The sequence below is a fragment of the Bos indicus genome, chromosome 19, assembly GCF_029378745.1.
Source record: "Bos indicus isolate NIAB-ARS_2022 breed Sahiwal x Tharparkar chromosome 19, NIAB-ARS_B.indTharparkar_mat_pri_1.0, whole genome shotgun sequence".
Taxonomy (NCBI): Eukaryota; Metazoa; Chordata; class Mammalia; order Artiodactyla; family Bovidae; genus Bos; species Bos indicus.
Window position 1 is genome coordinate 35,540,085 of NC_091778.1, and position 60,948 is coordinate 35,601,032.

A 60,948-nucleotide genomic window follows, 5' to 3' on the forward strand; every position below is an offset into this window, starting at 1 on the left:
ACCCCACCTAGAACTGCCCAGGCAAACTCTGTCTCAGGTAAATCTTTTGGAACTCTGGAGTCTATTGGAGGCTTGTAACTTCCAAGTTAAGCTTTGGACAGAAAAGGGTGGCTAATCAGAGTCAATTTTAGCTCTTAGCAGAATAGCAGTTCCCGCTTCCTACCCACCAGTGCTGTGGCGGGCAGCTGTGCATGGGTGTTTACAGCAGCTTGTGTGAGATTGGCAGGAGCCAGGCAGAGGGGAGAACCACATTCTTCAGGAACTGCACGTTTGTTCTCTAACCACTGATTGCTGCTTCTGATTACAGATGTGCAGACAGGGCTCTTGTTGCTCCTCCACCTAGTGTTGCAAGCCACATCCTCTCTGACTAAAGTGACTTCCAGGGAATGGAAAGGACCAGGCCTTTTTTTCCCTTCCTTTATTTCTTCTCTTTTCCTCATTTTGTGACCCAGACGTTGAAAAATAAGACATCCAGGAGTTCCCTGGTGGCTCAGCGGATGAGAGTCCAACCTGACAATGCAGAGGACACAGGTTTGATCCCTGATCCAGGCAGATTACCTCATGCTGCTTGGCGCTACTAAGCCGGTGAGCCACAACCACTGAGTCCGTGCTCTAGAGCCTGCCAGCCACAACTACTGAGGCCCGTGTGCCTCGAGTCTGTGCTCTGCAACAGGAAGTCACCACATTGAGAAGCCTGTACATCACAATGAAGATTAACCGCTGCTCACCTCAACTAGAGAAAGCCCATGCACGGCAACAAAGACCCAGTGTAATTTTAAAAAAAAAGAAGATATCCAAAAACAACTGCAGTACAGAAGAAATTAGAAGGTCATTGTGCATGCCCAGGGGAAAACACAGAGGTGGTCTCAGAGGATGGGGAAGATTTAGACAAGCATATTCCATGGAGCTGATCTTTGGGACTATCTTTAGTTTTTTAACAAAGGTGTTAAGCTCTTGGGAACCGTACCATCTTTTTGGGTTTTCATTAAAGTAATCGACTAAAAGAAAAAGCTGTCCTGAGCTTCCCTGGTGTCCAGTGTTTCAGTCTGTTTCCACTGCAGGGAGCACAGGTTCCATTGCTAATTGGGGAAGTCCTGCATACTGCACAGCGCGCCCAAAAATAAAATAAAGCTGTCTTAATGTCCTTGTCCAGAGAAGGCAATGGCAACCCACTCCAGTACTCTTGCCTGGAAAATCCCATGGATGGAGGAGCCTGGTGGGCTGCCGTCTATTGGGTCGCACAGAGTCGGACACGACTGAAATGACTTAGCAGCCGCAGCAGCAATGTCCTTGTCTGCTAGCTTCAGCACCTCTGTCATTCTGCATCTGTTACTAGTCATAATTTTTTTTCCTAATTTTGGGTCGTCTTTTTCTGCTTCCAGGCACACCTCCTAATTTTTTATCGGCTATTGGACACTGTAGGTGTTACTTGTTGAGTATCTGGAATTTGGTGTCTTCCTTTAAAGGGTGTTGGACTTTGCTCTGAAAAGCAGTTAAATTATTTGTGATGTGTTCAGTCTCTTTGAGATTTTTTTTTCTTTTTTTTTTTTATTTCATTTTATTTTTAAACTTTACAATATTGTATTAGTTTTGCCAAATATCGAAATGAATCCGCCACAGGTATACCCGCGTTCCCCATCCTGAACCCTCCTCCCTCCTCCCTCCCCTACCCTCCCTCTGGGTCTTCCCAGTGCACCAGCCCCAAGCATCCAGTACCGTGCATCGAACCTGGACTGGCGACTCGTTTCATACATGATATTATACATGTTTCAATGCTATTCTCCCAAATCTCCCCACCCTCTCCCTCTCCCACAGAGTCCATAAGACTGATCTATACATCGGTGTCTCTTTTGCAGTCTCGTACACTCTTTGAGATTTTTAAAAATAGTTTATTTCAAAATAATTATGGATTTACAGGAAATTTCAAAGATCATGCAGAGTGGGCCCATTGAACCCTTCACCCAGTTTTCATCCACAACTGTCTGTTGTATAGTATTAAAGTCAGGAAATTAATGTTGATACAATGTATGTATAATTTTGTGCCATTGTATCACATGTATAGATTCATATGTGGTTGTCTTCCTTATAATGGTTTTACTTTCCATGGTCCTAAGACACTGAATAGGAAAATTCCGAAAATGAATAATTCATAAGCTTTAAATCACACACCATTGTGAGCAGCATGGTGGAATCTCTCGCCGTTTTGCCTGGGACGTGAATCACGCCTTTGTCCTGTGTCAGCTATCAGACCAGCTGCCGCAGTGTCACAGACCTTGTGCTCAAGTGACCCTTTTTTTCCTTAATAACTGCCCCCAAAGTGTGAGAGTAGTGATGCTGCAACTCAGATCTGCCAGAGAGACACCGTACAGCGCTTCCTTTAAGTGAAAAGGTGAAAGTTCTCAACTTGATACGGAAAGAAAGAAGTCATATGCTGAGGTTGCTAAGATCTACGGTAAGAAAGACTCCTTTTTTTCAAAATTGAGGTATAGTTGATGTACAATATAAGTTTCAGAAGTATAACATAGTGATTCACAGTTTTTAAAGGTTATATTCTGCTTAGTCATTATAAAATATTGGTCATTTTCCTTGCACTGTACAATATATCCTTGTAGCTTATTTATTTTATATGTAGTAGTTTTGAACCTGTTAATCTCCTACCCATATCTTGCCCCTCCCCTTTTCCCTCTCCCCACTGGTAACCACTAATTTGTTCTCTGCATCTGTGAGTCTGTTTTAGTTACTGTTGTTATCGTCACTAGTTTTATTTTTTATTTTTTTTAATTTAATTTTATTTTTAAACTTTACAATATTGTATTGGTTTTGCCAAATATTGAAATGAATCCACCACAGGTATACATGTGTTCCCCATCCTGAACCCTCCACCCTCCTCCCTCCCCATACCATCCCTCTGGGTCGTCCCAGTGCACCAGCCGCAAGCATCCAGTATCGTGCATTGAACCTGGACTGGCAACTCGTTCCATACATGATATTATACATGTTTCAATGTCATTCTCCCAGATCTTCCCACCCTCTCCCTCTCCCACAGAGTCCATAAGACTGTTCTATACATCAGTGTCTCTTTTGCTGTCTTGTATACAGGGTTATTGTTACCATCTTTCTAAATTCCATATATATGCGTTAGTATACTGCATTGGTGTTTTTCTTTCTGGCTTACTTCACTCTGTATAATAGGCTCCAGTTTCATCCACCTCATTAGAACTGATTCAAATGTATTCTTTTTAATGGCTGAGTAATACTCCATGTGTATATGTACCATAGCTTTCTTATCCACTCATCTGCTGATGGACATCTAGGTTGCTTCCATGTCCTGGCTATTATAAACAGTGCTGCGATGAACATTGGGGTACACGTGTCTCTTTCCCTTCTGGTTTCCTCCGTGTGTATGCCCAACAGTGGGATTGCTGGATCATAAGGCAGTTCTATTTCCAGTTTTTTAAGGAATCTCCACACTGTTCTCCATAGTGGCTGTACTAGTTTGCATTCCCACCAACAGTGTAAGAGGGTTCCCTTTTCTCCACACCCTCTCCAGCATTTATTGCTTGTAGACTTTTGGATTGCAGCCATTCTGACTGGCTAGTTTTATTTTTTAAAGCCCACGTAATTGATATCATACAATGTTTGTCTTTGTCTAACTTAATTCACTTTTCATGATACTCTCCAAGTCCATTCATGTTATTGCAAATGGCAAATTTTCATTCTTTTTGTGGCCTAGTGATATTCCACTGTGTATGTATACATCTTCATCCATTCCTCTGTCAGTGGGCATTTAGGTTGTTGGAGATTTTATTACTTTCCTGCTATTGACTTCTATTTTGGTTTCATTGTGATCAGAGAACACACTCTGATTTCATTTCTTTTAAATTTCTTGAAGTTTGTTTTACGGCCCAGGATGTGGTCCACCTTGGTATTTGTTCGCCATCACCTGAAAGCACGTGTAATCTCCTGTTCTGTTGTTAGGTGGCGCGTCCTATAAATGTCAGTTGGATCGAGCCGGCTGAGGGTGGCTTTGGGTTCTTCAGTATCATCTCTGGTTTCTGCCTGAGGCTTGTTTCAAACTTTTGCTAGAGGAGAGTAGATTAACTTCCATCTGGGGGTAGTTTGGATTTACTACTCAGGTATGCTGGCTCCAGGGTGTCCACCCCATGCCCCCTGCCATCACTGGGGAAGATCCTCGGGCTGCTCAGAGTTTGAACATCTTTCCTTGTTAACTCTGGGGATTTGTCAGCTCACAATTCCCTGGCTGTTCTACCTCTTTGAAGAGTTTTTCTCTGTACATGCAAGTCACATACTTGGCAAACTCAAAGGAATTCCACACACAAAGCAATGCCTCATTCTCCCCAGCCCTGACTTCCACCCTCTCCACCCGCCAAGGCCACCAGCCTCTGTGCCATCCCCTCATCAAGGATCGTCTCCACACACCCAACCAGGGCAGACCCCACTTTTCCCGGAGTGTCCAAACCCCCAACCCCTGATTGTTCAGTGTCTGCAAGGAGCTCTTTGATAGGTTTTGCCCAGTTCCTAGTTGTTTATCAAGGAAGGTTAAGTGTGATCTTTTCTACCGTATCATGCTTGGAGGAGGAAGTCTGTTTCATATTTTTAACATTCTGAGAATAATGCTTTTGCATGGCCACACAGGGAAGTGATGACAGTGGAGTTTTAAGTTCCTTTTTGTTTTAAGTGTTGCTAAATAGGGAGAAATAAAAAGTTACAGAGGCAGCCTGATGTCTAGGAGGAAACAGTGGGTGGAACTCCAGCATCCTGCCTGCTCTTCTGTCCTGCCTACCTCCCTTCCACCTCCTTTTGTCCAGAGAAATCAGTCCTGTGAGTCTGATGTGACCCTCCTTGGGGCAGGCTTCCTTACCCACCACAGGCAGGGTTAGTGGGTCTCTTTGCCAGCCCCTCTCCCACCTTGCACACCTCCCCCACCCTAGAGTTTCTCCCTCCTTCTCCTCCAACACCTGTGACACTTCACTCAGATGGTCAACACCACCTGGGAGTAGAGGAGCTGGTCTGGGAGAATGTGTAGGAGAATGAAGATCATAGATCATATCTGGAGAGCCCACAGCCTGGAGGAAAGCAGAGGAAGAGAGGAGTCCAAGGTGGACGTGGTGAAAAATCAGAGAGCTCGAACATCTTACTCAAGGCCACACGGCACATTGACCTTGCATGCTTCGATGTGCCTTTGCAGCAAAATCAAAGGCGTCCACTCTCACTGAGCTGTGTGGCCTCTCCTAATTGGCTAGCATCCACTCTGAGTAAGACGTCCTCCCCTGGAAGGTAGTATTTTGATCTACTTACATATGTGTACTCTTGTCACCTAATGTGGGCTGAGACTCTGGGTCCTTGTTCCACTATAGCATCAGGAAGAGCCAGCAGATTAGGCAGAGAGAATAAAGGTCGTAATTCTTGAGTTTCAAGTCATTTGGGAACTTCCTCACAGTGCAAATGGTTTGAGAGAAAAGGGTTTAGTGGCAGAGAGGAGGCCTTGGGGTTACAAAGGCCTCCTCTCCTTGTGATTTAGAGTAGGGAATACACTGGTGAGCCAGATGATTTTCCATTCCACCGAGCCTCTAAAACAAGAGGACTTTCTCTGGGAAGAGGACTTTCTCTGGGCTGGAGAAAGAAGCAGTCTGGAGGGGAACAGACGGGCACACCAGGCTCCTGCGAAGGGTTCTGCCCCCCTCGGAGCTGTGGGGCAGGCCGTGTGGGCAGTGGGTAAATGGAGACCCCAGATAGCTTTGGATGGCCTCGGAGCAGGGAGAGGCAAGACCCAGGGATCTGAGTCTACCCACACAGCCACAGGGGCACCGAGGGGGTGGGCACAGGGGAGAGGGCACAGGGCATCACACAGCCCAAGAGGTAGGAGGGTACACAGCGTGATACACAGAGTAGTCCTTAGGGATCAAGGCCATGAATGCACTGTGGATGCCAATAATGTGTGTAGAAGCAGACACAGGCCCCTGGCCTAGTCCGTGCTGGGCACCATGTGACCCTTGAACACCGATGAAGCAGCAGTAGTGGACAAGGCTGTGGTTGACTGAGTTCCTGGAACTGCATGGCTTTCCTCTACTTGAATGCCACAGAGTGGGAGCATTCACGGCATTACATGGCTGTCTGGATTTGTCCACGCAAAAGCAAAGAGGTGTTGGGAGTCTGGGTGCAGAAGAATCCTAAAGAAAACATCCTTTAGGTCTAGCTCTGGAAATCAGTTTACAGTTTCTGGAACTTAGTCAATATGGTGTTGTTATTGTTGTTGTTGTTCAGTTGCTAAGTTGCATCCAACTCTTTTTGACTCCATGCGGTGCAGCACACCAGGCTTTGCTGTCCTTCACTATCTTCCAGAGTTTGCCCAAATTCATATCCATTGCGTTGGTGATGCTTCAGTATCAGTCCTTCCAATAAATATTTAGGGTTGATTTCCTTCAGGACAAGTGTGGCTAAGTGAAAGCCGCTCAGTTGTGTCCAACTCTTTGCAACCCCATGGACTATACAGTCCATGGAATTCTCTAGGCCAGAATACTGGAGTGGGTAGCCTTTCTCTTCTCCAGGGAATCTTTCCAACCCAGGGCTTGAACCCAGGTCTCCCACAGTGCAGGCGGATTCTTCACCAGCTGAGCCACCAGGGGAGTTCCCCAAGGGGACTATCAGGTGAACTGGGACTACTGCCCCATTCAGTTCAGTTCAGCTCAGTCGCTCAGTCGTGTCTGACTCTGCGACCCCATGAATTGCAGCACGCCAGGCCTCCCTGTCCATCACCAACTCCCGGAGTTCACTCAGACTCACGTCCATCGAGTCAGTGATGCCATCCAGCCATCTCATCCTCTGTCGTCCCCTTCTCCTCCTGCTCCCAATCCCTCCCAGCATCAGAGTCTTTTCCAATGAGTCAACTCTTCGCATGAGGTGGCCAAAGTACTGGAGTTTCAGCTTTAGCATCATTCGTTCCAAAGAATGCCCAGGGCTGATCTCCTTCAGAATGGACTGGTTGGATCTCCTGCCCTTAAAACCAAGCTGGACTCTGTGGGGCTCCCAGGTATGGAGGTCTTTGTGTCCCCCATTTCTTTTAGGTAAGACTTCAGCCTCCCTGACCTTCCTGGAGTTCCAAAAGGCAGATTGGAACAGCTGCTAATTCAGGGAAGAGCAGCCAAGAAACAATCTAAGGCAAGATTAAAGGAACTTGAGAAGCTCATCAAGATTGGGAGACCCCCGGTCTTGTCTGGCCCCACCTTTGGCCCACTGCTATAAACCCTCATCCAGTTCTCTGAAGTAGAGGCACACAGGCTTTTTGAGGAGAAGTGTGGTGTGCTTCCCTTTGCCTGGCAAGGCAATAAAGCTGTCCTTTTTTACTTCATCCAAAACTCTGTCTCTGGGATTTGTTTCAGCGCTAGCATACAGAGAAGTTGGGCTTTCAGTAACATCCTCAGGACTTAAACAAACCTGTATTCTCCACTGTTTTTTATAAGCAGAATTGTTGCCGGCAAGGGGACTCCTTCCAGGGCCGAAGAGTGGGCTTTTGTTTAACACAAATGAATTGTCCAAATGGCAGGGTCGTAGCCCATATTTGAAGAACTTGGTTTAAGAACTTTGACAAAATTCAACATCCATTTATGATAAAAACTCTCCAGAAAGCAGGAATAGAAGGAACATACCTCAACATAATAAAAGCTATATATGACAAACCCACAGCAAACATTATCCTCAATGGTGAAAAATTGAAAGCATTTCCTCTAAAGTCAGGAACAAGACAAGGGTGCCGACTTTCAGCATTACTATTCAACATAGTTTTGGAAGTTTTGGCCACAGCAATCAGAGCAGAAAAAGAAATAAAAGGAATCCAAATTGGAAAAGAAGTAAAACTCTCACTATTTGCAGATGACATGATCCTCTACATAGAAAACCCTAAAGACTCCACCAGAAAATTACTAGAAATAATCAATGACTATAGTAAAGTTGCAGGATATAAAATCAACACACAGAAATCCCTTGCATTCCTATACACTAATAATGAGAAAACAGAAAGAGAAATTAAGGAAACAATTCCATTCACCATTGCAACGGAAAGAATAAAATACTTAGGAATATATCTACCTAAAGAAACTAAAGACCTATATAAAAAAAAAAAAAAGTTTAAATAAAAACTAAAAGAAATTGAAAAAAAAAAAAGAAGACACAAATTACCAATTTCAGGAATGTGTGAGAGATCATCTCTACGTTTATGACATAACAATTAGATATTAAAAGGATAATAGAATATTATTAACAATTTTATTCCAATAAATCCTACAGCAGAGATGAAACATAAAAATCTCTTGAAAGATACAAAAAAATAATAATAATAATAAATTAAAACAAATTTAAAAAACAATTTAAAAATGTAAAAAAAAAAAAAAAAGAAGAAGAAGTTGGATACCTTGTTGGGCCTCAGGTATCAGAGTCTCTTGCATGGGTAATCAGCATTGGGTTTAACAGGCTCTGAACTGGGAGCAAATTAGTAGCTTTCCCAGGGACTTCAGCATCCCAGACAGTGGGGCCCACTTGAGAAATAATGTGGGCTGGAATGGAGACCTCCTCTGGTTGGGACTAAGGCAGGTTACCATGGCTGAGTGCCTTCTCTGTGAGGGTCTCCAGAGTGGAGTATCATTTGAAATAGAATGGTCCCTTCCCAGCAAGCAGCTTCATTCCTTCTGGAGCTATTAGTAATTGTCCTCCGCTCTTCCCCAGTAGCCTACTGGACACCTTCCAACATGGAGGGCTCATCTTTCGGTGTCACATCATTCTGTCTTTTTATACAGTTTATGGGGTTCTCACGGCAAGAATACTAGAGTGGTTTGCCATTCCCTCCTCCAGTGGGCCATGGTTTGTCAGAACTCTCCACTATGACCCATCCGTCTTGGACGGCCCTGCATGGCATGGCTCATACCTTCATTGAGTTATGCAAGCCCCTTTGCTACAATAAGGCAGTGATCCATGAGGTGGGGGTGGCACTCAGGCATGAGAAGAAACTGATGTGCAGAGGTAAAATTCCTAACAAGCAGCTGCATGGGGTGGGGAAGAGGGGATTCTGAATCACTTGGTTCTGAATCTCATTCCTGAGAATTAGACTGGATTGTCCAGGGAAACCAGTCAGCACAGAGCAGCCTGCCCCCATACCTAATAGAAAATAATCTTCCTACCTGCCACATCAAGGGCTGCTGCAGCTCCTCTGGAGAATGACCAGGTGTCCTCTGGGAGCCAGGGAAGGTCCTGGGCCCTGTCAGTCTTCTGGAGCCCTGAGTCCCCTTCGGGACTGAGGGCAGTCCTGCTTCCAGTGATCCTCCTGTTTATATTTTGGACAGGTGGCCCTCTTCCCCGCGAGTAACATTCATCCTTCCGGTAGCCTTCCTGGCTGCACTTCACACACATCCCTTCTCCACAGGGCAGGGCTCCAATCCGGGCTTCCTGGACCCTGTCCTTCCCATGAGTTTTCACAAGGAAAGGTAGCCCTGAGGTGGTGCAGGCATGGGAGCTGCAGTTTATTTTTCTCCCTGATAGCCCACCAGGACTTCCCTGGTGGCTCAGACAGTAAAGAATCTGCCTGCAACACAGGAGACCTGAGTTCGATCCCTGGGTCTGGAAGATCCTCTGGAGAACGGAATGGCTACCCACTCAGTATTCTTGCCTGGAGAATTCCATGGACAGAGAAGCCTGATGGGCTACAGTCCATGGGGTCACAAAGAGTCAGACACACTTTTACTCTTCACTGATAGCCCAAAATGTAAGAAAGGAGTGTGCTGCCAAGGACTTTAGTGGGTGGGGCTCTTCAAGGGATTGTCACAGAGATAAGTCCTATAGGCAGTTTATTGGCCTGACCCCAGAGTTCCAAAGAATAGCAAGGAGAAATAAGAAAGCCTTCCTAAGTGATCAGTGCAAAGAAATAGAGGAAAACAATAGAGTGGGAAAGACTAGAGATCTCTTCAAGAAAATTAGAGATACCAGGGAACATTTCATGCAAAGATGGACACAATAAAGGACAGAAATGGTATGGACCTAACAGAAGCAGAAGATATTAAGAAGAGGTGGCAAGAATACACAGAAGAACTATACAAAAAAGATCTTAATGATCCAGATAATCACAATGGTGTGATCATTCACCTAGAGCCAGACATCCTGGAGTGTGAAGTCAAGTGGGCCTTAGGAAGCATCACTACTAATAAAGCTAGTGGAGGTGATGGAATTCCAGCTAAACTATTTCAAATCCTAAAAGATGATGCTGTGAAAGTGCTGCACTCAATATGCCAGCAAATTTGGAAAACTCAGCAGTGGTCACAGGACTGGAAAGGTCAGTTTTCATTCCGTCCCAAAGAAAGGCAATGCCAAAGAATGTTCAAACTACCATATAATTGCACTCATCTCACACGCTAGCAAAATAATGCTCAAAATTCTCCAAGCTAGGCTTCAACAGTACTTGAACAGAGAACTTCCAGATGTTCAAGCTGAATTTAGAAAAGGCAGCAGAACAAGAGATCAAATTGCCAATATCTGTTGGATCATTGAAAAAGCAAGAGAATTCCAGAAAAACATCTACTTTTGCTTCATTAACTACGCCAAAACCTTTCACTGTGTGGATCACAATAAACTGGAAAATTCTTCAAGAGATGAGAATACCAGACTACCTTACCTGTCTCCTGAGAAATCTGTATGCGGGTCAAGAAGCAACAGTTAGAACTGGACATGGAACAACGGACTGGTTCCAAATTGGGAAAGGAGTACATCAAGGCTGTATATTGTCACCTTCCTTATTTAACTTATATTCAGAGTACATCATGTGAAATGCTGGACTGGATGAAGCTCAAGGTGGAATCAGGATTGCAGGGAGAAATATCAATAACCTCAGATATGCAGATAACACCACCCTTATGGCAGAAAGCAAAGAGGAATTAAAGAGCCTCTTGACGAAAGTGAAAGAAGAGAATGAAAAAGCTAGCTTAAAACTCAACATTCAAAAAACTAAGATCATGGCATCTGGTTCCATCACTTCATGGCAGATAGATGGGAAACAATGGAAACAGTGACAGACTTTATTTTCTTGGGCTCTAAAATCACTGTGGATGGTGACTACAGCCATGAAATTAAAAGACGTTTGCTCCTTGGAAGAAAAGCTATGACAAACCTAGATATTATATTAAAAAGCAAAGACATTATTTTACCGAAAAAGGTCTGTATAGTCGAGGCTATGGTTTTTTTGGTAGTCATGTATGTGAAAGTTGGACCATAAAGACACTGATGAGCACTGAAAAGTTGATGCTTTTGAACTGTGGAGTTGAAGAAGACTTTTGAGAGTCCTTTGGATAATGAGGAGATCAAAACAGTCAGTCCTAAAGGAAATCAGTCTGAAATATTCATTGGAAGGACTGATGCTGAAGCTGAAACTCCAATACTTTGGCCACCTGATGCCAAGAACTGACTCATTGGAAAAGACCCTGATGCTGGGAGAAATTGAAAGCAGGAGGAGAAAGGGACTACAGAGGATGAGATGGTTAAATGGCATCACTGACTCTATGGACATGAGTTTGAGCAAGCTCTGGGAGCTGGTGATGGACAGGGAAGTGCTGTCCAGGACTGGTGTGCTGCAGTCCATGGTGTTGCAAAAAGTCGGACATGACTGAGTGACTGAACAAACTGATCAGGTTAGGGGATCAAGGCTGAAGAGGTGTCTAATTAAGCAGGGAAAACTGGGCTTGTAGCCATCAGACCATGAGAAAAGGTTTGTCTTGCAAAGACAACAGCGAGGGCCCTGTAAGCACCCAAAATCAGTTTGGTGAGCCTGAGGAGACCTCTGGGGTTAGTCAAGGGGAGGAACAAGAGCCAGAAAAAGTGACTAGAGTCCCAAGTCCTAAACCCTTCAGGGAGAGAGGAGGAGACCCAGGCCCTGTGTCACTAAGCAGATTACCTTCATTTTCGGAGAAAGGAAAAGATAAACAAAGAGACTTCCCTGGTGGCTCAGATGGTAAAGTGTCTGCCTACAATGCGGGAGACCCAGGTTCTATCCCTGGGTCGAGAAGATCCCCTGAAGAAGGAAATGGCAACCCACTCCAATACTCTTGCCTGGAGAATCCCATGGATGAAGGAGCCTGGTGGGCTACAGTCCATGGGGTCCAAAAGAGTTGGACACGACTGAGCAACTTCACTTTCATTTTTCTAACAAACAGAGCTGCAGGGTAGAGCAGAAGCCAGAAAGTGGTAACAAGACAAAGTCAAAGTCCTCCTTGGGAGGTTGTCCTTGTGCTATTGAGGATGGGCACTTCTTTACATGAGCAGGACAGAGGTAACCCCCACCCGCTGGGAAAGCTGGCAGGGAGGTGCAAGGACCAGTAGACAGGCTAAGAAACCAGCAGGGGATGAGAGAAGGAGGGTATGAGAGAAATCCAGGGCAAAGAGAGAAGGTGCCCATCCAGGATGCTTCCTCAGCCAGAGATTCACAGGCCCCCTGAGGAGGGTGCTTGATTACTTCCTCTGCTCAGGTGTTGATAAAGTCTGAGACCCTCACATGTAACCAGGGGTGCAATGAGGCTGTGAGCCCTGAGAGGCACTCAGAGAGGGCTGGGCCACAGATGTAGTGGGAGACTCCCATGGTCTCCTTATTTGGGCCCCCGATGAAGTTCTGACTTTCTGGAACTGGGCCAAGACTAAGAACGAGGAGGGAGGGGGAATCAGACTTGAGGACCCACGAGGGGAAACTAACCCAGTCAGGTTGCCAGTTGCCACAGTCTTAATTTGGAAGTCCAAGTGGTGGACTCTGTGGATCTTCTCAGGTCCAAAGAAATGGAGTAATGGGGAGAATGACAAACATGAAGAGAAAAGCCTTGGGCTTGGTGGGCTCCTTTGGGGCCAGAGAGCTGGTCTCCACTAGATCTCCCAGGCAGCATTAGCTGCCACCTAAGGGCTACTCAAATCTTCAGGACTAAGTCCCAGCCGTCCTCTGCAGTGGGCAGCCACAGCCTAGTAGATGGGTCCACTTTATGCCCTTTGATGTCCCTTTTGTGGTTGCCACAAAAGATGTTGCAGGAGAAGGGTGGGGAGGAGTGAACAAGGTCTCTAGCGAGTCACCAAGTGAGGGTCCTTGGCTTCACACAGGAAAGAATTTAAGAGTAAAGTGGTTGGAGAAGGGGCAGGGATTTCTAGGAACTGGGCCACTGCCCACTTTTTGCCCTTTTAGGGTCAGCCTCAAAACTGTTATGCTGCCTGTGTGTGTGTCATTTAGATGCTAACGCATTACATTGAGCACAGACTGAGGCTCAGAGTCTGCTGGAAGTCGACTCTTCCACTGTCTTGGGCCTGATTGGTTCCAATCAGCTTTTGTTGTCGGAGAAGGCAATGGCACCCCACTCCAGTACTCTTGCCTGGAAAATCCTACGGATGGACGAGCCTGGTGGGCTGCAGTCCATGGGGTCGCGAAGAGTCAGACATGACTGAGCGACTTCCCTTTAACTTTTCATTTTCACGCATTGGAGAAGGAAATGGCAACCCACTCCAGTGTTCTTGCCTGGAGAATCCCAGGGACGGGGGAGCCTGGTGGGCTGCTGTCTATGGGGTCGCACAGAGTCAGACACGACTGAAGCGAGTTAGCAGCAGCAGCAGCAGCTTTTGTTGTATCCTCAAAGTCTGTTGTTGTTGTTCAGTTGCTAAGTCATGTCCGACTCTGTGACCCAATGAACTGCTTTAATGGTTGTGCCTTCTCCTTCCTACCTGTCTCAAGAGGAATAACAACCTTGTCCTATCTTTATCACAGGAAGTAGTTCTGCATCTTAAAAGGAGGTTCTTACCCAGTGACAGACACTTGGAGATATGGCTGCTGGATCCTTCACATTTCTGTTTCAAAGTGATGGCTCCCAGGTTCTTGACAAAGACATTCCTGGGTCATAAACTTGACAAAAGGCCTATCTAATCTTCAAAAGGATTTATATATGTTTAAAAGAGATGTTGTTAATATCTATCTATAGCATCATTGGCTCAATGGACATGAATTTGAGCAGACTCTGGAGGATAGTGAAGAGCAGGGGATCCTGGTATGCGGCAGTCCATGGGGTCACAAAGAGCTGGACATGACTTAGAGACTGAATAGCAACAACAGACATTACCAAACCAAGCCTGCATCTGTTCACCTGATGCACAGCAAAGTCAACCTACTGGCACCAAGTGGTACTGAAGGAAAATACAGCGTTTGCTGCAGGACCAAGTTTACTGCAGCTCATGTGCAAAAGACTCAACTCCCCAGTGGCTTTTGGGAAGGCTTTCAAAGACAACATTAGGGGTGAGGGTTCAAGGGTATGTGATCAGCTCGTGATCATTCTTCTTAGTTGGTGGTGGTAACAGGGTGGCGTTTTGGGAATCTCGGTTATCAATTTTTTGGCTTTAACCAGTGTAGGGTCTACATGTTGGTGGTCAGTGTGCTGTTAACTTCTTCCACCTTGTGGGGGGTTTCAGTATCTGCACAACAGCTCGAGGATATGGCTCAGGATTTTATATAGAGCCCTTGAAAAGGAACTGAAGGTTCTTGACTTTCTTATGGATCCTTACTGTCTCACTGTCTTTCCCTGGACTTTTCTGAATCAATTTTGAATCCATTCACTGGCACATTTTAGCCACATTTGTTACAATATGTTGGAAATTGCTTGACATTGTAAGAGGTAAAGTGTTGAGGGTACACTGAGTACTGAAAAATCCAGAGCTGTTAAAGAAAAAAATATTCAATGACACAGTAAGACAGATCTTATTCGGTGGTGGTGGTGGGGGGTGTCGGGGTGCATGATTTCAATTGGTGTAGGGACCACTGGCATGGAACCTTGCAGTTTGGGAGAGAGGTTATGCTCAACTCTGAATACAGCAAGGGCAGTGGGAATTTATATAGCAAGGAGCAGGATGAGGTGGGTGGATGGAAAATTATTAAGGGAAACATCAGGGGAAAGGGAATTCTGGCCGAGCTGACTGGGCCTGGGTGGTCAGACATCACCAAGGCTGGTAGAATATGAGGAATCAAATCAGATATGGAGAAGTGGGGGCGGGCTGTTCTGTTTAAACTGACTTAGCAGGATTCTTGCTGAAATCTGACAACACAGAGACAAAAAGGAAAGTCCAAAAGTCAGCCTTCCTTCAGTTAGAGAATCTTCGTCAGCTTGTTCCCTATATTGTGCAGGCCCTTGGTTTTATTATTCTTAACAATGGTTTAATGTTAAAATGTTAACATATTAACAAACTCCAGGAGATAGTGAAGGACAGGGAAGCCTGCCAGGCCTGCTGCAGTTCAAGAGGTGGCAGAAAGTCGGACGTGACTTGGCGACTGAATAACAACAACGGTTTTTATTTATTGAGCCCTTGCTGTGTGTCAGACACAAAGTCCAGTGTTTTAGATACATCTACAAAACCTCTCCACAGCCCTGTCAGGAAGATATAGTTATCTCCAACTCAAAGATGAGAATATGAAACTCAAAAAGCGAAGTGACTGGTCTAGGGTTCCATATGTGCAGACTAATAGTGTTGGAGTTGGAACCCCCCTTTGTCCTATTTAAATGTCCACTGTGGTAACCTGTAAGTAGGACAATGCAAAAGACAGATATAAGCAACAGAATTCACCTCTAAACCTTTTGTCTTCCGGGAAACCCCCAGCCCCTGGCCTGCAGCCCCAGAGGATGGCACCATGACCCCTGGCCCAGGTGAGCAAAGACACACTGCGCTGTACTGGGCGAGGCCCGACCCCGCGGTAGCCAATAGCGCGGGCTCCTTTGGGGGCGGAGCTCTCCCGTTTCCGCGTCCTGATTGGGCTACTCGGGGGCTCTCCAGGATGCGCGCTCTGATTGGGTGTCTCTGGGGCGGGGCCGGGGCGGGGCGGGGCGGGGCGCGCCAGATTTGGGAGCGGGTCTTGAGCGTGGATCACGTGGAGCTAGCGCGCGGGTCCCAACTCAGGTGGTGTTGGCAGCAGCCGGGAGCTTGGTGTTTCTGGCTGTGCTTCTTCCCCCGCGGCTCCGAGAAGCGGGATCGGGTGAGTGTGGAGCGCCTTGCTGGCGCCTGGGGTAAGGGGCCGGGGAGCGCGGCCCCAGGTCAAGACCCGTGCGGTTGGGTTGACCGCACCTCGAAGGCTCGGTGCAGGTGCCGGCGGCCGCCTTCCTTGTGGAACTCTAGATTTCAGTGCAGCGCGTCACCTCGTCCCAGTATCTTGCCGGCGCTGCTGTATCCAGGTGCTTCCTGTAGCCGATTTTGCAGACGGGGAAGGGGAGGCTCAAAGAGGGGGCCCGACGAAGCCCACGCGGTCCCACTGCACTTGCGGCCGCCCTGGGGTGGTGGTGGGCGAGCCTGGCCTCCCCACCCCCCACCCCTCACCCCGGCCTAGGAGACAAGCGCTGCCCTGTGGGGTTCACGGCCCAGGGCCCTGAGCGTCGAGGTCCAGGAAGTTAAGCGACCTTTGATCAACTGAGGCAAGCACAAACGCGATTAGAGCTGGCAGACTGGAAACACCAGTTCACGTTCTTATGGGCTCATAATCTTTTTACTTGCAGGAACGGGCAGTGGACGTGGGCGATTATGGTTTTGTTTAGCACAGAGTCAGGGAAAAGAGTTCAGATTCCTTCTGTCACTATTATATGCCACCTAGCTTCTGAGCCTGTTTGCTCCTTTGTAAAGTAGGGCACACACACAGACAATAATTTCCTCAGGACCAACAAGGGGCTGATCCCATTGTGTGACAAAGACCCAGGAAAGATCTGGGGGTATGGGAAGGATGGTAACCCTGGGAAGTGAATTCACTTACTCGGATTGTTTCCCTGGGCTTGAGGTGATGATCATGGACAGTGTCACAGGTAAGTGACATTTCTCCAACAGAAACACCAACAGCATGACACAGTGACAGCTGCAGTAGGTTGTGTTTCCCGGGGTGCTTAGAGGTAGTAAAGATGGCCCTAAGGTACCCAAGTCTCTTTAATAATAATAGTAGCTGCTCTCTCTCTCTCTCTTTTTAAATCTCTTGACCACACCACATGGCATGTGGGATCTTAGTTCCCCAACGAGGGATGGAACTCATGGCCCCTGCAGTGGAAGCATGGAGTCTTAACCACTGGACCACTGGTGATGTCCTGTAGCTGCTGATTGTTGAGTAGTCACTCTGCCTGGTCCTGTCTGAATGCTCTGTGTTGTATACCTCATTTAACTCCAACCAGCTCAGGACTGTTGTCATCCCTGTGTCATGCACAAGGAGACTGAGAAACAGGTGTCTGCAGCACATTAGGAAGTGGAGAGCGGGACTCAAACTCTGCAGGCTGGCTCTGCAGTGAGTTCAGCACAGCTCCCTTGGATGTGGCCTTCACTGATGGGAAGTGGGGCATGGCGGGGGTCCGACCCATGGAATGTCCACTGCTCTCACGAAATGAACCTTGATCTTCTCCAGTCGGGTTTCTCTTGTTGTTAGTTTCAGACAGGTATTTCTCAAACAGGTACACTGGGAAACAACATGAGACCTAGGTCCTTGAGCACAGTTTGAAACCTGTGAGCTCTATTCTGCCAAGGTGAGGATCTTATCTCATCCCTGCACTGGACTTTAGGCCCTCGAATCTCATCTCCTCGTCTCTGTTGTGTTCCTTATTTCTGATCCTTGACAACTGAAACCTCTTCCCATTTTCGGGCCTTTGGACTGGTGTTTGCTCTTGCCCCACGTCTCATAAGCTTGGCTCCTTTCCACTGTTCCGATCTCAGCTCAGGCGCTTTCCATGGCAGGTCTAAACAAGCCCTCTGACTGTTTATTGCCCTCTAACAGTCATCACCAGAGAAAGCGATGGCACCCCACTCCAGTACTCTTGCCTGGAAAATCCCATGGATGGAGGAGCCTGGTGGGCTACAGTCCATGGGATCGCTACGAGTCGGACACGACTGAAGTGACTTAGCAGCAGCAGCAACAGTCATCACTCCCTGATGTTATCTCTTGTGAACTTATTTACTTTTTTATATCCTGCTTCTCATAATGGCAGGGCCTCTGTCTTGTTGACCTCTGTATTCTGAGGTCCTAACTCAGTGCCTGGGACACAGGTGTCACTTAATAAATATTTGTTAAAGGAACGAATGAATCCATTGTAGGTTAATGATAGTGAAGTAAAGCTCCTAAATATCAAAAGCTTATTTCTCATTAAATGTAGAATTACTATATGACCTGGAAATTCCACTTCTGGGTATAACCCAAAAAAACTGACAGTAGGGACTGGATATTTGTGCGCCTGTGTTCACTGCAGCGTTCCTTGCAATAGCCAGGAGGTGGGAGCAGCCCAGGCATCAAATGGATGGGTGGATGGATAAACAAGCAGTCTCTCTGAACAGTGGACTATTATCCAGCCTTTAAAAGGAAGGAAACTGACACCTGCGCCACACAGTTGAACTTTGGTGCCATTGTGCTGTGTGAAATAAGCCAGCTACAAAAGGACAAATATTGTGTGACCTCATTTACAGGAGGTCCCTGAAATAGTCAAATTCACAGAGATAGAAACTAGCATAGTTGCTACCCTATGCTGGAAGGGAAGAGAATGGAGCATGCTTAATGGGGACACAGTTTTAGTTTAGGAAGGTGGAAGCATTCTGAAGATGGTGGTGGTGGAGCTGCATGACAGTGTGGATGTTTTTAATGTCACTGAGCTGTGCACTTCTGTCACAGTTCAAAAAAAAGTGAGAAAAGTGCAAGGTGTCCTGTTTCTCAGTCAACATCCAGACCTGAAGGATAGATGCTCAGTGTATCTTCCGGTCTTCCCTCTGATGTAAAAGAGGACAGTCTCGGGATCTTTGTCTCACTTGTTTGCCAGCTGTCAGGGTTCTCTGCCTTTCTTGCTGTAATTTAGAATGCTGCAAGATATACATTATACTGTAATAGATATTACAGATTTAACTGAAACAAAACAAAGAATCCTGAAGTTATTGTTTTAATAAAGAATTCAGACCTCTTTGACTTTTGGTTTTTTTAAAAAAGAACTTTAAAAAGAACTCAACTTGGGTGGATTTAATAAGAATGTGAACTGAGCACTCCATTTGGGGGTGGGGGTGACTTGACCTGAGTGATAACAGGATGCAGGGTGAGAAACACCCCCAGAGAGTGGCAGCAGGAGCAAGGGGGCCCTGCTAGCCTTGGAGGGGGGCCAACCACACAGACAGCCCTCACCCAGGGGTTGAGAAGGAACTGGGACTCCCAAGTTTGCATCTTAGATGAGAGGAGGGTTTGTTGGCACTTCCTGGGTGGTCCAGTGGTTAAAACGCTATGCTCCCATGCAGGGGTACGGGTTTGATCCCAAAAGATCCCACATGCTTTGCGATGCAGCCATAAAAGAAAGAGTTTGCTATGAGGGCAAAGCAGTCGGCTTTGCCACCCTGCGGGTGGCGATCCTAACAGATGCTGAGACCACAGGTGGAGGTGGAGTGGAGTGGATCTGAGTGCCTCTAGGAGCTGATGCAGATGTAACTTTCCTGGAAGAAGGGGGAGAAAGCATTCCAAAGGGACTTTAGTTACTTATTTGGTGGTTGAGAAATACTTGCTCTGTATTGCTTGAATCCTTTTTAACATTGAGCAGTTGGAATTTCAAAGAAACTTTTCTCTTTAAAAAGACTGTAGGACGAGTGTACCCATTTGGTCTCTGGTTTTCTGTGGGTTTGCCACCACCTGCTGAGGGCACATGGGAAGCAGCCATTGAGTTCAGAGGAGCCATTGGCCAGGTGTCCAGACCACCTCGTCTCCCTGCACCTCCGGGGGGGGGGCGATGTGGCGGAGGCCCTGGCACCGGGGTTGGGGCCACTTCTGCCTTAGACGCATTTGTGGCCTAAGTCCTGCACTCACTGCTGGTTTTGCGGGAGTGGCCGTGTTTCTGATCCTGTTGTGCTCATGTTAAAATAATGGCTGCTTCAAAAACCCCAGTTTGGGATTTCCTGGTTAAAGCTTCCTGCTGGTAGATATTTGCTTCCCCAGAGATTAAGGAGGATACTGTGACTGGGGACTGTGTGGCTGGTTTATTTAGTGAGTATATGTGTCTAGCAAGTGATACTGCATGTGCGCCTTGTGCAGGAGAAACATGCTCTTCCTGCTGTGTCTGCTCTTGACTCTCCTAGCTGCTGTTGATGGCACCTGTGACACCAGATGACCGGGCAGCTTTCCCTCACCCAGCAGTTCTGCCCCACCAGCTTGTGTCGCTCATTTCAGCTCAGTTCTAACGTGAGCCAGAGTGAGCACAGACCCTGCAGGTTAGTCCCACCAGACAGCCGCCCCTCATCACTTCAGATGCCAGTCACAAGTATCAGGTCCCCAAGGGACCCACAGCTTCTGTCCAGCTTGACTCCCAGGACCCTCCTTGGACTCGAACATGTTCTAGAAGAGGTGTCAGAACCCAGGCAGACACTAACTTACGTTCACCATTTCATTAAAGGATATGACAAAGGACACAGACAAGCAGTCAGAGGAAGAGAGAAATGTTCAGGGTGAGGGCTGGGAGGGTTCCTATGGAGTTGGGGTGCACCACCCAGAAGCTCCCTGAACCCTGTGAGGGGGTCATTAACTCCATTTCCAGCCCCTTTCCCTCTCTGGAGGAATTGAGGGGGCTGAAAATGCTTCTCATCATGGCCTGGTCTTTCTGGGACCAGCCCCAACTTGGGAGCCTCCCACCCCGAGTTGCATCATTGGAACAAGAGATGTTCCTGTCACTAGGAAATCGCAGAGACCTGTGTGTGTGTGTAATTATTTATATTCTCACAGTGCTCTCAGGAGACTGCGTCTGATGGGCTCCTTCTCAGCCTGGTGTCCTCTCCTCTAGTCACCACCCTCCAAGCTGACCTGCCACCAGCGCTTGTCCTTGTGGGCCTGGTTATCTGTCTGCATTTAGTGTGCTTGCTGTTTCCTGTTCACCTTCCCCCAGGAAGCCCCGTGAAGTTTCAGTCTGTTTGGGTCCCACTGTGTTCCCAGTCCCGACCTGTGGCTGCTGAGGGGAAGGGCCTCACTAAGTAACTGTTAAGGGAGTGAATTTGAAATGAAAGCTTATCTAATTAGTAGAAAGTACTGAAAAGTTGCCAACCATCAATTAAAGGAGGTCAGTTCCTGTAAACATTTACGCTGTCCCTTTAGCTGAAATAGCACTGAGCTCAGACTCTTGTTCTTTGTGGGCACGTATGTGAAGACACAAGCCTGCTGTACTGTGATGATGCCGAGTCCAGGTGTGTACCTCTGCCCGTGGACCTTACCAGAGGTAAGGGTCAACCCAGAGCATGCACTTTACTTGCAGCCCCAGCCACGGGACACCAGGTGGTGGAGCCTGTGTGGGGTTTGAGACTCTCCTCCAAGGCCAGTGGGCTGTGCAGCCCTCCACTAAGATACTTTTCTGAGTCTCATTTTCATTACTTGAGAAATAGAAAAAGTAATGCATAAGTCAGCAATTCACTTGTTCATTTGGCAAATATTACTCTCATATGGCTGTGCTGGGTACTGTGGGAAATTTTTTTACAAAGTAACCATCAGCCCTTGCCTTCAGGAAGCTGGCTCAGTTGGGGAGCTAAGCCACAACCAGGAGAAGTTCAGGTAGGAAGAGAGGGTGCTGGACTCCCCGAGGCTGGAGCAGCCTCAAGGCAAGGAGGGCGGGTCTCCTGAGGAGCCAGTGACCTGCAGGGATCCACAGGTGGTCCCACACGGTGGATCTGCAGCAGAGTCCTCATGCTCTCCAGGCGGTTCTGGGACAAGGCCCACACGTGTGTCAGTCCTTCAGCAACTTGGGAACTGACAGGTGGCGATGAGCTGTGACTGAGTTTAATTTTCGAAGTTTTTCCATTTTTAGGTGCCTCTGAACCAGCACAATGGCAGCTCCAGTCAACAAGGCACCCAGAGATGCCAATTTGTGGTCCTTGCACGAGAAGATGCTGGCACAGCCCCTGAAGGACAATGATGTCGAGGTGAGGCTGTGGGTGTTCTCGCAAGTTCTGCTGTTGGAGGTCCTTGTTCAGGCCTCTGATTCTTACCAGAAATTAGCTGTGTTTGGGACAGCCTTGTGGTTTGGACACAGGACAGGTTTATAGACAGTGGCTACAAAGTGGCTGAAAGTCCCTTGAGGGTGCATTTAGATCTGAGTTTCTGTGAAGAGCAGTGTGCTGGCTGCTGCTGAGGAAAGGGGAAGGGGTGGGCTCACTGAGACTTGACCCTCTTCTTACAGTTCAGAGGAGCATTTCTAGAAGCATCTTTTATTTATGTATTTTCACAACAGCTTTACACATGAGATAAGTGAATGCACTTAACATACAAGTTGCCCATTTAAAGTACACAGTTCAGTGGTTTTTAGTGTATTCATGATTGCTTTTAGAACATTTTAATCCCCCCAAAAGAAACCTCAAACCCATTAGCAACTGCCCGCCTCCATCCCCCAGATTCCCAACCCTCAGCAACCACTGGTCTGTTTTCTGTCTCTGTGGATTCATCTAGGTATCTGTTATTTTAAGGCAAGGAATAAGGAACAAAGTTCAGGAGGGAAACTTGGTGAAATCTAGGGATGAAAATAACAAGGTGGCGCAGAATTTTAAAATTCCGTGGGATGCATGTTTTAAGGATCATCTTCTCTTCCATTGTTTTGTTCTCCTTAATTCACTTTCTATTAATTCCTTCCAGGTGCTAAAAGCTTTGAGGAGGATTTCCTTTGTTCCTCAGGTGCTGTGGGAGTCATCTTAGTCTGGTTACACTTGGCTTCTGAGGGCAAAATCTGAAAGTATAAGCGTCTCTTCTCTTTGCTCAGTTACTGCTCGGATCAGAGCAGATGTTAAACTGCAGTGTCCCCTTTCCTGTTTTCTTCTTGTCAGGTTTACAACATCATTAAGAAGGAGAGTAACCGGCAGAGGGTTGGACTGGAGCTGATCGCCTCCGAGAACTTTGCCAGCCGGGCTGTTCTGGAGGCCCTAGGCTCTTGCCTGAACAACAAGTACTCTGAGGGGTACCCAGGCCAGAGGTATGTGAGTATCATCCAGGCCTGCCTCCCAGGAAGAGAGTGGACATTTCAGAAAACAGCCAGGTTCTCAATGGCAGGGCCTCCTGTCCCCTCCTCTCTTAACAATTCCTAGCGGGTGGTGGCACCCATGTTCTGGGGGCAAGATACTTGGGCTCACTTGCACAGTCCCCCTGGGCCTTTCTAGAATAACAACCAGGCCCGAAGGAGCAGCTGCTGGCTGCGGCTGAGGCTCCAGAGGAAGGTTGTGTAAGCAGGGACCCCAAGGTGAGACTGACCTTCCACACTGGAAACTGGGTTAGTGTTTTAAATGCTGGGTTTACCTACCAGAGATTTCGGTCAGCTTCTCTTCCTGAGAACCAGGAGAAGTCATATTCATTTGTGTTTCTTACGGTTGTCATCAGGCAGAGATGGTGATGACAAAATTTAACACGTGGTTTTTGCAAAATTGCACACTTGTGTCCCAGAGGACATGGAAAAGGGAGGGTCACCTGCCATTCTACACTGATTAGACAGTCATAATTTTTGGACCCCCACACCCTCCCCCTGGAAGGGGGTTGTAGGGTCACATGCCCTCCTGAACCTTGTCCTGTTCACAAATTGAGTCCTTCACAATAAACCAGGGATCACGAGTGAGGTGCTTTCCTGAGTCTTGAGTTTTTCAAGTGAATTTCTGAAACTGAGGGGGTCATTTGTAGCCAACTGGGGCAGCAGTGCTGGTGGCCCAGTGACCAGGGACTTGCCTTTGGCGTTGAAGTGGGGGCAGTCTTGTGGGCCTGCGCCCTCAGCTTGTCGGTCCGCACTGACTCTGGGTGGTCAGTTTGGGAACCAAGTGGAATTGTGGGACACCAAGCTTGTGTTCAAACCCCAGGCTGCCTGGGGTCCCAGTGTTTCTAGTTGACCCTGGAGGATATACTTTGGTGCCTCTGTCCAGAGATGCGGTGCTACAGCCTTGCTGCTTCTTGCTGGGACTGAGGGCATGGTGACCATGGCACACCACCCCTGCCCCCAGCTCTGTTCCCACTACAACAGGAGGAGAGAGGAGCACCCATTCTCTGGCAGGTCAAGTTGACTTGAAGAGCATGGCTTCCGTCCCAGGCCAAAACTAGTCACAAATAATAAAAAAAACATAAGTGCATGATACATTGTGATATGCAATTATTAAACAAAAAATAAAATTTTATTAGAAATGCGAAGTTAATCCCCCCAAACCAGTAACTCCTTCTCCCAGCCCCTGGAAAGCACTGTCCTGCTCCACATGCTATGAATTGATCCCTGGGCAGCTGGCACAGGCCATCACATGGCTGTGACAGTGTCCTCAGGGTTCATCCGAGATGTGGGGTCAGACCTCCCCACAGATGGCAAGACACGGCCACCTGGGCCTGGTGGAAGCCGTCTTGTGGGTTCAGGGTGCGTGTTCTCACCCTTGCTCCTTCATCCCACTAGGAGCCTGGCCTCTGTCCTGCATGCAGAAGTGGCGCCAGTGGGCCTATACCTCCCGCCTTCCTCCGCAGGTACTATGGTGGGACGGAGTTCATCGACGAGCTAGAGGTCCTCTGTCAGAAGCGAGCGCTGCAGGTCTATGGCCTGGACTCCCAGTGCTGGGGGGTTAACGTCCAGCCTTACTCAGGTAATGGCCAGGTCCAGACAAGCCTGGGTGGCCCCCTTCCTGCCAGCCTCCTGGGGCTCCCTGAAAAGGAGAGTATAAGCAGGACACCCTGCCAGATGGGGGAGATGAGGTCTCCCCCATCCCCCTCAACTGCCTACTGCATGCATGCCTCCTGGGTACCCCACCCCTATCTCTGAATGTCCCTGCTACTTACTCGGGCACCTGGGTCCAGGAGAGGGCATGGCAGCAGCCAGGCTGTTGCGGCCACTTGTGATTGATGGCCTTGTGGGCAGGAGTAATTGTGCCTCCCGGGTCTGTCCACTCCAGGCTCCCCAGCAAACTTCGCAGTGTACACGGCCCTGGTGGAGCCCCATGGCCGCATCATGGGCCTGGACCTGCCAGATGGGGGCCACCTGACCCATGGGTTCATGACTGACAAGAAGAAGATTTCTGCCACGTCCATCTTTTTTGAATCTATGCCCTACAAGGTACGGGTGTGTGTGTCTCCACTCTGTGGCTTGTTTCTCAAAACTTCCTCACTGGCCATGCCTGTAGGAATAAGGAGCTTCATTTCCAAGGCACTTCAGGAAGTCTCGTCATCACTGTCTCTCATCTCCCTGCTCTGGGGACCCTTGGGTGTTCACGGCTCGCTGGAACCCCCCAGGGCATCCTGTCCGAGAGTGACGATACCTGACTGTTTTAAACAGTTGTGCCTGTCTTGCCTTCGAGTCCTGGTCAGGGGCGAGGGCAGCAGAGGGGTCTAGGCAAGGGGAGGGAGTCCTCTTACCCTCAACAGCTGGGTGTGCTCTGGCGGAGTGGCCCGTGTGGCTGGAGGGAGCAGTGTGAGCCCAGTCTCTGTGACATCCACAGGTGAATCCCGATACCGGCTACATCAACTACGACCAGCTGGAGGAGAACGCCCGCCTCTTCCACCCGAGGCTGATAATTGCTGGTGAGAGCGGGCCAGGGCCCCAGCCCCCACACGGGAGGTGTGCTCTTCCACCACGTGCTGGTCCCTGCTGGCTTTGCTGTGCAGCCGGGCTGCTCGGGTCTGAGTATCTCCGTCTCTCTCGGGACTGTTAGTACTGCCCTGCTCTCCAGAAGCATCTGGACACACTGGCCCCTGTCGAGCTGGAGTGGTAACAGTGGGGAAACTGTCCCCCCGATCCTGTGACACAGGAGCAGAGGACAGGGTTGCTTTTGGCACGGATGGGATTTCTCGAACCTTAGAGGGAGCAGCCCCGGCTTTCAGGCAGGCACACTGGGTGGGCGGGGCAGGGGCTCTGCTCGTACTGGAGCTGACTGCCAGCCAAGGTCTCTCCAAGGGTGACTCCACATCACCCTTGCCATCTCAGGGACTAGCTGCTACTCCCGGAACCTGGACTACGCTCGGCTGCGCAAGATCGCTGATGACAACGGGGCGTACCTCATGGCCGACATGGCACATGTCAGTGGGCTGGTGGCGGCCGGCGTGGTGCCTTCGCCCTTCGAGCACTGCCACGTGGTGTCCACCACCACCCACAAGACCCTGCGGGGCTGCCGCGCCGGCATGATCTTCTACAGGAAGGGTGCGCTTATCCCTGGGGGGGGTCGGGGTCCTGTGAAGAGCCGGGGGCGAGAGCACAGCAGTCCAGGTCGTGGGGCAGGAGGGCGGGGAGGGGTCTGGATGACGGAGCCTTTGTTTGGGGTTTCCATTCCCGAGAAGCCAGATGAGGGTCCCACGGTCCTTCAGCCCTAGATGGTACCGGTGACTAAGCTCCATCAACAGAGACAACCCACTCTGGGGACCGAGTCTCTTTGACCCCTGAAAGACCCCCTTGCCCAGCCCCTGGCTAGGGCTGGACACACCATTGCCCACTGGGCCTCCAGGGCCCTGCTGCTCCTTGGAGGCCCCTCCCCAGCTGCTTTAAGCTTTCCAAGGCCAGCAGCCTTTCCCACCCACCTGGGAGACATTTGTTTCCCTGCTGTACGTTGGTGGTACTTGACTGACCCAGTCACAGAGCAAGGCCTGGCTCTGCCACAGAAGTGCTGTGTGATCTTGGGCTAGTTGTGCAGCCCCTCTGTGCCTTGTTTCCTCACCTCCGGATCATCACAATAGCGCCTGTCCCTTGGGATGGCTGTCGTGAGGATTAAATGAATGAATTTAGGGAAGCTGCTCAGAGCAGTTCCCGGCTCACAAGAAGCTCAGTGGAGATGCTGGAAGCTCCCATCCCTGATCCTTAACTATTCTCAGAAAGGAAGCTTCTTTCCCATTTCTGGCCCAGTGAGCCCCATCTCCTCCAGAGGCATCATCTTGGACGGCTCTTTGAGAAACTGCCGAAGGTGTACTCCTTGTTCCTGTCTTGATGGAGGGATATTTTCATCCTTCCTTTAATCTCTAAAGCTTGGTTCCCCCTCCCTTGACCCCTCAGGAGCAAGCACCCTCCCTGGTCTGCAGTGTCAGCTCCAGGAGTGGGGTCTGGGCCAGGTCTGTGTCCAGGCAGGGAGAGGACAGAGGGGACAGCCTGTCCCATGTCCCATGTTGTCCTTCATCCAGGAGTGCGCAGTGTGGACCCCAAGACAGGCAGAGAGACTCGCTACAACCTGGAGTCGCTCATCAACTCTGCTGTGTTCCCAGGCCTGCAAGGGGGACCCCACAACCACGCCATTGCTGGTAATGCACCCTACCCCATGGCTTCCCTGCTGCTACCCACCCCCCACGCCCGGTCCCCACCTTGCTCACGACCCCACCCCACCCCAGGCAGAAGCAGTTCTCTGGTGGTACACAAGCCTTAGAGAATCTGTGATGACCTCAGAGTTACTTCTCCATCTTTGGAGAAAAGCAGTTGGTGGAGGAGCCGGGGTCAAGGTGTCACTTCCCTTTCAACCAGTGTTTGCAAGGAGGGATGTGGAGGAAGCAGTGAAGGGCGAGTTTTAGGTTTGGGGCTGGGCGGGGTGGCTCCCTTTACACTCCCAGCTCAGCGCCCAGGTGCCCCAGCTCTGTGATGGTGGGGTGTCCATCCACTGGCCACTCCAGCCCTTTCCACATGCTGACTGGAGGCTCCTGTGCCAGGACTCGGGCAGGTAGCTTGCATCCTCCTCCATCTTTGGTGCCCCTTTAAGCAGCCGTTGGGATGGAACAAATCCAGAGGAGCCTGGATGAACTGGTGGATCGGCCACTCCTCTCCCCTGCTCTGCTCTGAAAGCTGCTTCACTTCGCATCAAAGCAGTGGCAGCTAAGTGAAGCATGTCCCACATCCACTTTGCTGGGGACAGGGAGCCGCTCTCCCATGGCGATCTTAGTCTGGAACTTCATGCTGGACAGGGGCTGCCTGAAAAACTCTTGTTTAGAGAGGTCTGGAGAGCCAGCCAGGGAACGGCAGGGTTAAAATGGGATCATTTGGGAGGAGATGTAACCCTGCCTTGGTGACACTGAGAAGCTTGGATGCCTGAGTGGAGACAGGTGTTTCTTTGACTCACGGTCTGCCTTTCATTTCCTGCCAGGGGTCGCGGTTGCTCTGAAGCAGGCCATGACTCCAGAATTCAGAGCCTACCAGCGCCAGGTGGTGGCCAACTGCAGGGCTCTGGCCGAGGCCTTGATGGGACTGGGCTACAGAGTGGTCACAGGTACAGCCGGAAGTGAGCCCATGGGGTGGCCCTGCTCCTCGTCCCATCTCCGTCCAGGTGTGGCAGTAGGTCGTGGCCTGGGCAGGTGGCCATAGCTCTGGGGTGACTCAGGAGTCCCAGCTCTGGACACATGACCTCTGGATTCAAACCTTGAAACATCCTTGCGAATCACTGGTCTTGTTTTACAAATGGGCATCTGAGGTTCCTAAAGCCACACGACTACTGGAGTTAGGGGCAGTGAGGGTAGGGGTAGGAGGATGGGTCGAGGGCCAAGGGTCAGCTTAGGCCATGACCATTTTTGAAGTCAGTGGCTGGGGATTATGCAGGGTTCATTCACAGTGAAGATCACGTGCTTGAGAGATGCCTGGGAGGCCAGGGGCTGTTCTAGAAAGTTCTTCCATACCCTCACCTACACCACTTTGAAGATACAATCACCTTGGCAGGATTAGGGGTAAAGCACATGACGTGCCAGTTACCCGGGCACCTCCATTGCCCCCTGCCCGCTGCCCTGAGGCCCCTTAGAGGGAGCCTTGAAGATGGATCTAGAGACAAGTGGGAAATTCCCAAGGGGGGTCGTCACCCCGACAGGCTTCCGGGAGCTGGTGGGTTGGGATGCAGCCATGGGCCATTTGGGCTGGCCATACACCCTCAGCCCCCTCTGCATTCTCCGGTTCCCTTTCTCAACTACTCTGTGCTTCATCTCAAACCCTGAGGCCCTGGGTCTTCAGCAGGTGATGACAGCCCTGCAGGACACGTGGTGGGGTCACCTTCCTGACCTCACCTGCTGTAGCCCCCTTGCACCCTGCCACTTCTTTGGAAGAGGGATCCCTGTGCTCAGCACAGGATCACCTTCCATGTCTCCCACCTGGTTTCCAGGGGGTTCTGACAACCACTTGATCCTCGTGGACCTCCGCTCCAAAGGCACAGATGGCGGCAGGGCAGAGAAGGTGCTGGAAGCCTGCTCCATTGCCTGCAATAAGAACACCTGCCCAGGTGAGCATCCTTGGTCCTCTCCTGTCTGGACCTCTTGGGGCTGATGGTGACTTGCTCTGGGGACAAGATGTGCTGTGTAGGACAGGAGCCAGGCTTTCCCCCGCTGCCTGCCCCCTCTGATGAGACACTGAGCCTGCCCAGGACAGAGCAGGAGAGGGTGCGGGAGGTGGGGGCCCTCTGGAAAACTGGATTTCTCAGCGGCTCATGAGTAAGATGTGGGAGATGCATCTCAGATGCAGATGTGAATGCCTGGTGTCAGGAGCAAGGACCACATCCAGGAGGCCACTTCCTGGTATTTAAAGTAGTGCAGCCGACACCTGGCTCCACCTCCTGGCTTCTGCCTTCCGCTCTGGCCCCCTTGGGCTGTGTCTGCTTGAGTGGTATCTTCAGGCCCATTCCTTTTGCCTATGCGTCCCTTTTTGGTTCAGGGGGGTCAGTGGAAGACAGAGCCTGTTTATCTTGAAGGTGATAAAAGTGCGCTACGGCCCAGTGGGCTGCGCCTGGGGACCCCAGCATTGACCTCCCGAGGGCTCTTGGAAGAAGATTTCCAAAAGGTCGCCCATTTCATTCACAGAGGTGAGGGGGAGGCATGGCTGCTGGCCATGCTGGGCTGTGGGATGGCGGGGGAGGACTGCTCTCGTCAGGGCCGGTGATGGCCAGGGGACAGGACCTCGCCCAGCAGAATACATGGGCAGAGAGGGTGGCGGGCGTGGGTGGGAGGCACACACTGGGGCCTGGACGGCAGAGCAGTTGGCTGGCTGCTGGGCACGTGGGCAGTGGTGTCTCTCGCTGGCACAGGCATAGAGCTGACCCTGCAGATCCAGGACGCCGTAGGGGTGAAGGCCACCCTGAAGGAGTTCATGGAGAAGCTGGCAGGGGCCGAGGAGCACCAGCGGGCCGTGGCGGCCCTCAGGGCAGAGGTGGAGAGCTTCGCCACCCTATTCCCGCTGCCTGGCCTGCCTGGCTTCTAGAGGAGTGCCTGCCTGCCCAAGGACCCAGCACCCTGTGGGCCCCACACAGGCCTTCCCAAAGGCCTCTTTTCAGAATTTGCTACCTTTTTTACCTGCTGCACAAATCAACATTTAAAGCTTCTGGGACAAGTTATGAAGGAGTATAAATCTGAACCTCACCTTCTTGCAGCTTCAAATACAGTTATCATGGGAAAATGGAATACAATTTAGCCATTCCACCTTAATTATCCAGATGAGTGTGGGCACAGCTACTGGGAAGACACTGGGACCTTTACCGCATCTTGATCCCCTGGGCTTCCCGACATTGCAACAAATAGAAGCACTGAGCTGCTGCTATGACACCAGACAAGGGCTCAGCTCTGATGTGAGTGAGGAAGGAGCATCCTGGCCTGTGCTTTCAACCAGAATCCCAAGTCAGATGATTTTGTTCAGGTGCCACCCGGCTAGGTGGGAGTCCGGCTCTCACACCTGGGGAGGAGGGGGATGTTTGTGGTTTCCTCTCCCAGTCTGGAATGGGCAACCCTGGAAGCCAGTCTGGAGCCACCAAGGTCCAGACGACCATTTCCCTCCCCTGATCAGGAAACCAGAGGTCACCTTCCCAGAGAAACTTTATTTTCCACAAATATCAAGTGCAAAACATAGATGACCATTTTTAATAAGCACAGTCAAATTTTTAACCACAGGATGTCTACAAGAATTATAGTTTTAAAAAATACAACCAATTTTTGTATTTCAAAAATATCTCAACTCAAATAAATTAATTTCTTAAAAAGTACACTTTTCATACTATTTGTTTGGCATGACTGGTTAAACTGGTGTAGCCACACCGAGAGCTGTGGGCACACACATGTGCAGCGTGCTCTCACCCTGCAGTGCCCACAGCTCACCCGGGGGACCCACACTCACACATGACAAGGAACATGCAATAATAAAATAGCCTTTAAAAAAGTGACAAATACGACTTGGTCACGCCCTATGCTTCTCACCGTGGCCTGAACGCAGCTGTGGGTGGGGGCTCCAGCGCAGCGGGCAGGGCAGCCGCCACCTCTGGAGGCTGTGGGGTCGTCATACTGCCCGGCCTGAGACAAAGGGGCATCCCCAGGCTGCCGCACGCCCACCCCACACGCCTGCTCCCTCCTCCCCACAGCAGTGGTAACCAAACCTCCTCAGGTAGGGCCAGTGTGCTCAAACCCTAGCTGAAGCTGGTTTTCCTTCTGGGCAGAAGTAGAGATTTGATGCTTTGTCTGCTAATGCTGTCTTTCTTTAAAATTTCAGTTTTAGCAGTTTCTATCACAACACTGGGGAAAAGCCAGAAAGCCAGCTGGTTTGCTTCACAGCACGAGCCAAGGCACTTTCTCAAGCCTCTAGGGAGATGGGAAAGGCTGTCCACTAGCCGAGGGCTCCTGTCTGTGTGGAGACCATGTGGCAGCGGCAGCATCATGGACTGAGTGGAGAAGCTGGCCGGGCAGGCAACATCAGGCCAGGGAGGGGGCGGCAAGCTGTGTGCAGGGTCGTCTGGACTGCTTGGCCTCTGGGGACGTGTCATGAGCTGCAGCAGCACTTGGGGGAGAATCTATCAGCCTTCCTGTGACTTGTCACTAGTTTGGGGGTGAAATTTACAATCTCTGCAGGTGGTAACTGACCTAAAACAAGATGTTAAGAACCAACTGGGAAATGACCTGGGATCAGTTTCTACTGAAGGAGCAAGCCCCCCAGGGGCTGTAAAAGGGTTCGGCGGGTGTGGAGCTTCTGGAAATCTCTTAACTGCCAGCTTGAGCAGGTTCTTCATAACCTGGACTACTTTAAAAAGGTGGTGGCAGGGGGGCGCGGTGCACGTAACAGACTGGAAGTGAAGCTGAAACCAACCTCAAGGTTTTGGTGCCTGGGCCTCCAAGGTGACACCAGGACTGAACAAGGGGTGCTAACACCCTGATTTCTTAAGTGTCTTGGTGTTTGAACACTTATTATTACAGAGCAAACAAGATGAGCTGCTGCACAGGCTACCATCGCTCAGACTGGGTGCGTCTGACACTTCTGGCAGGTTCCGGAACTGTGGCAGGGCAGGGAGAGCCTGGTTCCCTTTCGAGATCCTCTGAAGAGAAACATACTTGCCATCAAGCAAGCCTGTGAAACAGCCACACTGCAGAGCTGGCGTCTAACCAACATTTAAATGCTGGAGTTCAACCACTAGTTAGCAAAGGCTACTTCTAAGTGAAGACACAGCTCAAGGGACTGGCTCCCGGGTGCCCACTCTGTGGCTGCCCCATGGCCAGGCCTGCTCACACCAGCCAGGCTTGCCCTCCACACCCTGGGGGTCTCCTGACCACTTAAGGTGTAGCTTCTGCACAAATACTCTCCAGAATTGGACTTTTGCTTCAAGGAGGCCAGTGTGACTGACCTGCTGCCCCTCCCAGCTTCCCAAGTAAGAGGTGTGAACTGCTGAGTCCATGCTGATGGCCCAGGAACAAAACAGGTGGGCCAGTGATCACCTTGTATCTGGTCACTGGAGCCCCATGGCCCACCAATCTTCCCTCGACGTAAGGTGTCACAAAAGCTCATGTCCCAGGAGGCCCAAGTAGACACAATCAGCCACCTACCTGGAAACAAAGCAGCCTCAGAACACGAGGAGCGGGGAGTGGGGAGTAACAGGAGGACAGTCTTCCTGCCTGTACCCACACTGCACATTTAAAAGCTGCCGGGCCATCCCCGGAGACGCCTCTGGGGGAACACAGGTGACAGCACAGGTACACAGCCGAGAAGACAAGGCGACACAATGCCCCCAAGGGGCCTCAGTCACAGACTCTGGAGCAGGACCAGCCCTCCAGCGGGAATGGAGGCCCTGAGCAGAAGCCCAGGCAGGGAGAAGCCACCAGACTGAGGTGACATGGAGCCAACAACACGGAATGCTGCCCCAGCAGACTTGCACACACATGCTCAGGAGCAACCACTGTGGCTGGTTCAGGTGTGTTTATCACAATTTGGGGAAACGTAAAGCAGTAACACCAAGAGTTCTCTCTACTTTAGGAAAAACAGCATGAGGAAAAGAAGGTACAAAAGTCTCAAGATTGCAAAAACCACCCATCTATATACATCAGGGGTAACTGTCAGAGCCTCGGGGGTCCTGGTGGGTGAAGGTGTGGGGGACTCGGGGTGGGGGGGGGGCTGCAGCAGAGCAAGCTGCCGTAAGGTGCCCACGCTCCAGGCCAGCACAGCCCCTGAGGCAGATCACTGAGACTGCCACACAGCCTTCCTGGAGACCCCAGCCTGGTGGCTGGCTGAGTAGGACCCAGCGGCCGCCAGGCCCGTGACACCCCACGAGGTAGTGAAGTGGTTGCAAAGGTTTGCTGTGGGTGTGAGGACTGGGGTGACCTCTGCCAACTGAGCTCCAGCCTGTCGGCAGACCCTTTGAAAGAACAGAGTAGGATCATCTGGCCAGGGGGGTGGACAGGGCTGGCTCTTCCTCGAGGAACCCCGTGGCCTTGTCTCCGGGGCTCCCCACCCCCGAGAACAGATCTGAAAATTGGGTGCCAGTGACTCCGCTCACTCCTGCTGAACTGGAGAGCCCAGTGACAGGCGCCTCCATGCCTGGTCAGGAGGTGAGGCCTGGGTAGGGTGCCTTCAGGAGCCTCCCTGAGAGGGCGGCTCCACGAAGCCGAGTGAAGAGCCTCGTCCTGCTTCCCGTGTCCTCCAAGCAACAGCTGCCCCCCTGATCTTGCTTGTGTGAGTGTCCAGAGAACCTGCCCGCAACCAGCGTGGTCCTCCACATGGGCTCTGCCCCGCTGCCCTAATCCACCACTGAGACTTTCTTCTGTCCCAGCCTCTGGGCCTGACGCCAACCACTCTCCTCCAAGGGACACTGCCAGAGGGCCAGGCCCTCCACCCTTGCCCAGAGGCACCTGGGAACCATGGCTGCTGCCTTGGTGTCCTTCCCGCTGACAACAGCAGGAGTCCAAACAGCTCAGAGGACCGCTCAGTCATGCCAACCCCTCCCCAACCCTGGGCCACAGGTCTCAGTCACCGAGGCGGGCTGGACTCAGATCTTGTACAGAAAGCTGGGCACGTAGTCGAACCTGAGGGCAGGCTGGCTGGTCCCGCGCCGCTCCTGCGTGTAGTGCAGCCGCAGCAGCTCCGCCAGGTACCGCACCACCTTGACGTCCTCATGCACTAGCCCCAGTGTCAGCTGCAGGAAGCTGGCCTGGCGACTGGCAGCCAGCTCCGGGGCCTCACCGCCGTGCGCGGGCAGGTGCAGGTGATGGCAGAAGGTGTAGAGGAAGGCCTTGGCACACAGCTGTGCGAGCATGCTCTGCACGTGCAGGAAGTAGGTGCTGCCCCGCCGGATGTGTGTACGGTGGTCCGCCAGCCGTGGCACCAGGGTGCCCCTGTAGAGCGGGCAGCGCAAGGTCTTCCGGTCCAGGTCAAGGATGCTCGTGTAGCGGCTATAGCGGCTCAGGGCGTGCAGGGCACTGGCACTGGCGGGGGATGCCACCCTGAAACACACAGATCAAGGTCAGGGGGCAGAAGCTGGGATGGGCCCCCTCTCAAGAGGCCAGCCCCGGCCAGCCCCACTCGCTGGTGCTCTCTGGAAGGCAAATGTGGTCGCGAAGATCTTCACGGCTCCTCAGCCCTCATGATGGAGGTCAAATCCTAGTGTGGCTCATGAAGCCCTGATGACCGCTTTCTGCTGGTCTCTGAGGCCCAGCTGTTAGTTCCCTGGGGACTCTCCTGCAGCCATGCCAAGCTTTCCAGTGGGGGGGCAGGTTCTGCTCTGCCTGAACACCAGGCCCTTTCTGCTGTGCCTGGCTTATGACAACTCAAACCTCACCCAGCCTCCCTGACCTCCGTGTGCACCTGTTTCTTCCTCTGTTACCTAGTCAAGTCCCTTTACTTCTGAGCCTTGTCTGTGAGGCAGACGCTGGTCCTAGCTACTGGGTCACCTCAGAGGGCAAGTCCGGGGTGCTCAGGACAGCGCTTGGCCCTTACCCCGAGCCTGGTGCTGACCAGTGTGGTGCCAGGAGCTTCTGCAGACTTGGATCTGTAACCCATGCAGCACCCTGCATGTCAGAGGCAAGAAGGTGGGTGGGGTTCGCTCAGCAAGGGAAGGAGTGCCAGGGGAGGCGGGGTAGGGACTGTCCTGGGTCCAGCTCTCAGATTCCATATTGACTTAGCACATGGGACCAAGTGCAGTGGACACACAGAGGCACCCTCTGCTTGGACCCTCTAGCACTGACCCTCAGGGGCCTCGACCTGCCTCGTATCTCAGTGTCCAACCTACCTGCCGGCCTGGCTCACCACCCACCTCAGCTCTGAGCACCCCTGGGGCCCAGGTTCAACGTGCATCCCAGGGGGCAGCCCTTTCCTGCTCTGAAGGGCAGCTGCAGGACCCCCGCCCTAGCCTTGGTTCATCCCCTCAGAGTGCCCCCCACCTCATTGCTGCTCACTGCCCAGGACACCTTTAGAGAAGCCGCAGCAAGCCCAGTCCCCACTCTCCTCCTGGTCCTTCGGTCAACCCTCCAGCGACAGGTGCCCTGGAGGGCAAGGCCCCCAGCCTGTCCACTGTGGCTCACACCCAAGCAGGACCCTCTGGGGGCACATGTCCCAATTCTCAACCCCTGTGCACTCGGGAGCTCTGGGAGGGAGGGCTCACGGCACGAGTCATCAGACAACCTCCAAGGTCTCAGCTGCCACTGTTGACGGGTCTCCCACTTTCCTGGAGGAACCCTCCATGACTCCAAGGCCAGGGGCCAGGGCCTGGCTCTGCCCCTGCCACCCAGCCTACCTTCCTCAGGGCAGGTCTTCACCCCGTGGACATCAGAGCAGCAGACAGGGATCAGACACAATTGGCCCAACACCCAGCCCACGGAGAGGTCACAGCTGGAGTGGGAGCAGGGCAGCCTGTCACAGGGATGCCCCACTGTGGACACATCTGTAGTCCAGCCTTGGGCACAGTGGCTGCCACTTATCAGCCTCAGTAAACACCTGGCAAATGACTGCTCAGTGATGCAACCCTCCTATTTCCCCAGAAGGGAGGAGGGCCCTGCCTGGGTGCCCACTGCAAGGGAGCAACTCAAGCATGCCCTTCTCTATGGTCCAGGGACTGGACTCCAGCTATCACCCCTCTCAATGCCCGCATGTTGCAGGTGAGCAAAGGCAGGTTTGGGGAGAGGAGCGAGGAGGCTGAGCCCAGAGCACATTCAAGGACAGGAGTCCTTCAAGCTAGACAAACAGAGTGGAAAACCCCAAAAGGAACTGCTAAAGCACAAGGGAGTGAAGTGGAGACAGAGTTTTTAAGAGGTGGAGGAATCGGCTCTCACAGCCGACAGGACAGTGGAGGGGGAGCCAGGAAGGCTGCCTTTCCCAGCACTGCTACCCTCCTAAGACCCAGACCTCGCCTCAGTCATTTACACCATAGTGTGAACTAGAGACTCAGCAGGGACCTGAGATCCAGAAGTCCAGTCATTCCCAAACCTTGCTGCAAACCACGTGACTCCACTTCATACCCTAAGCCAACCCGATCAGAATCTCTGCAGGTGGGGCCAAGGAGCCTGTGATTCTAGAAATTGCTCCCAAACAGTTTTGATACAACAAGGTACAGACCAGGGTCAGGAACCACTTCGCAACCGAAGTCCCTTTGGAAAGGATCTGCCCAAAGTGACACAGTGAGTTGGTGTGGGGCCCCCCACAGGACCCATGAACCTCACCCCAAGGGATGGCCACCTGACAGCTCATCTCCTACGGCCAGGGCCTGTCCCACCCCGTGACCAGTTACCTCTGCAGGCCAATAAGCTTCCACTTCTGGAAGTCCGTGATGTGCAAAGGGGAGGAGAGCCAGTGCTTCACGGGTTTGCCATGGCGGCCGTAGCCAGGGACAAAGATGGAGAGCGCAGTCACCAGCTTCCTGACCATGGCCTCCTCTTCCCCCAGGACCACCAGCGTCCTCCCGCTGAGCAGGGAGTAGATGGCTGGGTGGGCAAACGGGTACTGGCGGATGAACTTTAAGGCGTTCTGGCCTGCCCTCTTCTTGTGCCTCTCGGAAGAGGGGCCAGCAGGAGGCATGGAGGAGGGAGTCCTGTCGGAGCTGGTGGAGGCTACGCTGCTCCCATAGCTGGTGGCATCGGAGTGGTCATCCAGGCTGGTCTTACTGCCGTCTAGGCTGGTCAGCAGGTGGCTCGGGTCCAGCTCATAAGCAGGGAAGCCTTCACAACTATTGTCTCGGGAAGAAGGACTGGCATTTTCCACCGAGAAGTCCACATGGAACCCTTGGTCCTTCTGCCGGTAGCGCTGTGGGGGAACGCTCACGACCCCGTCCTCATCGGAGAGTGTGTGGCCTGGGGTGGAGAGCGGCACCAGCAGAGCACCAGCTTCCCTCCCGATGCAGCAGGAGGCATCTGTCTGCAGCAAAGCGAGGCCCGAGCTGCCCTCCTCGGCCTCCCCCGCCTCCGGTGGGCTGATGCCTGCCTGGAAGTGGATGGCCCCCTGGCTGCCTTCTGCGTAGGACTCCTCCTCATTAATGGCACTTGGATAGCTGGCCTTGAAGTCGTCAGGGATGAGGGCCTCAGAGGGGCAGGTGCTGAGGACTTCGATGCTGTCCCCGCTGATGGTCCTGTGGCTGACTGCCTTGCTCCGGACGACCTGGGGGCTCAAGGGCACTGTGAGGCTGGACTGGCTCTCAGACTTCGACAGCACAGAGGTGGGTTTCTCTGTGCCCAGAACCTCGATGCTCTCTCCGCTACTAACGCTCCCTTTCATGTCCATCTCCAGGTAGTCCAAGTTCTCCTGGGGGTCAAAACTGCTTGATTCCATCACGGCCGCTTCCCTTGATGCCTCATCCCCAAGGTCCTGCTCCATCTTGATGAGCACGGACTCCACACTGGATTTGTAGGAGCCCACGCTGATTAATACTTGAGGAACCAAACAGTCTTCTGGAGACTCAGAAGGCGGCCTGTAGTGATGGGGCTTAGAGACTGTGCTCTCCTGTTTCTCAGCCAGTCTGTCGCTGACCTCCACCAAGTCTTCAAAAAGGAAGCTGGTGATGTGCTGCTGCTTCAGGAGTGCTCTGTCAATCTGACTGGTCAGGAGGTAACAAAGGTCCCCTCTGAACATGTGCTCAATGTGGCGGAGCTGCGCCAGGGTCTGGGTGAAGTACTCGGTGTCACAGAGCTCCTCCAAGGTCTTGAGCTTCTTGTCGAAACACTTGGTGGACTTTGCTTTGATGAGTTTCGGGGTGTAGGAGGGTCTGCAGGCATAATGGTCGGTGTCAGCAGACTCTTCAGGGTCAGAGGTAGTGGCTGCCTGGCTGGGCGGATCCTGGATGTGCTCCGATTCCCTAGGACACAAACTGGACCCCCTCAACTTGCGATGAGGGTATGAGCGTATCTGCCTTAGAAGGTCTTGATGTTCGATGATGGACTTCTCTACACTGGCCAGTTCATTGGCCTTCTCGATGGCCTGAGATGAGTAAAACCCTTTGTCATTAGCTTTCTTCTGGATCTCTGTCTCCGTGTGTAGCACTGTCCTGGTGTAATCCAAATCTTTCAGTTTTTTTTCAAGTTCCCCGGCAAAAGCCTTCCTGTTGCCTGTCTTCAAGCACTCTGATGCTTTGGAAAATTCAGCTGAGAGCTCCTGGAACTGCTGCATAATTTTGTGCTGGTCTGCCGAGATATAAGCCATACAAAAGGGCCTCACGAAGCCGCGGGCCTCCAGGTCGTACAGGGTGAGATGGTGCACGTAAGCAAAGGCCCCTTCCTTGGAGTCACCCAGCACCACCTTGGAGTCCTCCACGAAGTTCAGTTTGGGGTAGGCAGAGCCAGGAGGATGCCCCACGAAGGAGGCCTGGTAATCCACAGACATGATCCGCAAAGAGAAGTAATTGAGATCAAAATTACCAAAAACTTTGGTGTCATTGGGGATGGTCAGTAAGGGCTGGGGTCCCACCTGCTCAGAGAATTCGGAAATAAGGATGAAGTCCCGAGAGAACTTGGCCCCGGACAGTTTGGACCATGGATTGGCTCCTTGGCTGGCGAAGGGGAAGAGCGGCACCGAGTACTCCTCGGGCAGTGCCGGCTCATTGTAAGGCTCCTCCTCGTACTCGTCCTCTTTGGTGAAGGCCACCACGTCAGGGGCGCTGATCATATTTTCAGGTATATGGGAAGAACATGGAGAGGAAGTAGAACAGATGCGGAGGTAGCCAACGCGGGGGAGCCAGGCCTCTGGAGGAGGAAGCAAAGTCCCTGCGGAGCAGTCTTCTTTGCGTCCTCAGGGGTCCGAGGCTGCCAATCACAAACCGGAGGTTCGAGTTCTCGCAGCCCCTCAAAGGTGTGGCTCCTTCAAGGGTTCCGGAGGCCTCAGGAGACCCCAGGAACTCCGCAGGTCAGGAAGACCCAGGAGACTGGTTGCCCTTCGCCTCCTCCCGCGACCGCGGCGGGCACCCGCAGCGAGGTCACCGGCGCTCCCCCGAGCACACCACCACGGCAACAGCCCCACCTCAGGACAGTTGCCCAGTGCGCGGCTGCGGGCTGCGGCACGGACCAGCCAAGCGTGACGACTCCCACGGCCCGAAGGCAGAAACCGTCACGGCTCCTCGGACGCCACAACCCGGATCCAGCTACCGCGGCGCCGCCATCTTGGTGTCACATGACTCGAGCTGTCGTGCCGCGTGACCCGGAAACGTCCGCGTCAACTTCCGAACCGGAGAGCTGCGTTTCCCGAGAGCGGAGCGGGAAGGCAGGGAAGTGAGGCGGCCGCGCAGGGCGGCCTGGGAGTTGTGGTTCACGGGGCTGTGCGACTAGCGCTGGCGGAAGCGGCTGAAAGGCGGGCGGAAGCGGGCTGTGCGCGGGATAGCAGGCCAGCTGGAGACTCCCGGTTCCCGGGGCGGGCGCTGCAGATGCGCTGGGCCCGGGGATGATATTTCCGGCCGCCCACCGCGCTCTCCGGGGGCTGCCGCGGCCCGGTACTCGGGCCCTGACTCGCGCCGCCATGGAGGTGGCCCTGCGAGGCGTGCGGAAAATCCTTTGCGTGGCCGAGAAGAACGACGCGGCCAAGGGCATAGCCGACTTGCTGTCTGGCGGCCGCATGCGGCGGGTGAGGAGGTCCCCGGGCGGGCGGGACGGGGACGAGCGGCCTCTGCTCCCTCCGGGCGTCCCCGCCGTCGGGGCAGGGCGTCCGGGCGCCTGCTACGACCGACGGGCTAAACCCGTTTAGAAACGGAGTTAATGTCTCTAGTTTGTTTGGAGACCTTAGGTCCGCCTTGGGCGGCGGCGGGTGCCAAGCTGGTCTGAGACGCGGAACCGCCGGCCGAACTCCCCTGGCTTGCTCTGGAGCCTGCGGGGTCGTCGGTCTGGGTGCATCCGACGCGGCGACCTGCCCGAGCCCCTGTTCCGGCGGGCGAGGTGGCGATAGTGTCTGTTCTGGACCACGGGAGGCGCAGAGGAGAGAGACGGTGAAAAGGTTTGGGAAGGGGGTGACCGGAGGCCTTACAAGCTGTTTAGGAAGCTCTCAGTTACAAAAGTGGGCCCCGAAATGGTTTTCTGGACATATCTCGGCGCGCGGGTGGAAGTCCCTTCTTTCACATCTCAGGGTCCTCAGGCCTCTGCTTCTTGCCTATAGGTGGTGGGAACTGGAGCAGAGGTTGTACGGGTGCTGGCTGACAGCATCACCTTTTCCCAGAGCTGAGCGTCCTGGTGACCAGCCCCAGGCTATGCCAACTCCTAGGGCTCCAGGCTCCTTGAGATTGGCCTGTCTACACAGCTAACTTTCTGTATCCTTCGGCCTCCGTTTAAGTGTCTCTTCTTCAGGGAACCTTTTCTTCACGTTTCTTTCCCCCAGAAGGGTCAGGGTGCAGTGTGATAAACTGTCACTGTGTCCCTTTCTACTTGGAATGCACTTCCTGGTTACAGTTCCATAATGTGCTGTGCAAGTTGCTCATCTCATCCGAGTCCCCGTCGCCCTTTCATGGACCCTCAGCTCCGAAGGAAAGAGCTGTGGCTGTTGGGTCCCCTGCTGTATCCCTCATACCCAATATGTGTGTGGAGTACAGCAGGCCCTCACTCAGCACTTCTGGGTGCACATTTGACCTCAGTCTTGAAGTTTTACCAGGCAGTGAGAACCACATAGGCTTCCCTGGTGGCTCAGACTGTAAAGCGTCTGTCTATAACGTGGGAGACCTGGGTTCAAGCCCTGGGTTGAGAAGATCCTCTGGAGAAGGAAATGGCAATCCACTCCAGTACTATTGCCTGGAAAATCCCATGGACAGAGAAGCCTGGTAGGCTAGTCTATGGGGTCGCAAAGAGTCGGACACGACTGAGCAACTACACTTTGCTCCATGTACCACATGTACAAAAGGCAACCCACTGGCTTGAAACAGCTTGGCAAGTTCAAAACTGGAAAGCTGAGAGTGTAGGGTGCTGGGGGAAGGAACAAGTGGGCATAGCAAGAGAGGATGAGAGAGCCACGTGTTTCATGGATGAGTATCAACTGTCTTGAAGGTACCATTCATCAGTGTTCACTACACCCCCAGTTTTGTTCTCTATTTAGTTCCAGGTTTTATCACACCAAGAGGAAATGCCGTAGCCATTAAGCAGTCACCCTCCTTTCCCCACTCTTCCCAGCCGCTGGGAGCCACTAATTTGCCTTGTGTCCCCAAAGATGTGTCCTGGATATGTCATACGAAGAGATTCATGTGATATGTGGCCTTTTGTGTCAGTCTTCTTTTACTTAGCATTTTTGGAAGCTTCACGTTATAGCGTGTGTTAGCACCGCATCTCTTTTCACAGCTGAATAATATCCCGTTGTATAGACAGATCGTATTTTGTTTATTCTTTCATCAGTTGGTGGGCATTTGGGTTGGTTCCACCTTTTGGCTGTTGGGAATAGAGCTGCTGTAAATGTTCGCTTACATGCAAGTTTTCATTTGAATACCCATTTTCAGTTCTTTGAGGTAAATTCCTAGGAGTGGTATTGCTGGGTCATAAATTAATTCTATCTTTAACTGTTTGAGGAACTGCCAAACTATTTTCCACACTGCCTGGAACATAATATATTCTCTCCATTGATGGTCTAGTTTTTTCATATTATGTCAACACTTTTTCCTTTTTTAATTATCACTGTTCTGGATGCATTCTAAGTTGCTTCAGTTGTGTTGTGTCTGAGTCTTTGCAAGACCTTGGACCAGAGCCCTCCAGGCTCCTCTGTCCATGGGATTCTCCTGGCAAGAATACTGGGGTGGGTTGCCAGGCCCTCCTCCAGAGGTTCTTCCCAACCCAGGCATTGAACTCCTTAAGTTTCTTGCATGGGTAGGCGGGTCCTTTACCACTAGCACCACCTGGGAAGCCCAGTTATCGCCATCCTCAGTCAGTCCAGTCGCTCAGTCCGACTCTTTGCGACCCCATGGACTGCAGCGCGCCAGGCCTCCCTGTCCATCACCAACTCCCAGAGTTTACTCAAACTCATGTCCGTTGAGTCGGTGATGCCATCCAACCATCTCATCCTCTGTCATCCCCTTCTCCTCCCACCTTCAATCTTTCCCAGCATCACGGTCTTTTTAAGTGAGTCAGTTCTTTGAATCAGATGGCCAAAGGATTGGAGTTTCAGCTTCAGCATCAGTCCTTCCAATGAATATTCAGGACTGATTTTCTTTAGGATGGACTGGTTGGATCTCCTTGCTGTTCAAGGGACTCACAAGAGTCTTTTCCAACACCATAGTTCAAAAGCATCAATTCTTCAGTACTCAGCTTTCTTTATAGTCAAACTCTCAGTCTGTACATGACTGCTGGAAAAACAATAGTTTTGACTAGACGGACCTTTGTTGGCAAAGTAATGTCTCTACTTTTTAATATGCTGTCTAGGTTGGCCATAACTTTTCTTCCAAGGAGCAAGCATCTTTTAATTTCATGGCTATAGTCATCTTCAGTGTGATTTTGGAGCTCCCCCAAAAAATAAAGTTTGTCACTGTTTCCCCATCTATTTGCCAGAAAGTGATGGGACCAGATGCCATGATCTTAGTTTTCTGAATGTTGAGTTTTAAGCCAACTTTTTCACTCTCCTATTTCACACTTATCAAGAGGCTCTTTAGTTCTTCTTTGCTTTCTGCCATAAAGGTGGTGTCATCTCCATATCTGAGGTTATTGATATTCCATATCTGAGGTTATTGATATTTCTCCTGGCAATTGATTCCAGCTTGTGCTTCATCCAGTCCAGCATTTCTCATGATGTACTCTGCATATAAATTAAATAAGCAGGGTGAGAATATACAGCCTTGACGTACTCCTTTCCCGATTTGGAACCAGTCTGTTGTTCCATGTCCAGTTCTAACTGTTGCTTCTTGACCTGCATACAGATTTCTCAGGAAGCAGGTCAGGTGGTCTGATATTCCCATCTCTTGAATTTTCCACAGTTTGTCGTGATCCACACAGTCAAAGGCTTTGGCACAGTCGAAACCACCACCATACTAGTGGGTGTGAAATACCTTGTGGTTTTAGTTTGTGCTTCCCAAGTGACTGATGACACTGAGCATCTTTTCATATGCTTGTTAGTTGCTGGGTTGCCTTTGAAGAAATGTCTGTCCATGTCTTTTGTCCAGCTTTGAATTGTCTTTTTGTTATTGAGCTGTGAGTTCTTTCTATATTCAGGATACTAGGTCCTCCTTAGATGTATGACTTGCAGATGTTCTCATCCATTCTGTGGGTTGTTTTCTCTTTTGATAGTGTTCTTTGATACAAAAAAGTTTAATTTTGATGACATCCAGTTTATCTAATTTTCCTTTTGTTGGTTATACTTTTACTATCATGTCTAAGTATGACCAATCTAGATAGCATATTCAAAAGCAGAGACATTACTTTGCCAACAAAGGTCCATCTAGTCAAGGCTATGGTTGTTCCTGTGGTCATGTATGGATGTGAGAGTTGGACTGTGAAGAAGGCTGAGCGCCGAAGAATTGATGCTTTTGAACTGTGGTGTTGGAGAAGACTCTTGAGAGTCCCTTGGACTGCAAGGAGATCCACCCAGTTCATTCTGAAGGAGATCAGCCCTGGGTGTTCTTTGGAAGGAATGTTGCTGAAGCTGAAACTCCAGTACTTTGGCCACCTCATGTGAAGAGTTGACTCACTGGAAAAGACTCTGATGCTGGGAGGGATTGGGGGCAGGAGGAGAAGGGGACGACAGAGGATGAGAAGGCTGGATGGCATCATTGACTCGATGGACGTGAGTCTGGGTGAATTCCGGGAGTTTGTGATGGACAGGGAGGCCTGGCATGCTGCAATTCATGGAGTCGCAAAGAGTCAGACACGACTGAGCGACTGAACTGAACTGAAGAAACCATTGGCAAACCGAAAGAGTTTTAGCTCTTATATTCAGGTCATTGATCCATTTTGGGTTAATTTTTCTGTGTGATGTTAAGTAACCTGTTTTGTGAAGTCTTTCCTCAGGCTCCTCTCCATCTATTTTCATCTCTGTTTCCAGATGCATTTTTCACAGCTCTTGATGCTGGGATCTCTGTCATGGGTCACGTTCCAGCTGCTTGTCCCTCTCTCCCATGCATGTCACTCTCTAAGACAGAGATGGGTCTGTTCACTTATTTAGCCCTCACACAGGGGTTGCTTCCCATGACATAATCCCTGCCTTTCAGGGACGTAAATTCTGAAGGAGGAGCCCAGACATCCACACGCAGAGCTCAGAATCAGGGGATGGCCTTTGCAGCTTAGTAGTAGAAAAGAATGGAAGTAACAAGTAATGGCACCAGGGGGTAAAATCAAGTCGTAGTTATGATAGGTAATTATTATTATTTTTTTTTTATGATAGGTAATTAGATACTCATCATGGAAAAGACTTGTATGTAGAAACATATATACGTTTGAGAGAAGTTCACTGTTAAGATAAAACCTTTTTTCTCCTGAATAGTAGTACTTAAACGGTAGTAACTACTGAAGATAGTTCAGAGAACATAAATGTGTATAAGCAGAGCAGTCCCACTTGGACAGTGACCACTGATAGTAACTCATAGATCTTTGAGGATTTATATTCAGAAGAAGTCTTGTAAATTCAGTGGCAGCAACGTTATCACTTCCTGTAGAGCGCTTAGAACAGGGACTGCTCTGGCGTCTGGGGGGGAGTTTGTTTGTTTTCTCTAATTTTGACGGCATGGATGACTCTGCAGAGAGATCACTGAAGCCACCTTCTTGGTCTGTATACACAGTTTTCTTCTTTCTCTAGGCTCCAGAACTCTGCTGGAATTTAAGCAGCCCACTCCTGAGCACCTTACCCAGTCAATGGAATCATGCATAATTGAGTGCTGTCCTCAGCTGGGAACTTAGGGGGAGTCGGTCAGGGGCAAGTTTGAAATGCCAGGAAAACGTTTTGGTTCCTCAGGACAGTCCACTGGCGGAGACTGCCTGGGAGAGCTTTGCCCTGGGGTGCACACATCTTATTAAACAGGTCATCCCCCGGAAGAGGATTAGAACACAGTTTCAAGACTGTTCCCAGGAAAGTGGGGACCATGGACACATACCACGGGGGCTGGGCTGGGGCCAGGCTGTTGGCTGGACTCAGCCTGTGGCAGCCAGAGAGTCTGGGCCTTGGTACGTATCAGAGCCCATGCAGGAGTTTGTCTGAGAAGCTTTGATGCGTTCTTAGAAAGAGGTAGAAATGCTGCTGATTCAACTGTTTCTCTTCTCTGGACTAAAAGGGCTTAAGCAGCAGTTGCAGTTTGTAGGAAATGGCAACCCACTCCACTATTCTTGACTGGAGAATCTCAGGGACAGAGGAGCCTGGTGGGCTGCTGTCTGTGGGGTCGCACAGAGTTGGACATGACTGAAGCGACTTAGCAGCAGCAGCGGCACTAGACCCAGTGAACTGGTGTATCAGATATGAAAATAAATTCCCACTTTAAGTTTGCCATTGTGGCTTGAAGGGATCTGCACTCATTGTTCCCCACAGAAAATTTGTGTGAGGCTGGGGGAGAATGTTCTGGACACAATCCTCCTTGGTGCTTGCAGGTTCCCAGAGTCCCACTTTGCTTGTGTCTTGTCTTATGTGCTGTGTTGGTGTGAAACTCACACATGTAGTTACTTTCAACACCTTTTTGAAGGCTGGGATCTTCTCTGAGAGGGTCTCATTCACAGAAAAGTATAGCTAAGGAAGCAGGTGTAGGCTGGTTCCCAGGCCTGACTGGGACTCACAGCTTCACTGGATTTCAAAGCCAGAGAGAGGGACCTTACAGATGACTTTACTCAGAATAAAGTGAGGTTCAGAAAGGTGAATGACTTGCCCATGGTCCTGTTTATTGGTGCAGTTGTATGGCTGGGAAGTAGAGATATGTGTGAAGAACAGAGAACTGGTGACACACGTCGTAATCCTGTCTGGAGTAATTGTCACGTGATCTTGGACAAGTCCAGTCTCACCTGTAGAAACATGTCTGCTGACCTCAGTGGACATGACCAGGTCCCTGCTTTTCCCTGAGTGTGGAGGGGCCACTTCACAAATGGGCCTAGTGATCTCGCCTCGTATTTAGCTGTAGGAAGTTCTGTTGCATTTGTAATATTCTGCAGGAGTTTGCTTGATCCTTATGTGAGGACTCAGTTTGTCTTTTATGTGCTTTATATATTTTTTTCTATTTTTGTTTCACTTTCTAGAGGGAAGGACTTTCAAGATTCAACAAGATCTATGAGTTTGATTATCATCTGTGTGGCCAGGTAGGTGCTGCAGGGCTTCTATCCTGTGGCTGAAGGATGCTTTTGGATCCACCTGCCATCTTGCTGTACATTCCTTGGGGTGTTAGTGATGGCTAAAGAGAGAGCTTGTGTTTTAGAATTAATCAAGGAGAATTAGCCTGACCATTGTAGACAATACAGTGTCTTTTAAGAAAAACTGTTTCTGTGACCTGAAGATCACTGGTGACAGGTTATCATTTTATAATTCATAAGGAAGTCTATTTTTTATAAAACATGGTCCCAATGTAGCTGTCTATGACAAGAGACAAGCTAGTATACTGTAGTTTAAATATAAAAGGCATCATGGAGCCAGAATTAGAATGGTATTAATATTACTGTGGCTTTGGCTTTGAAGAGGTGTATTTGTTTATTTCTTTTCAGTCTTCTGGTTTGGGGAGGTTGTGTGTGTTTAGCTTTGCAGCAGAGCTAAGATGAGGGTACAGAGGTTTCCCACACACACACCCTGCCTCAACACAGCCCCCCAGCAACCCCCTCGGATGGCACCTTTGTTACAGTTGACGGGATACACGAGATCATCTATACCTGGAGTCCCAAGTTGACATTAGGGTTCACCCCGCTCTTGTGCATTCTGTGGGTTTGCATGAATGTGTACCTGTACCCACTATTAGGACCCCATGCAGAGTATTCTCACTGCCGCCAAAGCCCCTGTGCTCTGCCCATTCATCCTCCCTTCCCCCCAGCCCCCTGAGAACCACTTTTTTTCTCTTTGATAGAAGTTATAAAAGTTCCATACTTTGACTTGGCAAAATCTAATTGCTAAAAGGCTGATGTAAAGTGGATAACCAACAAAGACCTATTGTGTATCACGTGGCACTCTACCCAGTGTTATGTGCCAGCCTGGATGGGATGGGGGTTTGGGGGGGAAATGGATACACGTCTGTGTGTGGCTAAGTCCCTTCCCCGTTCACCGGAACTGTCACAACATTGTTAAATTGGCTGTACCCCAATACAAAATAAAAAGTTTGACGTTTAAAGAAAAACAAGGCTAACGTGAATTTTGTCCTCATTCAGAATGTCACCATGGTAATGACCTCAGTCTCAGGACACTTGCTGGCCCATGATTTCCGGATGCAGTTTCGCAAATGGTCAGTTCAATCCCTGGGGGCAGAACATTCTGATTATTACAGTGACCTGTAAAGCATCACGGGAAGTCTGAGGCATGTCAGTGTTAGGTAACTTACAGCAGTAAGATAACTGAGTCCATTCGGCTCCTGTAGCAAAACACAGTCAGTGGGTGTCTTGTGCAGGACAGAAACACATTTCTCCCACTTACAGAGGCCAGAGGTCGGAGCGCTAGATGGTCTTGAGAGCCGGCCAGGGCCCCTTATAAGAGCTCAAATGGCCTCCAGGAGGCCCTACCTTCTGGCACCATCCCACAGTTGTTGGGATTCCAGCCTGTGAATCTAGGAAGACACAAACGGCAGATACCATGGCAGTGACCTAGGATTAACTTGTTTGCTGTGAATTTTCACCACATGCTTAGAATAAATACACGCTTTCAGGTGTGTTCCCCAAAATACCCAGACCCCTGACCAAGCAGGGATTGAACCAGGGCTGTACAGTGAAAATGCCAAGTCCTAGCCACTGGACAACTAGGGAACTCCCCACCCAGACCTTGGGTTGCGTTTACCCTGTTGCAGATATACAGGAAAGGGCTCCAGAATTTCTTCTCAGCAGCTCCTGTTAATCCCCAGGGGAAGTGCCTCTCCGAAGGTCACAGTCTCACTCATGTCCTCTGGCTTTTTCTCGGGGCCTGTGTCTGGCAGGAACGCACCACCAGGGCACTGGGATGGCTTTCTCCCTCCTGCGCTGAGTTAGGATTTTGTGTTTTCCTTTCCAGGCAGAGCTGCAATCCTCTTGTCCTGTTTGAAGCAGAAATTGAAAAGTACTGCCCAGAGAATTTTGTAGACATCAAGGTAGGATCTTGGGAGACGCGTGGCCCTGCAGTTGAACAACCACCACGTAATTAAATGGAGAGGTTTCTATATATTTTGATGGCATTAGAACTGAGGTTTTCCACTAAACAAGGCACCATGGTTTAAAACATTCCCATCCTTTCTGTAGAGGTGAGGCCACTTCGGCTAAGTGGCTGAGGGCCCGGGTGAGCGTTTGTGTGGACTGTGGCCACCTGAGGAGATCTTGGGGGTGAGCGTGCTTCTGTCAGAGCAGCTCCTGCTCCCCGCACTGGAGGGAGAATGCAGGCCCTGAGTGGCCATCTGGCCCTGAACTCTGCTTTCTCAGGCTGTTGGGGCACCTGTCCTTGGTTCACTCCCGACTGGGGGCCCTTCTTGGGATGAATCTCAATTCAGGGTTGATTTTTTTTTTTTAACCCAGGACATGGTCAGAACTCCTAGAGCTGAAAGTGTGTGTTAGAGCCAAGTTTCTGGGCTCCTCACGTGGGTGTCATGGTATAAACCCTGTCTTCTAGGAGCTCCCGGGCAGGCTGGCTGCTCTGGTGACCTAGCCTCCTCAGTGCCCCCGGTGGGGACAGGCCTCACCTAGCTGGCATCTCAAGGAGCCTCGCCAGCAGTGGGCAGGTCCAGTGCAGAGCTGTCGGGCGATCGCTCCGCAGGGCCTGCTCTTACCCTCTTATCCCAACTGGGCGTTTCAGAAAACTCTGGAGCGAGAGGCCCAGCAATGCCAGGCCCTGGTGATTTGGACCGACTGCGACAGAGAGGGTGAAAACATTGGGTTTGAGGTCATCCACGTGTGCAAGGCCGGTGAGTATCTGAGGCCACAGTGGGTGGTGCTCAGCCCAGGTCCCCCTGCCAGACTCACCAGGCGTGTGTCAGGGCTTGGCCCCCATAGCCCAGGGCTTGTTGCCTGTTTGGTCCAGGCTGTACGATGCCTGGACATTAAATAACCATTGACATCCGCTGAATGATTTCAGGTAAGTGAGAGGGTGACCTGAAGGCCACTGTTGGGCTTCAGAGAGTGGGAGTGCTTTTCCCTAGGCCCAAGGCCCAAGACAGCAAGGGACGTGGGCATTCTCGCGAGGCTCACTAGGCTTCTTCAGCTGGTTGCTGAGATGCATTCAGCCCCTGTTTCTGACAGCTCTCAGCCTGGCCACCACAAGGCTTCCCTCTTAGGCAGCACATGGCTAATTTAACTGAACCAGTGAAGTTGGACACCATAGCCTCTTGGACTGGTTCACCCCCTCAGGGTTCAGGGTGGTTTGGGAGCAGCGAGCCCGTGTGACCAGCCTGCCCCGTGCCCCCTCTGTTGCGCAGTGAAGCCCAGCCTGCAGGTGCTGCGAGCCCGTTTCTCCGAGATCACCACCCGCGCTGTCCGGACGGCATGTGAAAACCTTACGGAGCCCGACCAGAGAGTGAGCGATGCCGTGGATGTGAGGCAGGAGTTGGACCTGCGGATCGGTGAGGAGGGGGCTATGGGGGTGGGGGACTGGGGCTTGGGCACGCATCCAGCCATGACCTTGCCATCTGTGGTGTCTACTTCTGTCCATCCTCTCTGCCAGGGGCGGCCTTCACCAGGTTCCAGACGCTGCGGCTGCAGAAGATCTTCCCCGAGGTGCTGGCAGAGCAGCTTATCAGCTACGGCAGCTGCCAGTTCCCCACCCTGGGGTTCGTGGTGGAGAGGTTCAAAGCCATTCAGGCATTTGTGCCAGAAGTCTTCCACAAGATCCGAGGTGTGGGCCGGGGCCTGTGGGGCAGCCCGGGTACTGGTCCAGGGGGTGGTTTGTGCCTCGCCGTCTTCGCCCCCTTGTCATGTGTCTGAGGTGGCTCTTGCTGTCCCTGTGATGGGCCTCTCTCTCCGAGTCATGGCCTTCCTGTGTCTCCGACAGTGACTCATGACCACAGGGACGGCGTGGTAGAGTTCAGCTGGAAAAGGCATCGTCTCTTCAATCACACGGCATGTCTCGTCCTCTACCAGATGTGCATGGAGGTGAGAAGGTCTGAGAAGGTCTAGGAAGGTGGTGATTTGGGAAGACTGTCCTGGGACTTCCCAAGCTGCTCCTCTCTGTCCTGTGTCCCACGGGACTGCAGTTTTCAGCATGCATCTCAGGACATCAGCTTTTGGCACCAGTAAGACCCCATGAAAACAGTTTTGACTGTGGAAGGAAAGACTTGTAGAACTTTCAGGTGAAACCAGGAATGTTAATAAATGTGTAGCTGGAATCTGTCCCAAAACAGTGCACTCTCGCCAGAGGCAGATAAGGACCCGCTAGGCCAGCCAGGAACCACAGATCCTGGAGCTGGAAGCTGGGGAACTGGGTAGAAGCAGGTGCTCTGCAGGCCCTGAGAACTGGGGAAGATGCTTGGCCGGCCACGGTGACCTCAGCTTTCCCTATCTTCCCAGGATCCCAGGGCGACGGTGGTAGAGGTCAGGTCGAAAGCCAAGAGCAAGTGGAGGCCTCAGGCTCTGGACACTGTGGTACGTTCTGGATGGGAGTTGGTGGGGGGCGTTGTGCCAGCCCCAAGGAGCCCTGGCGTCCGTGGGGGGGCACCAGCTTCTGCTGCAGAATGTGCCCAGGGGCATCTGTCTTCCTGGTGCCACGCAGGAAGGAAAACAGACCCCAGAGCAGGACGTGCTCGAGCAGCTAATAAACGTGTCGTAACTGCTCTGTGCGGGGCGTGGGGAACGAGCAGGGAGAGAAGTCACCGAAGCGTCCCAGCCTTGGGTGGTTGCTGCTGCGGTTTCAGTGTTGTCCTCTGTTTTCCCTGTCTTTTTTAACAGCGTTGTTATTGGAATAGCTAGTTTTTTCCACCAAAGTGGAAAAGCATTTTCTTTGTTTCTGCATAATCTGTGTAAACCTCATTTTGCATACCCACTTTATGAACCTGCCCCCAAATAGGGCGTCTCAAATTTTGTGACCCCAGGAAAAGCCACCTAGCAGGACACCTTAGGGTGCCGCTTCCCAGCCCCCACTCTTCAGGAGAGTTCAGGGTGTGTTCACTCTGAAGGTGGAGCCTGTGGGACGGCAGGGGCAGCACGGGTTACAGGCTGTGTGCAGTGGCCCTACGTGCGTCATCCCTTGCTGGTTGACGTGCTCAGATATGTAGCCAGCAGCATTTTCAGAGGGCCCCCCCCACCAAGGGAAGGGATAGCTGGTGACCCCCTGAATGCCTGCATGGATGTTTGTCACCATCGGAGGCCCCGAGGTCTGGATGGTGTCCCCAGAGTGCAGGTTTCAGACTGCGGCAGTGGAATAAGTCCTTTAGCCCGTTGTTAGAAACGCAGTTCCTGGCCCCGCCCCTGTCCAGCCCTCCTCGTCAGATCCCTTAGTGCCTGTGCCCAGGAGTGTGTCCACTCCTGTCCCCACTCATTCTGGCTTCTGCACTGAGTCCGACAACCCCTGGGCTGTGGCCTGACTGTCTGACGGGCCTGGAATCCTTCCCCAGCACAGCCTTTTACACGTGTGTGACGCAGCCAGGGTGATGGCCGAGGGGTGCTGAAGAAGGGGGTGTGGATGTTGTGTTCTCTGACCCGTGCTCTGTCACACATCTGACAGGAGCTGGAGAAGCTGGCATCTCGGAAGTTGAGGATAAATGCTAAAGAAACCATGAGGATTGCAGAAAAGCTCTACACCCAAGGGTAAGCCTGAGTCCTCGTTTGGGAAGAGAGTTTGATGCGTCTAAATCAGGGTGAAGCATCTTAGAACTTGAGCTCGTGGGGAAACCAGACTGTCTAGATGTCACCAGCTCTCCATGGAGAGACTTTGGCCTTGTCTTCTTTTAGAATGGAAAGGGCACGTCAGAGTCACTTCAACCTAAAATAAGATCCCACAGAGTACGTCCAGATCCCACTGTTGACCTCTCATAGACGGGGCGCGGGAACCCTGCAGGGCAGGCCGCACGTGTGGCACCTGTGTGCCTGTGGGAGGGCGGGGCTAGGGTGGGCGGCCTGGAACCGGCTCTGACCCCTCGGAGTGACCCACAGGAGTGCCTGCTGCTCCTCCCCTTGGGGTCTCGTCTCGGGACTTCCCCAGGGTTGGGCACCGCAACGTCTTGGATCAGATGGGCTGCTACTGGGGTCACCAGTGTTCTTGGGTCAGTTCAGTCGTTTCTCGACCACCTCAGCCGTTTTTCATTGTGTGTGTTTGGCCTTGTCTAGGTACATCAGCTATCCTCGAACTGAAACGAACATTTTCCCCAAAGACCTAGACCTGGCGGCACTGGTGGAGCAACAGACCCCAGATCCACGCTGGGGGGCCTTTGCTCGAAACATTCTAGAGCGCGGTGGCCCCACCCCACGCAATGGGAATAAGTCTGACCAAGCGCACCCTCCCATCCACCCCACCAAATACACTGACAGCCTGCAGGTGGGTATTCCTGGCCATGCTGCCTCGGGACCATGAGGAGGTCAGGGCTCAGGCCTAGGTTGAATCTGCTCTGTGGGATCTGACTTCAGGAACAGCGTGACTGAAAATTTCTCTTCCATTGTGGGGAAGAGATGTCATATCAACACTCTCCTCCCACAGTCTGTGCCTGGCTTCACTGAGGGATCCCACAGCCCATCCAGGCCCCGCACCATGCTGTCCCCTCCCTCCACTGCTTCCCTGACCCTCCCGCAGACCAAGCGGCCCTTCGCTGAGCCCTTACACAGCCCCCACCTTCTCCCCCTGAGACTGGGCTGGTCGTGCAGCATGACATCTGATGGTTGTGTGCATGTGCTGGATTTGCTGGGCTTGGCTTTGAAGGATTGTATTCGACAGGTGTTTGCACCGTGGCTGTGTGTGTGGATGTCACATCTCCCTTGCAGACTTTCTTAGAGGAGGATTTGGGATCTGAGTGTGAACGTCTTACAGGCTCCTGCCAGGGGGCCTCACTGTGTCTCTAGTAACTGAAAGGGCAGAGGTTACCGTTACCCTGTGTTTGTGGTAGGTCTGGGGCTGCCTGAGTGTCTTCACGCCGCATGTCCTGCATACACGGGCCCTCTTGGAAACTTGCTTTCACCTTTTTTCCTGCTCAGACAGGCTTTACCTCAGAGGAGTTGCTTTCCAGTCTTGAGGGAAGGGGACTCCACTTGTGAAGTTTATGGGCCTGAACCCACAAGCAGCATGGATTTGCCTGCCCTGCACACGGGTGTGGAGCTCTGGGCTGGGAGGCAGCACTGGCCAGACAGTGTCTGGAGGCGCTTGGGTTCCTCTTCTGCCCGCAGGGGGATGAGCAGCGACTGTACGAGCTCATCGTCCGCCACTTCCTGGCCTGCTGCTCGCAGGATGCCCAGGGCCAGGAGACCACTGTGGAGATCGACATCGCGCAGGAGCGCTTCGTGGCCCACGGCCTCATGATCCTGGCCCGGAACTATCTGGACGTGTACCCGTATGATCGCTGGAGTGACAAGGTGACGCGTCTGGGCGGGGGACCGTCCTATTCCTGGCTCAGGGACCAGGTGGGCTGACCATTGCGTCTCTGCCTCTGTAGACCCTCCCTGTCTATGAGCAAGGCACCTGCTTTCAGCCCAGCACTGTGGAGATGGTGGACGGGGAGACCAGTCCCCCCCAGCTGCTCACCGAGGCTGACCTCATTGCCCTCATGGAGAAGCACGGCATTGGTCAGTAGCTGGTTGTCATAGTAGCTGGTACTCCTTAGCTGAAGTGAGGCTGTCTTCTCCGTAATTCATAGCTGAAGGGCGGCTCAGGAGCAGTGAAGAGCTTGCCTCAGGGCACAGAGTGTGTGAGCCGTGAGCCCCTGGGTCCAGGTGACGCCACAGTCGGCGCCCTTGGCCGCGGCCCTGTGCGTCTGCAGGTGGACACAGGCGCTCCCCATCACTCAGGCTCACCTGGGCCACGCTGACCAGCGTTCTTGGCCCTCACAGGGATTTGTTGGTTTTTGTTGTATATTTAGCAAGGTACCAACATTTAAAACTGTGAAGACCCACGTAAAAACAGGTACCTTCTTCTTCAGGAGCATCAGGGTTTGGCGGCTTGGCAGCCGAGAGTGGCGGTTGTTTTTTGGCAGTCACGCTTGGCTTTGTTCACCTGCTCAGCACGTGCAGGGCCCCCATGCGATCTGAGTCTGCCTCTCGGGTTCTTCATGGATGACCATGTGCTTAGCTTCTGATAAAGTATTTCCCATAGTTGTTTAAAAATCAGATTTTTTTTTTTTCTTAAAGAAACTGGGCCAGAATACTTTTTCCCATTAGTCCTGTGGCCCAGGCTTTACAGGTGGGTTCCTTGTGACTGACCTGCTGCCCCTCAGTTTTCACCACAGCTCTAAGGGCAGCTGAGTCCAGGGCGACCAGCGCCACAAGGGGTGGGAGTATAGGGAGAGGGTGGAGCAGGGCAGAGCCCCAGCCCTCACTGCAGAGGGAGGTGGGGGGAGGAGCTTACAGGGGATTTACAGCGGGATGTGACTGCTGGAGTGAGTGGGTGTGAAGGAGAGGTGAGGTTGCTGCCGAGGCTTCTGCACGGCTGGCTCTGAGTGGAGTTGTGTCTCCTGGAGTAGGAAGTCCAGGCAGAGGAAGGGGCATGTGGGGCTGGGGGCTAAGGATGAGCCTGAGTGACAGGAATGGCCTGCAGGTACGGACGCCACGCACGCTGAGCACATCGAGACCATCAAGGCCCGGATGTACGTCGGGCTCACGCCAGATAAGCGCTTTCTCCCTGGGCACCTGGGCATGGGGCTCGTGGAAGGTGAGGAGCTGGGGGCTTTGGGGGTGATGGTCACGAAGCCCCACAGTGTATCCAGGCCACACGACGCTACTCTTGTCCACAGGCTATGACTCCATGGGCTACGAGATGTCCAAGCCTGATCTGCGGGCCGAGCTGGAGGCTGACCTGAAGCTCATCTGCGAGGGGAAGAAGGACAAGCTGGTGGTCCTGCATCAGCAGGTGCAGAAGTACAAGCAGGTGTTCATCGAAGCCGTGGCCAAAGCCAGGAAGTGAGTGCTGGGCGGCCCGCTGGGCCCTGGGGATGGCCGCTCCGTGCACTGTGGCCTTGCCAGGCACTCACCCCACCTGCAGTTTCCCTTCTCTCCATCCGTTTGTTTGGCTCCTCACACCAGAGCCTTGTCAGCCTGGCAGCCACAGCCAGGAGGGTCTGGTCCAGTCGTTCTGGGCTTTAGATATGCCATCTCCATCCCATCCTGAGTTAGCAGGTGGTGGTTTGCCTGTGGGTGCACCAAGTGTGGGCGTGTGCCCCGTTTTCTTGGGCCTTCGGGGGTGCCCGTGGCCAGTAGAGTGTCTATGTATTCTGTTGGAAATAACACATTTTTTTACTCCATGCCAATTTTGAAAAGAAATGCACGAGCCATTTAGACTTGATTCCAGACCATCTGGAGTGTGTGCATGGCCTAAGGTCTGCTTGCTGTGGGGCAGGTGGTGAGGCAGGGGCACCTGCCTGCAGCTGGATCACTCCCAGGAGCGGCCACCTCGGGAGCGGCCACCTCGGGAGCAGGCCACGTGGCCCCCATGGCCCCGTTTGTGGGAGAATGCTGTGTGAGTCACACGTGCATGATGGGCGCCTGACTTGAAATGCTCTCCGTTTCCTCAGGTTGGACGAGGCCTTGTCCCAGTACTTCGGGGCAGCTACAGAGGTAGCCCCACAGGACGCCCTCCCGGCTGTGCCCGAGCCCATCAGGAAGTGTCCTCAGTGCAGCCGGGACATGGTTCTTAAGACCAGAAAGAGTGGCGGGTCAGTGTCTGGCTATGCCTCACCCTACCCCCGCCCCTGAGGCCCAGTACTGTCATGCAGGCCCATCCTCTGGTTCTGTGTCCTATTTAAAAGCCCAGACTGGGTGCTGGTGCTGAAATGGTGGCCTCGGGTGTGAGGCCTCGTGGGAATTGAGGGCTGGTGGAGGCAGGGCTTGTCCCCTGGGGATGGACGATGCTCCATGGACGGTGGCGCAGGCCTCCTGATCAGTGACCCACTGAGCCCGTCTGCTCCTCACAGAGCTGCAGGAGGGTGAGGCCTGTGTTCTTTGAGGCGCGTCCAGCTGGGGGCTCGGAGGGCACCCTGGGCAGCCAGGCCCCACTTCAGTCTGGGCGCTGGTGGCGGCTTGGTGGTTTCTCATCAGGAGACAGCATCAGCAGTGATTGAGGGGGTTTCAAGGACACAAGTGCAGGCTGGGCCTCCCGTCACTTGGTGTCACGGACCATGTCTCCAGAAGCTTGAGTATCACCTGTGATCAGACATAAGTGTCCCCACCAATGGCACCGTCCCAGCGTCGGGGCCGCCCATCTGACCCGGCCTTGCTCCCCAGGTTTTACCTCGGTTGCACGGGCTTCCCTGAGTGTCGGTCGGCTGTCTGGTTCCCGGACAGCGTGCTGGAGGCCAGCAGGGATGTGAGCGTGTGCCCAGTGTGCCAGCCGCACCCAGTTTACAGGTGAGATGGACACTCGACTGGCCCTTGGACCTTTGGTCATGTGTCAGAAATCACAAGGATCTCAGAGAACTTATGCTTATGAGGATTTACCACATTCTCAAAGTGAAAGCAGGTTTTTAAATATTTGTTAATTTGTAACAATTGCATACTAACAGATAGGTCTTTAGGATACAATTTATTTTCAAAGCAAAAAAATGAGAACAGCTTGTGTTCCAATGTTGCCAGAATAACATCTGGGTTAACAGTAGGGCAGAGCCGCTTGCTGCTGGGCGCCATTACCAAGCCATAAGCCAAGAGGCCCTGGACCTTGCTGCAGTGGGGCCCGAGGACAGGCATTTTTCAGAGGCACCTTGGTGTGGGCGGTTGACTGGGTCCCAGAGCCCACCCCCCCAGCCCCCTCCTCCCTCTTGTGAGGTGGCTGTGCCTTGTGTGGCTTCCCTGGGGTGGGGGTCGGGGACAGCCCCCTGTGGACCCAGGAGAAGACTCTTAACCCAAGGATTGAGTGCTTTGTCATCTTCTGTTCTCACAGGTTGAAGTTCAAGTTTAAACGAGGCAGCCTGCCCCCAACCATGCCCCTAGAATTTGTCGGCTGCATCGGCGGGTGTGATGAGACCCTGAGGGAGATCCTGGCCCTCAGGTTCTCCCAGGGCACCGCCCGAGTCAGCCAGCCTGCCAGCCAGACCTCCGGCTACCTGCAGGCTAGCCAGTCCCTGAACAGAATGGACAGTGGCCAGCAGGGCCAGCCCCGGCCCCCCGTCACCAGGCCCTCGAAGGCTTTGACCAGGACTCTTCCTCCACCCGCCGTTGAGAGTGAGAGCAACTCGGTGACCTGCAACTGTGGCCAGGAGGCCTTGCTGCTCACCGTCCGGAAGGAGGGCCCCAACCAGGGCCGCCAGTTCTACAAGTGTGGCAGTGGTGGCTGCAGCTTCTTTCTATGGGCTGACAGCGGCCACCCAGGAGCCGGGCCTCCCTCCTCAGCGTCCAGACCCCCAGGCGGCCCCCTGGAACACCCCCCGGGCTCAGGGACTCTCTTGGGCGGGTCCAGCAGGCCTGGCAGTGGTGGCAGCGGTGGCGCATCCTGCCTGTGTGGCCAGCCGGCTGTCACGCGCACCGTGCAGAAGGAGGGGCCCAACCAGGGCCGCCAGTTCCACACGTGTGCCCAGCCCCGTGAGCACCAGTGCGGCTTCTTCCAGTGGGTGGACGAGAATGTGGCTCCAGGTGAGGGGTGGGGCTGCCCTCCCTACCAGGACTTCACACCCGCGGGGTCACGGGCAGCCTGCTCTGCCCCGGGCAAATGCCCGGCACTGCACAATACTCCATGTACAGCTGCTCTTGTCTCCGTTGGGTGGTGGTTGTGGTCGTGCCTCCCAGACAGGGACCATGAGGCCCACACTGGCCACGTGGCCTGTTGGGATCCCCACGGTGGGGCTTGACCTGGGAGCCCCTCCTACCGTTGTGAAGCTGGCAGGGTCTGTGTCGGGGCCTGGTGTAGTAAGACGGAAGCCCTGTCCCTGACATTTGGAACCTGCCCCACGTTACACGGTTTGAGTCGGCCCCCCGCAGATGGGTGTGGGGAGAACCACTGCCCAGACAGAGGGTCAAGGTAGATGAGGTACCTGAAGGTACCTGGTCATGTGTCTGAGAGAGACCGAATGGCCTTGTATGTCTGTATGTCCTTGAGCCGTTTGGTGTGGTTTCTCAGCCTGTTTACTCAGTAAGATGGGCGCCTTCTCCCTTTCTCTCATTCCTATTAACCTACAGCTGTGATCCTGACACATACGTGGCAGGTCTGCACACACAGGAAGAGCCCAGAGCCTGGGTGCAGGCCAGGGGTTGGAGACACCACTGCTCCAAGGGACCCACGTCTGCCTTGTAGGAGGCAGTCTGTCTAGGAGGCATCAGGGCTGGACCACCTCCCGCACGGCGGGCATCAGGGTCTCCTGTTGGGAGGAGGTGGTGTCTTTGGTCCTGGGTGACGGGGCAGTCCATGCTGTGAGGCTCCTGAGGGACAGGGAGGGTCCAGAGCTCAGGCTCCTCGCACGGCGGGTGGGAGCGAGTGTTGGTTACAGCCAACGTGTCTTTGTCGCATGCGCATGCGATCGGGTGGCTGGGCTAATAGGTCCTCGTCTCTGCATGTGAGGTGACATGGGCCCCTAACCAAGGCCATGGTGGCAAGGCTCTCGGAGGGCATTCCCGTCTGCACTCAGCAACCTTCCATTCTCCCCACAGGGACCTTCGGAGGCCCCCTCTGGCCAGGAAGCAGGAGAGGAACCCAGGGGCTGGAGGCCAGAAGCAAGAGGCCTCGGGCCGGCTCCTCAGACACAGGGTCTGCAGCCAAGAAACCCCGGAAGTGCAGCCTTTGCCACCAGCCTGGACATACCCGTCCCTTCTGTCCTCAGAACAGATGAGGCAGCGTCGGGCTGAGGGGGCCCCCTGCCCTTCTTCCCATCCTTATGTCTTAGGAAGCACGTTGTTTCTCAGGGTCCACCAGCAGCTCTCGGGGTTTGGCCTGTTTGTTGAGTCCGGGTCCAGATCTCTCTCTGCTGGACAGTGGCCCTGTGTGCAGGACCCAGGAACACTGTGTCTACGGCTGAGCAGCCACAGAGGCTGCCTTCTGTGACTCACAGGGGCTGTGCTGTCAGCGCCTTAGTGGAGATTGGCCCTGTCTGCAAGGGGCTTCCACCCACAGATGGCCTGAGAAAGGGTGGGATGCCAGGGAGAGGCTCCTGTTTGGAGGTTGTGTCTGCGGAAGGTTTTTGCTTCTTTATTAAGAAGCTGCAGCCAGGATGCCCCACAGCTCAGGTGCCTCAGTAAAGAATCCAGCCCCTTGACCCTGGCAGTGTAGCATCTGGGGAAGTTTGGCAGGACACTGGGCAGTGCTGACCTGCCTTGCCTCCCCCAGCTCCACCACTGTCCTTTGGGGCAAAGAAGAACTGGTGCAGATGCTGCCGTTTCGGCCTCCCAAGAACCATGGAGCTGAGTGGGAGTCGGTGGACTTTGGTCTGCAGCTCAGATGATAAGTAGGAGTAAGCTGAGCATGACTGAGTTGTATGGCTGCTGAAGCAGCAACCTGTTCTGGGACTCCTGGCCCCAAACCCTTCCCTCAGACCAGCCCTCACACCTGGACTGGACAGTGGGCTGCCCAGAACTGCTCCTGGAGCCTCTGGTCACTGGGTGTTGGTCTTAGCCCAGTGGCCCAGTCCACTTTGTCCCTTTGGTTTTCACCTGTGCTGACCATCTCACATAAACAGCCGCATAGTCGTGGCCCCTCTCTGCTTCCCTCTTGGTGCCCGTCTCCTGGGGTGGCCCTCACGGTCACGCAGCGGTGCCTTCTGTGATTTTCTGACTGAGCTAGTCCGCTGTGTTCACTCGTCATCAGTTGATGGACACGGGGGTGTTTCCACCGCCTGGCTGTTGGGAGCAGTATACCTGTAAACTTCTGCGTGCAAGTTATTTGAACACCTGTATTTTTGGGGATCCACACTTAAGAGTGGGGTTGCTGGGTCAGTTAATTCTATGCACTAAGCTCTCCACAGCAGCTGCGCCATTTTACCTTCTCACCAGAGTTCCCCTTTCTCCACATCCTTGTCGACGTGCCCTTGCCCATATTGCCATCCTCATGGGCCTGAGGTGGCATCTCGTGGCTTTTACTTGCATATCCCCAGTGACCACTGCAGTTGGGCATGCTTTTCACCACTCATATGGCCTTTCATGTTTCTTTGGAGAAATGAAAGGTCTTTTCAAGACCTTTGCCCGTTTTTCAGTGGGGTGGTTTGTGCTTTTGC

The 60,948-nt window shown here is 52.3% G+C and overlaps 3 protein-coding genes across 9 annotated transcripts; 2 read left to right on the forward strand and 1 right to left on the reverse strand.

The window, feature by feature from the left end:
• The first annotated feature begins 2,364 nt into the window (after positions 1-2,364).
• On the forward strand, positions 2,365-30,933 carry SHMT1 (serine hydroxymethyltransferase 1). Of its 5 annotated transcripts, XM_019980835.2 has the most exons (14): positions 15,899-16,033; positions 20,119-20,250; positions 21,177-21,245; positions 21,828-21,942; positions 22,837-22,982; positions 24,494-24,609; positions 24,916-25,076; positions 25,459-25,540; positions 25,944-26,156; positions 27,125-27,241; positions 28,072-28,194; positions 29,071-29,187; positions 29,653-29,763; positions 29,986-30,933. In XM_019980835.2, the coding sequence occupies exons 4-14, from the start codon at positions 21,847-21,849 to the stop codon at positions 30,156-30,158; spliced, it is 1,455 nt and encodes a 484-aa protein (XP_019836394.1). In that variant the 5' UTR covers positions 15,899-16,033; positions 20,119-20,250; positions 21,177-21,245; positions 21,828-21,846; the 3' UTR covers positions 30,159-30,933. The 5 variants fall into 5 exon arrangements, with proteins under 5 accessions (XP_070629277.1, XP_019836393.1, XP_019836394.1 ...); XM_019980836.2 differs by lacking the exon at positions 21,177-21,245; XM_019980837.2 differs by lacking the exons at positions 20,119-20,250; positions 21,177-21,245 and adding an exon at positions 17,478-17,549 and having other exon boundaries at positions 15,919-16,033.
• On the reverse strand, positions 30,784-39,780 carry SMCR8 (SMCR8-C9orf72 complex subunit). The gene is made up of 2 exons (XM_070773175.1): positions 36,925-39,780; positions 30,784-34,645 (listed from the first exon to the last, which is right to left on the reverse strand). Exons 1-2 carry the CDS (start codon positions 39,285-39,287, stop codon positions 34,192-34,194), a joined length of 2,817 nt encoding a protein of 938 aa, XP_070629276.1. The 5' UTR covers positions 39,288-39,780; the 3' UTR covers positions 30,784-34,191.
• A 107-nt stretch (positions 39,781-39,887) lies between these two features.
• TOP3A (DNA topoisomerase III alpha) lies at positions 39,888-60,616 on the forward strand. 3 transcript variants are annotated; one of them, XM_019980833.2, is made up of 19 exons: positions 39,888-40,235; positions 46,778-46,837; positions 47,888-47,961; positions 48,717-48,792; positions 49,488-49,596; positions 50,107-50,250; positions 50,352-50,522; positions 50,679-50,779; positions 51,194-51,268; positions 52,347-52,429; positions 52,949-53,156; positions 53,996-54,181; positions 54,262-54,391; positions 55,359-55,472; positions 55,555-55,720; positions 56,332-56,472; positions 57,041-57,163; positions 57,693-58,381; positions 59,393-60,616. In XM_019980833.2, the coding sequence occupies exons 1-19, from the start codon at positions 40,056-40,058 to the stop codon at positions 59,569-59,571; spliced, it is 3,009 nt and encodes a 1,002-aa protein (XP_019836392.2). In that variant the 5' UTR covers positions 39,888-40,055; the 3' UTR covers positions 59,572-60,616. The 3 variants fall into 3 exon arrangements, with proteins under 3 accessions (XP_019836392.2, XP_070629274.1, XP_070629275.1); XM_070773173.1 differs by lacking the exon at positions 57,041-57,163; XM_070773174.1 differs by lacking the exon at positions 47,888-47,961 and having other exon boundaries at positions 40,097-40,235.
• The last annotated feature ends 332 nt before the right edge of the window (positions 60,617-60,948 follow it).

What these genes read in the sequence shown, in the direction of transcription:
- SHMT1 (XM_070773176.1), top strand. Translation starts at nt 21,847, where the DNA reads ATGGCAGCTCCAGTCAACAAGGCACCCAGAGATGCCAATTTGTGGTCC. An exon ending in TGAAGGACAATGATGTCGAG is followed by an intron (nt 21,943 to 22,836) that starts GTGAGGCTGTGG and finishes TCTTCTTGTCAG; the next exon opens with GTTTACAACATCATTAAGAA. An exon ending in CGCCCATTTCATTCACAGAG is followed by an intron (nt 29,764 to 29,985) that starts GTGAGGGGGAGG and finishes TCGCTGGCACAG; the next exon opens with GCATAGAGCTGACCCTGCAG.
- SMCR8 (XM_070773175.1), bottom strand. Translation starts at nt 39,287, where the DNA reads ATGATCAGCGCCCCTGACGTGGTGGCCTTCACCAAAGAGGACGAGTAC. An exon ending in AAGCTTATTGGCCTGCAGAG is followed by an intron (nt 34,646 to 36,924) that starts GTAACTGGTCAC and finishes TGTGTGTTTCAG; the next exon opens with GGTGGCATCCCCCGCCAGTG.
- TOP3A (XM_019980833.2), top strand. Translation starts at nt 40,056, where the DNA reads ATGATATTTCCGGCCGCCCACCGCGCTCTCCGGGGGCTGCCGCGGCCC. An exon ending in ATGATCGCTGGAGTGACAAG is followed by an intron (nt 54,182 to 54,261) that starts GTGACGCGTCTG and finishes CTGCCTCTGTAG; the next exon opens with ACCCTCCCTGTCTATGAGCA. An exon ending in CATGGAGAAGCACGGCATTG is followed by an intron (nt 54,392 to 55,358) that starts GTCAGTAGCTGG and finishes AATGGCCTGCAG; the next exon opens with GTACGGACGCCACGCACGCT.